The 72,089-nt window shown below is 34.8% G+C and overlaps 3 protein-coding genes across 5 annotated transcripts; 2 read left to right on the top strand and 1 right to left on the bottom strand.

Moving 5' to 3' along the window:
• The first annotated feature begins 3,930 nt into the window (after window positions 1–3,930).
• Window positions 3,931–25,485, top strand: LOC125865539 (uncharacterized). The gene is made up of 13 exons (XM_049545745.1): window positions 3,931–4,068; window positions 4,148–4,260; window positions 8,816–8,959; window positions 15,866–15,996; window positions 18,967–19,194; window positions 19,728–19,906; window positions 20,189–20,289; window positions 20,814–20,975; window positions 21,702–21,757; window positions 21,865–21,922; window positions 24,721–24,838; window positions 24,925–25,035; window positions 25,120–25,485. Exons 1-13 carry the CDS (start codon window positions 4,059–4,061, stop codon window positions 25,197–25,199), a joined length of 1,491 nt encoding a protein of 496 aa, XP_049401702.1. The 5' UTR covers window positions 3,931–4,058; the 3' UTR covers window positions 25,200–25,485.
• Window positions 25,486–29,707: 4,222 nt separating this feature from the next.
• On the top strand, window positions 29,708–48,206 carry LOC125865504 (uncharacterized). 3 transcript variants are annotated; one of them, XM_049545702.1, is made up of 3 exons: window positions 29,770–30,286; window positions 32,499–32,594; window positions 47,877–48,206. In XM_049545702.1, exons 1-3 carry the CDS (start codon window positions 29,801–29,803, stop codon window positions 47,934–47,936), a joined length of 642 nt encoding a protein of 213 aa, XP_049401659.1. In that variant the 5' UTR covers window positions 29,770–29,800; the 3' UTR covers window positions 47,937–48,206. The 3 variants fall into 3 exon arrangements, with proteins under 3 accessions (XP_049401672.1, XP_049401659.1, XP_049401666.1); XM_049545715.1 differs by lacking the exon at window positions 32,499–32,594 and having other exon boundaries at window positions 29,708–30,286; window positions 47,917–48,206; XM_049545709.1 differs by lacking the exon at window positions 32,499–32,594 and having other exon boundaries at window positions 29,772–30,286.
• Window positions 48,207–48,869: 663 nt separating this feature from the next.
• On the bottom strand, window positions 48,870–60,267 carry LOC125856282 (uncharacterized). Its single transcript, XM_049535802.1, has 3 exons — window positions 59,957–60,267; window positions 57,943–59,884; window positions 48,870–49,169 (listed from the first exon to the last, which is right to left on the bottom strand). The coding sequence occupies exons 1-3, from the start codon at window positions 60,265–60,267 to the stop codon at window positions 48,870–48,872; spliced, it is 2,553 nt and encodes an 850-aa protein (XP_049391759.1).
• Window positions 60,268–72,089: the final 11,822 nt, after the last annotated feature.

The following is a 72,089-nucleotide window of genomic DNA, read 5'->3' as shown; positions in this document are numbered from 1 at the left end:
TCTTTTAAAAAATAATTACTTATTTTAAATATACTCTTTAATTATTACCATTTATAGCAATATATTATAATACTATATATTTTATTAGATTTGTCTTTCTCTTTTGCCTCTTTCTCTTTTATCTCTCTCGCTTTTTTAACTTTTATCTCTCTTTCTCGATCTTTCTCCTTTTTTTCTTATGTTGTTCTTTCTCCCTTGCTTTCTTTCTGTTGTTCTTTCTCACTTGCTTTCTTTCAGTTGTTTTTTTCTTTTTGTTTCTCTTTCTCTTGTTTTTTTCCCTTTATTTCTCTCTCTACTTTTTTTCGTAGAGTAGTCAATGATTCGTAGACTGAATAAAATTTATATCAATAATTAATTAATTAGACAAGTAGATTTAATCATAACAAATCAAGATACATAATAAATTATAAAATGAACTAAACTTGAATTAAAAATGTATTCCACACATATTAAAGTTGAATTAGAAGAGAATTAAACATGAATGCAAAATGTAGCAAACAAAAGAGCATTCTATGATCTGTAAATTGAATGAATTTGTATCAATAATGAATTTAACAAGTAATTCAATCGTAAAAAATCAAACAATAAATTGAAAAATGAATTAAAAGTGTATTACACAAATATTAAAGTTGAATTAGAAGAAAGAATTAAGCATGAATTGAAAATGTAACTAATGAAAGATAAGACATCGATATATAAACTGAATTAAACTTATATTATTCATGAATAAAACTTATATTATGTGTGTCTTATAAATTATTTTGATTTGGATCACTAAGAAATGAGTGATGGTTGCAATATGTATTATAAATGTATTGCTCATGAATAAAATTTATATTATTTGTGTCTTATAAATTATTTTGATTTATCACTAAGAAAATGAGTGACGATTGCAATATGTATTAAAAATGTAATGTGGATGTCTTATAATTGTATTATTAGTGTGTTACCTAAATTATTCTTGTTGGTGTCACTAGGAAAGGAGTGAAGTGTGCAGTATGTATTATAAATGTACTATTCATGAATGAAACATGTATTACATATATCTTATAAACTATTTTGATTTGTGTCACTATGAAAAAGAACGACGTTTGCAATTTGTATTAATAATGTATTGTGCATGTATCATAAATGTATTATAAGTGTATTACCTAAATTATTTTAATTGATATCATTAAAAAGGGAGTGAAACTTGCAATATGTATTATAGATGTAGGATGTATTGTTCATGATTTTAATTTAGTTATGAAACATATCTAATACAACTTTAATATAAACGAGATAAGTTCCGTGAACTTCATCTTTTTTGAGCTTCAATCTAATTTTTCTCTTAAAATCAATTCTAAACTTAACCAAATTTAATAACCCGGAAGGTCATTTTTAGAAATTTTAACAAAATTATCGTTTTACCCATCTCGATAGGTTCTCCGAGTCATTTTTGATCAGTTTGTGAAGTTAATTTGAAAATTTTTGAACTATTTGTTAATTACAATTGTTTAGTTGACGCTGATTTTAAATAATTAATTTTATCTGGTGGCAAATGGGCTAAGTCCATAAATTATTTAATACCTTAAGTCGGACCCATATATGAAATTATTGGGTCATAATTTAAGAGGAAAAAGAAAGAGTCAGATTGGAACTCCCAAACTTTAGTTGCGGCGTCGATAGTGTTATGTGTGTGCTTCAGGTATAGTAATTTCTAGCCTAGTTCACTTCGTTACTGTTGGAAGTTCCTTCTGCTGCCAGAGTTAGTGGAGAAATATGGTGGTAAATTAATGGAAATGTAATGATTAGTTAATTATTGGGCAAGAAAAGTTTTTACATCTTATTTCATATTAATGACTTTAATTTCATACTGCTTTGAATACTTGCAGAGTTTAGTGGAGCAATTTTTATGATTTTAAATTTTCTTTTACGGTTAGCACTTAAATCTTTTAAGTTCACACAAATTATAATTTTAGTTCAAAAAGATGACTGCACTCCGTTGGAAAATAAAGGGACTTACCTACAATTTTCTTGTTAATTTTATTGGGATTCGTGAGCTTTTCATAGTTAATCTGGTTTAATATTTTGAAATAAGTAATTAAATATTATGTGTATTATATTATATGAGTATCATAATAATTATGTCATAAGGAGGAAGTAAGACTTAATACTAGACTTGAAATTCAGGAAATATGAGATTTGATCTATTGGTTGGAATCAAGATTTAGAAACTTTATTATAAAAATACGGGTGAGTTTTGGGTCTAAGCTAGACATATAATAATATGAGTGTTGTTAGATTCAAAATTTTATTGTGATTATTTATTTGAATAGATTGAATTGATTTAGAAGTTCAACGAAAGTGGAAGGCTCAAGTCCCGGAATGATTATTCGACTATTTGAGGCAAGTGAATTTCTAAATCTTTGTTAAGTATATATAATCGTGTATTTTCTCATGGTATGTGTTGGGGAATAATGAGACTTGGTGATGAGTTGACTTATTGAATAATTCTAATAATGAAAAAGAGGTAACAAAAGGCTATGTGATTATTTAAATGAAAATTTGAGAATATTTATTTAAGTGAAAATTTGAAAGAAGAAGAATAAAATAAAATAAAAAGAAGAGGACGAAGATAAAAAATGACAGAGAAGGAGACGATGAAGAATTAAAAAAAAAAAAAAAGAGGAGGAAGAGGAAAAAGGGCATAGAAAGAGGCAAGTGACCGTACAATTTTCTTAATTTCAAAAAAATGTTACATTTAGTTAGAAAAATTATATTGTCATAGATGGAAAAAATGTTATATTTAGGGTGTTTCCTAGAAAATATTTTTTCTGAAAAACAAATAAATTTTTGATTTATTTTCTCATTTTGGTTATTGAGTAGAAAATATTAATTTTTAGTGTTTGATTTATGAATGAAAAATATTTTTGAGAAATATCTTTTATTTTTACTAGAGTAGAAAATAATTTTTGAAATTGAAAATATTTTTTAAAAACAAACTTAATTTTTTTTTTTGGAGGGTGGAGGGCTGGCGGGGCGGGGGGAGGTGAAAAACTAAAAATTAAAAGTTGAAAATATTTTTTAAAAACAAACTTAAAATTTTTTTGGGAGGGTGGGGGGGCTGGTTAGGGAAGGTCGAAGGTAGGGGTGAAAAAATGAAATTTTGAAGTTAAATATATTTTTTAAAAACAAACTTAAATTTTTTTGGGGGGGATGAGTGGGTGGGTTCGAGAGTATGGGTGAAAAAATGAAATTTTAAAGTTGAAAATATTTTCTAAAACAAACTCAAAATTTTCTTTTAGGAGGGAGTGTAGGGGGCTGGCCGAGGTAGGGGTGGGGGTGGGGGTCAAGGATCGGGGTGAAAAAATAAAATTTTGAAGTTGAAAATATTTTTTAAAAATAAATTAATTTTTTTTGGGGGGTTGGGGGACTGGCGGAGGAGGGTCGAGGATAGGGGTGAAAAAATAAAAATTTGAAGTAGAAAATAATTTTTAAAAACAAGCTTAAATTATTTTTTTGAAGGGGGTGGGGGCTGATGGGTGGGGGGCGTAAAAAAATAAAAAATGAAATTAGAAATATCTTTTAGAAACAACTTTTAATATTGGGGGGGGGGTGGTGGTAGGGGGCTGGGGGTAGGGGTGAGGGTGGGGTAAAATAATTGAAGTTAAAACGTTTTTTAAAAACAAGCTTTAAATTTATTTATTTATTTGGGGATGGTTTGAGGGCAGGGACAAAATAAATTAATTTTTTCTTCCTTAAATTTAAGAAAAATGAGTTGATTTGAAAAACATAAAATGTTTTTCTTCATACCAAACACATCCTTAGTTAGAAAAATTATATTGTCATAGATGATAAATATTTTTTTAATATAACATATTTATGTGATTTACCTATTAAAAATTGCAAATTTAAGAGGCAAAAATCCCAATTGGGCCATTGGTGCTAATGACCCTATTCCGCAGCCCGACCCGCCTTACTCATTCAAGCTCTTCTCTTTCTCCTCTGGCGGCAAAAGTTGCAGAGCTGAACTCATTACTCTGTGGATCGGTTTCTTTTGTTGCAAAGTATAAGAGATGCCCAAAGGTTTATTTCTTCACCTCAATCCCTTTTTCATCATTACTAATTAATTTTTGAGAAAAGTTAAGATTGTGTGTGTTTTCAGAGCTTCCTGGATTTTTCTATGATGCTGAGAAGAACAGATATTTCCCTATTAAGGGTCCGATTCCTGGTTCTTCTAAGAAACGAAAATCGCCTTCACCTATAGTCTCTACTAAGGTAATTATCACCTATTTTTGTAAGAGGTTGTTTGGTAGCTGATTATAAGAAATATTATACATGTCTTCGATCTTGTATAAGTAATACCATGTTTGGTAGTTGATTATAACTGTATATAAAATTAATACGGTATTTGGTAGTTGATTATGAGTATGTGTAAAATTACTATGGTATTTGGTAGTTGATTATGACTATGTATAAAATTAATATGGTATTTCATTTGCAATTTAGAAACCTGCATAATTAATACATGTATAAGTTATGAAGATGGAATAACAAATTCATGAACAACTAATCTCTGCACAACTAATTCCTGTGTAAAATAATACATAAATTTCCTCGTGACTAATTCATGTATTACTAATATCTGCATAATTGTAGCCAACTACCAAACGACCCCTAAGAGTTTAAGTTGGTTAAATCCTGAATTTATGTAAGGCGAGCCTTAAGTCGATCAACCTGACCGTCTGGATCAATTTTGACTGCATAAACCCAACGACAACCAACAGTAGATTTACCTGCAGGAAGGGAGACAAGCTCCCAAGTACCACTCCTATGCAAAGCATACATCTCATCAACCATAGCCTGCCTCCATCCGGAATGAGAAAGTGCTTCACCTGTAGTCTTAGGAATGGAAATAGAGGACAAAGACGACACAAAGGCATAATGGGGTGATGATAGACGATGATAACTTAAGAAGGTATAATGTGGGTTAGTATTTCGAGTGGATCGTATACCTTTTGAAGTGCAAACGGTTGGCTAGGAGGAGGCAAGTCCGCAGTAGGAGCAGGGTCCGACACATGACATGAATCATCTGGGACTAGGGCTGGACGTGGACGGTGATGATAAGTTAGTAGTGGTGGCACTACAACTGGAGATGTAGACCTATTGACTGAGCAACCTCAATACCTAGAAAATACTTCAATCTGCCAAGGGTTTTAGTCTGGAAGTGCTTAAAGAGATGTTGCTTCAAATCGGTGATACCATCTTGATCATTATCGGTGATAACAATATCATCAACGTAAACAACCAAATAGATACATCGACTTGGTGCAGAATGCCGATAAAACACAGAATGATCAGCTCCACTATGAGTCATGCCAAACTGCCGAATTTCTAGTAGCCTTGTATGTCGATTGCGTAGGTTACTCTATGGTCTGAAACAGTCTGCTCGAGCTTGATTTGGGAAGTTCAGCAAGTGTAAGAACTAGAAACAATGTCTGCCTTTGCTCTTGTTGCTTTTCCATGTTTGTATTTGTAGGCATCAACGTTTCAAATTCCTCCATGACTGCCTGTACTTGTCCCAAGTAAGTAGACATCGGATTCTTGTTTCTTTAAGTTGGTCATCCGAGATATCACATCATAGAATCGAGATATGTCATTAGTGTATAAAGCACGTGCCTTTTCCCAAACTAAATAACATGTCTGGAATGGGCGAAACAAGGGCATCAACTTAGAATCAATAGAGCGCCAAAGGAGCCTACATAATTGGGCATCCACTTTCTCCCATTGTGCTTTGGCTTTTGCACCTTCGTCATTAGACTTTGTCTTTTCATCTACCACGCAAGCATTGTTTGTTAAGTGATTTTGAACACCTTGACCCTTACACCACAACTCAACTGAAGAAGCCCAAGCTAAATAGTTTGAACTTCCCATTAATGGTTCTGAAGTAATTATAAGGCTACTTCCAATCCCCGTATTCTTGGAGCCAAAAACATCACACCCGAAAGACATTTTTTCGAAATTTATCTTGAAAAGAGTAAGAAACTCGCCGGAAACTGCTACAGTGGTCTGAAAATTTTGGAAGCTGCCGGAATCTGCCCACAGTGGCCTGAAAATTCTGATTTTGCCGGAAACTGCCCTACAGTGGTCTGATTTTGCCGGAAACTGCCTGAAAATCACCGGAACCTTAATTCCGGTGATCAGATCTGGAGAAAACTGAGTGAGTTCTGATCGGAAATACTGGACGACCCAAACAGAAGAAAAAATTCTCGAAAATTTGATCGGAACAGCCCTCAGCCAGATCTCGCAGGAAACTACAACCTTTGATCGGCGCGTGAAAGCGCGTGGGTTGATATTTTCCGGTGATTCTGGCTGGGGTTTGGTCGCGGGAGCTTTCCGAGCCTCGTGGTGGTGTTGATTTTCCCACAACACCCACAGAAAGAAAAAAAAATTGACACAAATCAGACCCAACAGCCACCGGAAATTGACATACGGTGACTTGTTTGTTCTCACCGATACTCTGATATCATGTGAGAAATATATGGGGAAAATATTATTGAATTGTGCATCTAAATTGTTACATAGAGACCCTATTTATAGACACTACATTGGAATCCTTTTCTAACTAGGATTCCTATTCTTATTCCTATTCCTATTCCTATTCTAAGTAGGAAATACTTATTTCTATTCTAACAGCAATAATAGTGATGTAATAGCAAACTGTCGGGCAGGGCAACCATTTGAACAGATTCTATTATTGGTAGAATGCAAATTTGCTAGGGCAAGCATTCTTTGAGTTCAGTTGCATTATGTTGCGAATTTATCCAAGTACTACCTTTTTCTTGTAATTTCGGTTGATTCTGAGAAATATGATTAGTGAGGATTCATATAGCTGGCACAACTTGCTTGAGGTTGAGCCATAGTTTTTGTTGTTGTTCGCTTGTAAACTAGATATACCACTTGTTTTAGTTTTACCTCTGTTTTTAATTTGTTTTAGGAGAAGAAAGCTATCTTTGGAAATTTAGAAAGAGCAAAAATGGCTAGAATCCCTTTAATTTTGTCTTTCTTGCGTTGATCATTGTAAAAGTTTAATATACTGGAATGAAGATTTGTCAGGTTGCTTCTAAAAAATGAACTATGTTGAGGAAATTTTTTGAAGCATGGCTAGTTGTTACTTCTACTACTGCCTCTATTCTATTTTACGTGATGGTATTTGATTATATTTGGAGTTCAAGATGTTGATTTGATGTCCATTTCATTTTATTCGACAATATTTAATGGATTAAGAAAGAAAAGAAGACATTTGACACATAATCTAAATATAGTAACATTCACATTAACATTCAAAAAGTACCCTTAGATTGTATGGTCTTCAACATGCCACATTTTGTAAATTGGGTCAAAATGAGATTCTTTTTTTGATAAAGGTAAAGTTAAAAAAAAATAAAAAATTTATAGGTGATAAAGGAGTATTATTGATGTAAACTAGCATAAATGTATTGCTAGTGAAAAGTACATCCAAACATGAACTTCACTGTCTGTATAAAGAACTGAGAAAGGCAATAATGGAATCCAACTCTCAACACATTTTCCATGACCATGTTGTACCAAAAACCATGTGAGGTTAACAATGCTATCTTTCTTGTCTTCAAAAACTATGTGTGGCTTGCAATGTCGAAATCAGATGAGCCATTTTCTATGAGAACCTTTATGTGGGTCATTTGGAATGAGAGAAATAGGAGAGCTTTTGAAGGGGTCGCTCAAGACACTGTTGAACTGCAAAATAGTTTATTTTCTTTAGTCTCATTTTGGTGTACCCATGAGGCGCCTTTTTAAATAGGGATCTGGTCTATGTTGTTGAGAACCATGATTTAGGTGTAGATTCTCTCCTTTTGGTATACTTCTTATATACGAGGTTTCTCCCCCTCTTTTTGTTAATAATACATTTACCTGACAATTTCTTTTTGACAATGTAAAAGGAGAAAAGCAGATGCAAAAATTTTCATTTGAAAAGAAAAAACATGAACTGTCCAAGATATTTTGTATGAAAATGGAAGAGAAGAAATAAGATATCATCACCATAAGCAAACAAGATCTAAGAAGCAGACGGTTTATAACTATCCTAGCAATCAGGATGCATGTATCAACAAGGGGATGCTTTAATTGATAAGCGCTAAGTGTATCAGAGAGGAGAGAAGATGGAAGAAAGCTCTTAAATATGTGATTAATCTTGATTTATTAGCAAAGTCTTTGATAGAATTTAACGGAGAGCACACATCAGTTAGGTTGAGGACACTTGCATTGATGGATATAGGGAGGCGAAGAAGCTCTGGTGTGCAGTAGATGAAAGTTTTCATTATAAGTGTCATGCTATTGGTAGTGTTATATAATGTACACAGTCCTAGTCATGGACCATTTCTGTGAACAGCGGAAAGGAGAAAAACACTTTAATTCCTCTGTGTCGAATTGTTATCAAATGGTATTTTCCATGTGAATTTCAAGCATATGAGTTTGGGCTAGTGCACTAAGCTTGTATATTCTGGTGCCCTCGCCCTGGAGAGGGTCATATGCGTGCAACCAATTATTATTGCGTGCAGAGAGACATTGTGGCCACTTGCATCTTTTTCTTGGTCATAATGAAGGAACTATTATTGCATTCCCTCTGTCGCTTCATGTGTATTTGATTATAGAGGCATTTTCACCAGGTTTTCCAAGCTTGATATTCACATTTATCTTGGAAAATATTGTTTTACAGTTGGTGAACCAGACTGCATTTTTCTTTCTTTGCCTTCAATTAGGGTGCTAATTTAACTGAATCCTTCTTACACTGTAGGAGAGAGACAAAGGGAAATGCATGAAGTCAAGGAGCAATAAGTTACTCCATGTTAGAGAGTTGTGCGGTAAAGTCATTGCATCCAGAAAAGGGAAACTAAATTTTCAAATGGAATTCCTGAAGAAACAAGCATCATACCCTCAGGTATGCTCCGTGCACCTTTAATCTTTGTGTTGACTTCATTTTTCGTGTCCTTGACATTGTATATAAATCTGGAAATAGCACCTAGTTGAGCTTTATGGTGAAAGAGAAAAAAATCACCCAAACATTGTACAATTTATACTAGATTCTAGGCAGGTATTATGTTTTCTCATTTTTGCTACCAAACAATGTATAAAGTTGCGCAAGTTTTAATACATGAATAGCTCTTCTCTAACCAACAACCAAATGACTCCTAGTGTTTCATTCCTTTGATGCCACCAATGAAATGCTTGCTGGAATTGTACTCCAAACCTTTCGATATCACTTGTCAAGCTTTTTGATGGACCAACTCCGATAAGCAACTTGAGAGATTTTGGCATCGCATACATGATATTAAAGATATTTTTGATGTGTTCCATAACTATGAAGCAATTGAACAGTGTAAAAATAAGTAATTTCTGTTCTTGATATCGTTAGAACAGATATACAGCTGCTTCATAAGACCATCCCCCTCCTCTGAAGATTGGATTGTAAGCTGAGCACAGTGAACTGATGTCCAGCTTAAATAGTCTACCTTCAGGGGTGCTTTGCTTATCTCCAAGACTCCAAGGCGAAATCATGTTAGGGGAAGTCTTTTGTTTCGGAGAAGTTTAGCAAGTCGTTACAGTAAAGGTTCCATTAGTATCTGCAACCCATCTCAGAGAATCAGTTTGTGAAGACAATTTTGTCAGATCTAGCTTCTTGACCAAAGAGGCACATGTCAATTACCCAGTCATGGCAATTCCTTCTAAGATTCATCTCCCTCTGGCATCAGTAGTAGTTGCAAGGCTGTCAGGGAATTCTTCTTACGGAAATATGCCTCATCTATTGCTTATTTCAAAATGGTTCTGATTAAGAATCCTCCCATTGGCTTCTTGTGTGCTTCCATAAACCAATATCACATGTAGTACAAGCAACATTGGGTGCACCACGGATTGAGAATATCATGTTTGGTTTGGTCATTCCATACTTTGTCTTGATCTAGATTGCAACTCCATAGCCATTTCTGAAGGAAACTATTTTTTGTTATCTTTAGATTTGATCCCTAGGACCCTTTTCTTCCCTTTGATCACCTTTCTCATTTTACTACATGGAAATTCTTGCCTATTTCCTTCCCATAAGAATCTCCTCTGATTTTATCCAATTTCTTTACTACTTCAGGAATAGGAAATACATACATAATGTAAGTTGAGATACTGTCGAATACACTGTTTAGCGTTTGTCTACCCTCATGGTGACAAATCCATCTTTTCCAGGTTGACAGTTTCTTTTCAAACTTCTCCAGAATCCCATTCCAAGTGGTCGTAGCTTTGTGTTTGTCCCCAAGGAAAGAAATCAAAGCATTGACAAAGTATGTTCCGTACATCATTCTCTATGCCAGATCATAGTTTAGAGACAGCTTCAAAGACAAGTAGGACAAGCTAATAAATTTGACTTGTCTTCATCAGCTCACAGAAAATTAGAGTATCTTTTGTATGATGTGAGATATTGGCTGAATGCTTAAGTCTCTTAGTTATTCCCACTATAAAGGCCTCTATATCTTCTCCAATGCTACTTTCAGAATGAGTCCCTCAAATCAAAATATAAAGGAAAAGAGATAAGAAATTGTGCTATCTCAACCCCAACAACAAGCAACAACATACCCAGTGTAATCCCACGAGTGGGGTCTGGGGAGGGTGGTATGTACGTAGCCTTACCGACTCACCCTGCCTTGAGAAGGTGAGAGGTCATTTTTGATAGATCCTCATCTCAAGTAAAGCATCTCAAAAATCAAGTATGTAAAGCAAGTACAGCAGTGAGGAATCCCTACTCCCTACTGAAAACAATGGAGAAGAGAACAATAACAACAACAACATACGAGTCCGGAGCCAAAAGGGCAACAAAACTTTTTATCAAAAACCAAAAGGGCAACAAATTTAGATGCCGTTCAATTCCGTTTAAATCAGAGTTCCCGCCGCAAGGCACGGATACCCATGTGAATTGTAAGGCGCAACAGCTTTTGGCCTTGTAAGGCTCAGCCGCCATGTGCCTTACAAGGTGCATGGGTGTCCGAGTTTTGCAGCTTTTTTTTAAAAAAATTTTTTTTTTGGTTTTGTGAATTGAGTTGCTAGACTTCCATTCTTTAATCTTAAGAGCATTATCTTCTAACTGATCTCTACAAAGTTCATTCTCTCATAGTAGTTTCAGGCCAACATCAATCAACATTCTTCTGTGGAAAACTCATTTCGAAGTACTCCCAGTTCAAAGACCCTGTTTCTTCATTATCTATTTTCCGCATAAATTCGCCTACCCAGAATGTTTACTTATGGAATACTATCATTAGAGCCATGACCCATAATGGGTTATGGTCTAAAGCATTAGACTTTTAAGCCTGATAATTGTGCATTTCCTTCAATTATTAATTCGTGTGGCAGTTTATTGGATTTTGAAATGGTGAAAATTGTGCATAATGATGTTTTGGATATGGGGTTTGGATCAGATTTGTATATATGTAATGCTTTGTTGACTTTGACGAATTCTTCATTGATCAAACTTAAACAACACACTTTTGAATCCACTAATTAATTAATTTATTTTCACAAAAAATAATATGACAAGTATTTTAGGAGAAACAGTTTAATGGTGGAAATTGTAATTATTTTTATCACACACTACAAAAGGGATTTTATTATAAATAAAAATAAAGAAATAACAGTGATGTGTCTTAGTTCATTATAAGAAGGAACTAGGCATTGAAAGAATTTTTTTTTTAAAAAAATACATGACTAAATATTTTTCAGAAAGGCTTAAAGATGTTAGAATGAGTTTGTCAAATGTATTGTTATTTTGTCAAATTAGTAAGCTTAATGTTATTTGGAATTTATAGTTTAAATTTGAGTTTGTTTGAAATAAATTTGAATTTTGAACTAAGTGTTAATTATTGTAATTCATAGAGTAAATTGAAGCTCGACTAATTTAGATTTACACTGCATAAGGTTCTATTTGAAAGAAAACGCTCTCTATTAAGAATTTTTTCATATCCAAAACTCGAACCCAAGCCATCACATCTCGGCCAGCCAGCTTGTAGGTTCTCTAAGCACGTTTCGGTATTTTAATGATGGATGTGCCGACCTAAACATCTCCAAATGGCAATAGAATTTTGTCAAATGAACCCAAAAAGTTAAAAATTTATTTACTTCAAGTCAAATAAATTGAAACGGGAAAAGTATTAGCCAAATCGTCAGTAATTTCCTGGATGAAGTAAAAACAAGCGTGAAGTCCTAATATTACTGTGTAAGCATGATACAATCGTGATACATAAATAAGTGGATAGGCAAAGAAATAAAGAACTTTTTTTTACCCTAAAGAAACATAACTTGAATTTATTTGATTACCTACCTAACAAGTGGTGTCACAAGTTACACGACGAAAATTAATTTATGGGACCTAAAAATAATTGAATGAAGAAGTGGAGTTAATGAACTTTTTTCTCTTTGGCAGACTTGGATGGTTCTTGTACTCTTGGCACAATATTAAAAATAATTCAATTAGTAAGTCATCAACATACCTAGCAACTCAATTCACAAAACCACCAATTTTTTTCATTTTTATTTTTTTAAAAAGCTGCAAAACGCAGTCACCCATGCACCTTGTAAGGCTCATGGCGGCTGAGCCTTACAAGTCGCATGGGTATCCACGCCTTGCGGCGGAAACCCTGATTTAAACGGAATTGAACAACGTCTAAATTTGTTGCCCTTTTGGTTTGATAAAACATTTTGTTTCCCTTCTGGAATTTTCGAAAAATTTTGTTGCCCTTTAGGCTCCGGACTCAACAACATACCCATTGAAATCTCACAAGTGGGGTCTAGGGAGGGTAGAATGTACGTAGACCTTAACACTACCTCGTGGAGGTAGAGAGGCTGTTTTCGAAAGACACTCGGCTCAGATGCAGCAATTCCAAATACAAAGAAGAAAATATAGCAAGTCATAAGGAAACGGTGTAATAATCAGAACACTATAAACAACATACTAGGATAGAGTATTGAAAACAATAATAAGTAGTGATGGATATCAAAACAAGAACTACAATAGTACAACTACCTCCTTGAAGTTGTCCTGATGTGACCATTGAAGTCTCCCCCAGTGTATAGCTTCTAGATATGCTGAATACCCCTCACAACTTCGTCCAAATCTTCCCAAAATCACTTTTTAACCATATCGTTCAAGCCCACTTGTGGTGCGTATGAACTATTTACATTCAAGGTAAATTCTCCGGTGACTAGTTTAATCGTCATCATCTTGTCGTTCACCCACATGACTTCTACCACTAGCTCCCCGAGTTCCCTATCTACTAAATGCCTAAGCCATTCATGTTCTTTGAGGCTCACATCTCTAGCCATAGTACCCACCCATTTGGTCTCTTGGGCACAAGCTATGTTGATGTTCCTCTTCTTGAGAATCTTTAGTAACTCTGTAGACTTCCCCCTCAAATCCTTATGTTCGAAGACCTAATTCTCAGCCTAGTGACTCTCTTGTGACCCTTGACCCCCACCCTCAGCCCCAGCCCACCAACATGACCTTACTCTACCATCATTCACCAAAGCCACAATAAACTATAAACTGCTATAATGCAGATTTTACTAGGCTTACACTATGAAAACCCAGTCAAAATAAAAGAATGAAAAACTAAATAGCACACAGTTACAGAATCTGACAAGACTAAAAACAGTTGTGAACAAGAACTGGAAACAGAGGCAAAATTGAACAAAAATCTAGAAAGCAATATGCACAGGAACTATAAAACAGAGGTAGAATCGAGCAAGAAATTAGAAAACAAATATTCACAAGGACTAGAAACAAAGGCTGAATCGCGCAAGAATTAGGAATTGGATGATAGAACCTGAGATGTCAATCAATTTCCAGTGGTGCACGCGCCTCCCCTCTGCCTCACGTTCCTCTCTTATGTCCGCTGGAACTGTGTTAGCTGAACACTGTTACCCCTGAAACTTGAAATAAACGCAGCAAACAAGGAGAACAAAACAAAGAAAATGGTGCTCTGATCAAATTAGCCGAATCCATGAAGTCAAATTGCTCACAGCTGGTACAAAAAACCATGACCCAAATAGGTTGAATTTTCTTGCCAACAAAAAACCATTTCAATATTGTTCTGTTAGATTAAAAAAATCTTTAAAGAACAGGTTAAAAATTAACTAAAGGCTGGGTTTATTAAAATGGGAATCTTGGAATTAGATCACTGTCAAATGCACGACCGAGAATTGATGATCAAGAAAGCTGTGAAAAAATAATTTAGCTAGGGATGACTCCAAACGCTGAGTTCTCTAGCTCTGCTCGTCGGCAAAAATTGTGGTTCAAGGTCATTCAATGGAAAATAGAGGTGTCTAAGGGCTGGTGTTACAGTGGTGGATCAACGAGGAAGTGAAGGGGGCGGTGTTTTACGGTTGAAGAGTTCGACGGAGCCGGTGGTTTCAATCCAGCAAGAGAATGAGAAAGACAGAATTCCTCATTAGTTGGAAAGGAACCCTCAGGACAATGAAGATACATACTTCATCCCGTTAATCCACTTTTCCCCAAAACCCATGACTTCCATCATATACAAAAGGGAACTCTAATTTACATTGTCGAAGACCTTCTTAGCAGTTAGCATCCTATTTACCAAGGAGAGACACCTTATCTTGCCTCACCTCTTGTCCCGGCGTTTATTGGAAACTAAGATGGTATCTGTAATCTGCCTTGCAATGACAAACACCATCTGAGCGTCAAAACGAGTTTAATAATGCAACACTTTAGCCTCTCCAGGTAATTTTGCTATAATTTTGTATATGCGTTGGTCTGAAACCCATTAGTTTCTTACATTGATTATCATTAGTATTACTCCCTCCATTTCAATTTGTTTGTTTGGTTTTGACTTGACACGGAGTTTAAGAAAGCAAAGAAGGCTTTTGAATCTTGTGGTCTTAAACTAAAGATATGTAGAATGTATCAAAATGTCTTTTAATCTTGTGGTCTTAAACATGCCAAGTGGAAAGTAAGAACTAAAGAATTGCCAAAAAAGGAAACAAGCATTCTTTTTGAAATGCTCTAAACAAGAAAGCTGACAAACAAATTGAAACGGAGGGAGTTATTATTATTTTATATCTCAGTACTGTATAAGATGCGTGAAACTCTTTTTGGAAAATTTTAAATTGATGATAGTGATTCACAGTATTGAGTATGTCCTGCTTTACCCCCAACATTTGGAAAGAAAGTTGAACTTATCTGAAGCCATTGGACCTGGGGCTTTGTCACCTTCACAACATTTCAACGATTCTAATTACCTTTTGTCCTTTTCCTCTAGTATATGTCTTCATCCCATGAATATGAATCTTGTTATATTTATTGTTATGTAATCATTTCGCTTTTCCCAGTTCTAGCTTAATCTTTCTTTCTTTCACAATATCTGATTGTTTGGGATTGGTGTTGGATAGAGGGTGTCTTCATCCCATGAATATGAATCTTGTTATTTTTATTGTTATTTAATCATTTCGCTTTTCCCAGTTCTATCTTAATCTTTCTTTCTTTCACAATATCTGATTGTTTGGGATTGGTGTTGGATAGAGGGTTAGATGAGAGTAAGTTTACCAGCAGAATTTCCATCTCTAGGATGAAATTAATTCTTTCATTGGTTTAGTTTTAATGTGTAGGATCTGTGTCCATTCTATTATGACTAACTGTCACCAAAGGTGGGGCTTGTGTGGCGTTTACCTCCTCCTTGATAAATAAGGGAAATATATTGTATCCTTAAGCTTTACCAACTCTTCGTCGTCCTTGTCTTTTGTTATTAATGCGCTATAGTGTACTCTATCTGAATATATATGTACTGTATGCATTCAGATTTGGAAGTATGATGGCACACAAAGAATTGTTAACAGTGCTTTGGAGCACTTGACTGTTGATCAAAACACGCCAGAGGGCCTGGTCCAGACTGATATTCTGTTGACAGGTGGCATGAATGGCTCGTTGTGGTATGCTTTCTATTATAATTGAAGCTAAAAGAGTAACTCAACTGGAGTTGGTTGTAACAGTATATTTTATGAGTATGGGTGCAATATTTTGTAGTTGTTTTATAATGAATAACACTATGTGTTGATTGTGTTAATTAAGACTTTAATTTTCCTAGTGTAATTATAGGAATAAAGTATTCCTTATTGTAATTGATTGTCTTAATTAGTTATAGGATTCATTGTACAAATAGCCTTTCTAATGGGATGTAAAGACACCATAAATACAAGAAGTCATTCTTATTCTAAAATCTGCGTGAGTATCAGAGCCATTGCTGCCTTTTGAGGTGAGGTGTCTTCATTCGCTGCACTAAAGTTCCTTTTCCTCAAAAAGATGTCGAGTTTTCTCCCTCACTGTTACAGTAGCTTTCTGAGCCCTTTATCAGTATTGTGGGATAACTAATACCACCACAGGCTTTCCCTACCTTCGGCGACCAAACCCCATAAAACAGATCTGACAAAGACTGCTGTAGGCTCTGCCAACAGTCACAGCTCCGGTAATGCGTCAGCTTCATGCGCCGGCGAGTGACCTTTTTTTGAAGAATTTTTTCCCATTAGGGTTGCAGGCCTCTTCCGACCTCACCCAATCAGCTTTGACTTTTTCTGACCACCGAAGTTAGGGTCCAAGCGAATGGCATGATATTTGTTTTTTTTTTTGAAACTGGTAACATTTTGTATTCCTTGGCATTAAGGGATATGCTGGCCACCTCCAAAAAGTTGTTACACGGAAAGTAAAAAAAAGTTGGAGATACTTGCAATGCTCCTATGAAATCCATTAGTTGGATCTCTTCATCTATATCCTGTTCTTTACACCAAAAGCCTAAGGAAGTAATTACTTTTTACATAATCTTTTCTATAGTACATTCTTCCCCTTCAAAAATTCTCTAATTTCTTTCTTTCCATATGGTCCACCAAATGCATGCTGGAACTGAGCTCCACCATCTCTTCTGACTTTTGCTGGCTCCCCTTCTAATCCAGCAGATTTGTAGATCTGCTGTTTTTTTCTGGCATGGTCCAGCTGATGTTGGATATGCTGGGGTGAAAAGGGCCCAACCCTGTGCTGTCACTTTACAGTGTAGAAATAAATGCTTGTTGGTCTCAAGGTCTTCTTTACACAAGAGACACCTTGATGCAAAATTGATGCCCCTCTTTTGAATTGCCTCATGAGTCAAACAAGCTCTTCTGGCTACCCAACCATGTGAAACATTTCAGCTTGGTTGGAGCCACATTCTTCCAGACTGCTCCCCAAGGGCCTAAAGACCTGCACCTGCTTGCTCTCTCCCCTCCCCACCATTTGTATAGCTTGTTAACAGAGAACTTCCCATCCTTTTGATGAGCCCAAGTCAGTCTATCTGGATCCAAATTAATCCCAGGGCACCCGAGCTTCACCACCTCACCAATTTCCCAGTCATTAAGAAGTCTTCTGGAGACTAGGTTCCACCCATGTGTGGTCCACATCTCCTCTATTCTTTAATCAGGATTAGAGCTTATGGAAAAGAGTCCAGGGAATAGGTTCTTTAGAATCCCTTGATTACACCATTTGTCTGTCCAGAACTGTCTTATCTTCCCTCCCCACAAGAATCTTAGTGTTATGTTTTAGCTCTGTCCAGTAATTTCTAATAGTTCTCCACACCCCAACTCCATATGTAGAGATCACTTCATTTGTGCACCAATGGTCTTCTTGCCCATATTTATGATGAACTACCTCTTTCCATAGGGCCTGATTTCATAAACATATCTCCATAGCCATTTGGATAGCAAACACTTGTTCTGTAACTTAAGGTTTCTGACTCTCAATCCCCATTCTTCCTACTCTGTTGGACTGCCACCCATTTAACCAGATTGAACCCCTTCTCAATTTTGTTTCCTTGCCACTGAAAGTTCCTCCTCAAGACATCCAATGCCTTTATCACCTTTCTAGGAATTGGGAACAATGACATAAGTTAGCATAGAATCCAACACTAAATTGATCAAGTTACTCTTCCTCCCAGAGGTAAGTATTGAGATAATGCCAATTCTTTCTCAGACTTTTCTATTATGCCATCCCAGATCTCAATTGCTTTATGTTTGGATCCCAATGGCATACTTTTTCACCTTGCACTTAAGAATGCTTGCCAGGGATTCAATCTGCACAACTTCCTTGATTGGGAACATGCTACTCTTCCTCCAGTTGACTTTAAGGCCTGAGCAAGCTTCAAATATAACCAGAATCACCCTCAAGCAACAAATTTGCCCCTGTTTTACTTCACAGAAAACTACTGTATCATCAGCATACAGTACTTGCTCAAACTGTGGAATAGACCCTAGATTTGTGTTGTGACTTTGCAGTGTGGAATATTTATTATTTTGTGTGTGCTTAGTTAGAAGTTTTATTTATTAATTCAATTACAATATTATTTATTTAAAAACTATATATCAACTATTTTTTACAATATTAGTTACAAATCTATAGTTATTTAATATTTTCAAAAAACAATATACATCTTTACCTAGTGATAGATAAAATTTAATAATCTTTCTTATATAGACACATATTTGTCAAACATTAAGGATTAGTTATTTTGATAAAGATTTAACTGTGAAATTACACTTCTGCAACCACACATCATGTTAGTAATTATATTATGACAAACAAAGAAATCTTTGTAATTACTACTAGACTGTATAATTACTTCCCTAGTAATTACATCAAATCCAATTATGAGGGAGCTTTCCAAACAAACCCTTAATGTTCAATTTTTCATGCCAAGTGTTTTACAATCAGATATGTACATTCATGTTTGTGGTTACAATTTCTTTAAGCAGCGTGGACCGTCTTTATTAGTTAAAATTTTTTTGATCCATACTTGTTTGATGGATTATTCTTGTTGAAAATTCATAATGGTATGGAACATATTTTCCAATACATTGTTTTGAAGTCTAGTGCGTTCGCAGTATATTTGAAGTTGGAAAGGTTGGACAAGAATTTAATCAAGGGGTAAAATGCTTGCCAGATCGTGTTTGGCCTCTCAAAGACAGATACGGAGAAGGGTATTATGACTCACCAGGACATGTCTGGAGACCTCGAGGAGCTTTTGTACATATGCCATCGAATATATCTTGTATAAAGATGTCCCAAAAGCACCCTGCACCCGTCAGTGATGCTTCTTTAAAGCATATTCTGTATCCTTTTAAGGGTTTAGCAATCAACAGCTTATTGCCTCATAAAATATGTTTTGTTCCTGAGTTCCTCATTGTTATATTGCCCTCTTCAATTATAATAAAGTAAGTTGGCTGGTCTGATTTTTTCTTTGGTGACTCATATGACACATTTGTTTTCAATCCAAGGCTCTAAGCTTTCGATTTGTCGGGTATATAAAATTTTACTTGCCTGTTTGAAATTTAATAAAACTACTTTAGTGTTTGCTGGTGTAATACTTTCTGTTGCGTCTTGTAGATTGGAGTACTAAAGTAGTTAAATTGACCAACTTTTTATTCTTGTAGATCTTCAAATTTGTAAGAAGTTACTGTTATCTTTGGTTTTGGCTCACTGCTCTTCAAAAGTTAGTCTTTCCACTCCACTCTAAAGTAACATGATTGAAGTCGTACATTCTTGTCACATTTTTTTTCCTTTCCTTTTCTTCTGTTTTTTTTTTTAAGAAAGGTAACAAAAATATGTCTGTATTGCACTTGTGAGACTTAACGCTAGAGCTCAGGATAACTACTCTGGGAGCTGAATCATCTGGTGGAACAGTCAACATTCTGAACCTCAGTGAACCACTAGATCTTAATTCAAGTATAACAACTGATAGAACAAGAATTTCTGAGATTGCTTCATTTGAGTGTACAGTTTGGACGGCAGATTGTAGTCATGATCAGAAACATGCAGTAGTAGGCAAGTTCTTTCCTCCATGTTTGCAGTTACTAAAGTCCCTTTGCTACTCTAGAATTCCAACTTTGAGATTGATTGGCCTTTGAAATGCTATTCCCATGCTGACATTTCCATGTTTTACTCACATTTGAAGTAAACTCTGCTCTTTTATGATCCATGTTGTCAAACATTAATTGTGGGTTGTGTCTATTTAATTTATTTGTCTTGCGTGTTTTATTGAAGTTCCAGGAAGAAAAATACTTTTCTTCATTGCTAATTTCTTATATCCTGCTTAATGTTATATAGGTACCAATAGAGGAGCTGCAATGTTGGACATAGAAACAGGAGTGAAATCCTGGGTTTGTCGGTCTAAAAGCGACATTTTCTCCATACAATTTGATAATTCAGTAAATTTCTCATACTCCATCCTTTGTGCTTTAATTACTTATTATTGCATTGTGTAAATTGCAATTAGTTGTTCAAGAGAATTTATAATCTTGCAACTCTGCATATTGACAATTGGTTTACAAGATTTTATAAACCATGAAGATGACAAATACCGTCATCTGTTAGTGAACTAGTAATCCAAATTGGTCATGCTGATTAACTTTTGTTTCTAGAGTTACATAATTAATCAATCCAAATATATGCACATTATCATATTCATTTATGTATTATTGAAAACTGAACTGTTGGATTTTTTTAATCTTCTTGCTTTTGTGATACACATGGACGTGAATGTAGTATATGCCTAGCTTCTTGCCTTCTTCAAACATGTCTTTCATCTGCAACAAGGTGCTCACTTGATGAATTTTTGTGACATTGGAAATGATAAGCATCCTCTGGAATCATCTGTAACATTTCTTATGCATCCTGGAAGGTGAAGTTTCTGAAATTGTGTTTTCAGAATATTCCTTTTTTTGTATTGCAGGAAAATATTGTTTTATGTGGGCTAAGAAATGGAACAATTTTATCCATTGACACCCGTCAAAAACCAGGAGAATTTTCTGGTAGGCTTCCTCAGAATAGAATTCCGTGCCATTCTAATGGGTCTTCTAGTAGGTTTAAAAGCTCTGCTAGAGATTCCTTCCAGGTATTAACTGCTTTCGTTAGGAGCGTGTGTGTTCTAGAAAGTTCATTTTGGAAGAGGACCCAATTGTTGGGAACTTTCGAATTCAATTCTGAAACATAAAGTTAAATCCCCTTTATCGTCAGGCAATCTAACATTCATTTAGAAACAACAAAGTTAGTCATTTTAAGTGGATGTCAACCAAATATAAAATTACATTCATTTACGCTGAGTATGTTGTTATAATGGGAGACAAGCTAAAAACTAAAGGCATCATTAGGAGCACTTGATTAGGAGTTTTTATCATTTGAACATGTTTAATTTACAGAAACTGGTAGTTGTCCCAAATGTTTCAACAGTGGAAGTATTGAACGTGAAAAATTTCCTTTTTAGTTCAATAAGATACCAATTATTTCGTGGTATTAATATCAGTTTCATTTAGGTAGGACCTTGGGGGCTATGAATGTGACAGAAGAGCTTACATCATTTGCTCATGTTTAATTCATTGGATTGGTTTTCTCAAATGTTGCAGTAATGGAATTATTTAATGGGAAAATTGTTTAGACATTTCAGAAAGACTCCCTAATGCTGTCTTCTCGTTATGAAAATCAGTTTTCATTTAGGAATGGCCTCATAGGCTATGCATTTTCTGCTCTACTCTTAGATTTTTGTGATTGAAGATATTGTGAGAGCTCCATATTTGTTAGATGAACACTTAAACAAATTGGTGGATATCTTTTGTCTATGCAGATCAAAGGGAAGATGCATCACTGCAACACAATATCTATGCCTTCTTCTGTATGTTGGTTAGTGAGCTTTCTTTGCAATATTACTTGAGGACTTTTCATTTTTTTTGCTTAATTTAATAATAAATTCTTTTCTTGACTTTTTCTCCCTTTTTCTGATATTGCAGTTTGGCATCTTTGAGACTTTATGATCAATGTTTCCTGGCAAGCTCTATGGACGGATCGGTTAGTATTTAATGTGATTCCTTTGGCTATATACTTGTTTTCTCAGCTGTTTTTGCAATCCTTGATGATGAGCATTATCTTGATGCTTGAAATCCCACACAAGTCTTCCCTTAATGTTTGTGTTAAAAGGGCTCCAGAAGAATTGATCCTTTTTTCTAGGGTAATAGCTGGAGACAGTTCATCTCTTTGCACATGATGTAGTTGTGGCAGCGGAAAATCCTCTTTGGGAACATGCTTTATTGAGATTTCAAAAATACATAATGTAGTGGTGGGCACCTGAGTCTCAAATTATCGCATTTCCTTAGATGCCACGAAGCTTATGATTATTATCATTACTAGTAAAATTGTCCACGCTTCGCGCGAGAATTTAGTATCAAAAATTTATAAAATAATACTTAAAACCTATCAGACATTAAAACTAAAACATTATAGTATTTTACATACAAGATTACGTAGTAACAAACATTAATAATGTAAACGAAAATGAAAATTATTACTACATCTTATTATTTAGCCTTAATAACATAAGCATATTTTTATAAATTAATGATTGTAAAATACATACCAGGATCTGTAACATAAGCAATAGTGTCAGTGAGCCACTCAACATGAGCAAAGTATACAAATATTTAATTGTGAAGAAGAAGAAGAGGAGGAGGAGGAGGAGGAGGTTCAGAATTTTCGTTGTGTTTAAATGAGAGGAAATCCCTCTATTTATAGGCAACAAAGGATAGTGTGAACAAATGTTTATTGTGACTTATCAGAAAGGTTACAACTATTTGGAAAAGTTGCAACCCTTCGAAAAGGTCACAACCTTTTATAAAAGTCATAATTTTTCATAAAAGTCATAACTTTTCATAAAAGTCATAATTTTTCATTAAAGTTGCAATTCTTCATTAAAGTCGCAACTTTTCATAAAAGTCACAACTCTTCATTAAAGGCACAACTTTTCATTAAAGTCACAACTTTTCTTGAAAGGGAAGGCTAATTTTGTAAATAAATAAATTAAAAGGGAATTCCGATTTGTGGTGGCGCCACATAAGCGGGCCTAAGGTTCTCTTTTATATATATATATATACTAGTAAAATTACCCGCGCTTCGCATGGAAATTTAATATCACGAAATTTATAAAATAATACTTATTATCTTACATACAAGATTACGTAGTAACAAACATTAATAATGTAAAGGAAAATGACATTATTACATCTTTTCATTTATCCTTAATAACATAAGCATAAATTAATGATTGTAAAAATACATACCAGGATTTGTAACATAAGCAATGGTGTCAGTGAGCCACTCAACAGGAGCCAGAAGCAAAGTACACAAATGTTTAATTGTGAAGAACAAGAAGAAGAGGTTCAGGATTTTCGTTGTTTTAAAATGAGAGAAAATCCCTCTATTTATAGACAACAAAGGGTAGTGTGAACAAATGTTTATTATACCTTATCAGAAAGGTTACAACTATTTGAAAAAGTTGCAACCCTTCGGAAAGGTCACAACCTTTCATAAAAGTCGCAATTCTTCATTAAAGTCGCAACTTTTCATAAAAGTCGCAATTTTTCACAAAAGTCGCAATTTTTCACAAAAGTCGCAACTTTTTATAAAAGTCATAACTTTTCATGAAAGGGGAAGGCTAGTTTTGGAAATAAATAAATTAACAGGGAATTCTGGTTTCTGGTGGCGCCACGTAGGCGGACCTAAGGTACTCTTTTATAAATGATATATGATTCTTTAGTTTCTGTTAGCTCTCCATAACTTTAAGAAGCAGAGACAGTGAGAGACTACTGCCCATTGATCGTGGTGTGCTGGTATTACCTAGTATTTTCTTTGCGTCATTATTCAACTCTTTATGTTTTTCTTTACAAGGTCTCTCTTTGTTGCATTTCCTTCTAAAAAGTTTCCATTGAATTTAAGGTCCAACAGTATGCTAATGGTTTTAGTTTCTCAATTTGGAATAAGAGGACTGATTTTATTGTAACTGTAGTTTCTAAGCTGATCTATGTTTCTAGAATTTTTGGCCTTAAAACTTGGTTTCTTGGTTTATCTTTACATTTTCATAGTTTGAGATGACTTCTTGTTTGCGAATATCTGCATTTTCTCTTCATAGTTTGAGCTTCTTTTTTTCTCTAAGAGATGGGCAGGGAGTCCCCGATAAGAACAATTAATTCCTGCTTGTGCAAGGGGTCCTTTGGTTGCTGAACAAGTTATACCAGGATTATAATACATGGATTAAATAATGACCAAATTATTTTAGAGGATATACTTTTATTGGTAAATGTTTTGTACATTGGACTAAAAATGGGATATACGGGATATAATATAAAACATGAGTTTGTTTCACTCTTAGATAAATTAGGATAAACTTTTATTTTGAATTTTAACCTTGATTTTTTAAAGGAATTTGGGAGAAATGCTTTGAAGAAGGGCATCTTTATCATTTTGGTATTCTATCCCGTGGTCAGTAATCCTGGGATTGTTATTACATATTGAATGTGGTATAAAAATAATACCATAATTGTGGTATAAATAATCCCGAGATTGCTAATTCTAGAATAAAAAGTTCAACCAAATGTGGGATAAATTTCTCGTATTTTTGTTATCCTTTATCCCACAAGCCAAAACGACCCCTGAATTTGTTATCAAAAGCTGAATGGTTTATTATGGTAGGTGAGTGTGTTATGCACTCTCTATTAAAGTGCATATAATTGAGGGATTTGGCTGATGAGAAATGCATCACTTAATTAGTCTTGTCTTGTACATCTGGATTATTTGTAACATTGGCATATTTCTAGATAAAGCTTTATGATCGTCGTCTAATGAGGGGTGCAATTCAATCATATGAGGGAAATAAAAATTCTCATAGTCGGATACAGCTTGGAGTTGACCCATCAGAGATAATGGTCATGTCAGGTAACTATGGCTTTATTGACACTTGTATTTTGTTTCTCAGTACAATAGAAAAATGTGAACCATTTGCTAAAAGACACTCTTGTTAGGTGGAGAGGACTATCATTTGCGGCTATGGAGTATCAAATCTGGTGAACTGCTATTCGATGATAAATTCATGGATTCGATCCCCTCAGTTGTACGCTGGCCAAAAACTGAAGGTATTACCCGCCTTTGCTTGGTCCATATCCCTCCAGTAATACATGTTTTCTGTCCTGTGATACAGAATGTCCAATTTCTGACAGGTCTCCTAGGAATGGGAAAACAAATCCAAGGTGCATGGCTTGGATGTGAAGAAGGGTTGTTTTTCATGGACTGGCCTTGAGGAAATGTCTTCTTGGTGGTCTCTTACTTGGAATATTCAGAACTTTGCACATATTAATGTCAGCTGGTTTTGATTAGGGATGGCAATGAGGCGGTGCAGTTTTGATGTTATGCGGGTGTAGGGCGGGTTGTCTTCTTTTATTTATTATGCTATTTCCCTGTCATATTTCGTCGTTATTTTAATGTAATGCTTCTCCGTTAATAATCAACTAATTAGTGCTGTTGTGTTATTTTTTCTTGTAAAAGCTCTAATTTTTCTACCTTTTTTCTTTGATATTTTAAATTATTAGGCTAATAATAGCTGTTATGAATATTTGGAAAACCCAGGTCATATTTTTTTGTGTTTGATCACTTTCTATGGGTATTATACATGTCAATAAATCTAAATTGAGATTTGCATCATGCAATTGAAGTTTCTATATTTAATTTCTGTTAGAAATATTTTCTTTATATCTCTTGGCTTCAGTTCAATTTGTGTTAAAGTTGTGTCATCAATGAGTCGTTCCGAATGATTACTTGATCAAACTCTAGTTGTTACGTGAGGTAGGGTGGGTTGAATTCTTTGCTGGTTTATGTGGGTTTGATCCGTAACCATCCTGCTCTGCTCCATTTTTCATCCTAGTTTTGAAAAAATTTGTGGGGAGAATTGTTTTTTTTTTTTTTATATTTACAAATATCTCATTGCACAAAGTAAAATAAGACAACAATTACAAAATTAAGGCACGGTGAAAAGTAGTACTAACCTGAAATTATTAGGAGTGTCAAAAGAATATGAAAAATCAATTGAATTGAATCGAATTATGCTATTTTTTCAATAAAATCGTGGACTTTTATTTAAGTGGACAACTGTCCCGAACAATTGGGATGGTCTTTTTAATTTAAGAAAAAATTGAAAAAAATTAACCGAACCGAATAATCTTACATGTATGTAAATATATTCTATATATTAACAATATGTTAAATTTAATATATAAATATATTTTATAACATTTTTCAAATATAAATATAACTTAGGTCCAAGGCCTTTGGTGACTAGACGACTTTGGGTCTTTGCTCTTTAATTAGCCTTTTAAGGGAAAATTACGCAGTTAAGCAAACTTATACTATTTAATTAATCATCATAGCTATAGTTTGCTATAATTACCACTCGCGACTAACATTAACTATTAATTACGTGGCCTGACTTCGAATTTGTTTAATTAGCCATGTTTGTATAATTTACCACATTTGTATAATTCACAACTAACAATTCTTCATTTGATTTGTACTTGTATACGATGGTTTGTACTTGTATATGACGACGATTTCCTTTGATTTTTCAATTTTATCACCATATACATTCAATCTTTTTGTGTAGAACTTTTTAAAATTTGTATAAACGTGTAGTTTCGGATTTTGTATAATATAAATTATATAATGTAATTTGTTTAATATAATTTGTATAACTATTTAAAGGTCATATGTTTATGTTTGTATCAATTCGTTATTTTGAGTTTAATCATATTTGTATAATTTCAGACTTTATATTACTCAATTATGCAAAAACCCGCAAATTATACAAACGAGACGCAAATTATCGCTCACCTCTCTCCTCCCTCTTTCAATCTTGGTCGCCAGATATACAAATACATATGTATACCAGTTACATATATACAAGTATCTAACCGATATACATATTCAATTCACCTCTCTCCCAGTATTTTGCCCTCTCTCGCTCACCTCTCTTTTGTCTCTCCCAATCTCGCATGCCACTCTCCTCTCTATAACATGTAGCTACGAATTGTAATTAGCAAACTATGGTTATGGAGCATAATTAAGCTATTTTTGAGTGGCTATATGCAAAAGTTCCCTTTTACTTAATTAAGTTTAAAATTAAAAGATATTGTAATAGATACTCTATCAAACAATACAACAAAACCTATCCAAACACTCCTATTAAATATTTAAGATCAAACAATACGGCAACAAGGTTTTACATCCTTGTCTTTTTGGTGAAGAATTAACGTGTTTCTTCAAGAACATATTTGTGAAAGAAATATATTAATAATAGTATATTTGAGGTGATATTTTAAAAGTAAAAAAAAAACGAAATTAACCGAACCATACCAATACCGAAAAGAGACCGATATGATTGAGATGGTTTTAAAAAGTCTAAATTTGGTGATATATTATAAAATACCCGAAAAATTGAAATGGTATAATTTTAAAAAAATAACTGATCGAACCGTAACATTTACACCCCTAATTATTATGGAAAAAATGTATATAATAGCAAACTATTAATTCAAATTAAATGTTATAACCACAATTTGATTTGATTGTAACCTGTAGCAAACTGTTGTCATTCGCCTCTCTCCCTGAAATTCTCTCTCGCCACTCTCCCTCTCTCGCTCGCCAGTCTCTCCCTAGCCTCTTTCACTTTATACAAACACAAATGTATAAATTGCGTTTCTGTTTGTATAAAGCGAGAGAAAATTGTATATACACATGCAAATACATATATCTTCGTCCTATACACTAATAATTATACAATACAAATCTTCCTCTGTCCAGTTCTGTTTTGTCTTTCTCTCTTTCTCGCTTTATACAAACACAGATTATACAAAATATAATGTATAATTTGTGTTTGTATAAAGCGAGAGAGGGAGAGAGATTTGATATACAAACGTTTTATTTCGATTCAATTGTATACAAATTCAAATTTTATGCAGCTATACAAACACATAAAATTGAATTGAGAGGCTGCCAACGATTTTATACAAATCTGATGCCCCCATCGATTTATACAATCTGATGCTCCATAGCAAACAGAAAGTTTGCTATGGAGCGCAATTATGCAAACTATAGCTATAACATACAAATATGATTTTTATGTTTGCTAAATATGAAAGTTACTTTTTTCCTTGCGTCTTACATAACCTTTATACAAAAAAAGTGTTTGTTTATAAATAAATAATGTCATGCACCCTCTTTAGTTTTGGAAATGGGAAATGTCTCGAGAGACTTGAGGGTAGTTATGTCATTAATTAATTTAATACACGTATTGAAATTTTTTGTATTACTAATACATGAAAATTTATGGTATTAGTAATATACACTTCAATAAACAATAAAAATGAATTATTTGGTAGAGTGTATTAGTAAAAATAATGCATACATTAACTTCGTATATTAGTATATTGTTTGTACACTTTTTCATCTCTATTGTGTATTGAGATGTGTATTACTAATACATGAAAATTCATAATATTAGAAATGCAAAGGCTTTTAATACACATATTAACATGGTTAAAAATAAAATTGCCCTAAATGTAGTATCTAAAATATATTATAACTAATGTTACACAATATCCTACACTAAATGTAGTATCTAGAATATATTTTACAACTAATGCTGCACAATATTCTACACACAATGAAGTATCTAGAATATCTTAATGTAATTTATACATGATATTCTATGATCTATCCATCATGCTAATTTCCTCCTCCGAATTGATGTTGGTGGATCAAAATGTATTAATTTGCCTACTAGAAATAGATAAGTTGGTGCGTCATTGATTTTGTAAAAACATCAACTATCTGAAGATCACTGAATACATGTTGAAGGGTAACAATTCTTTCATCTACAAATTTTCTAATAGAATGATAGTTCACCTCAATATGTTTGATTCTTTCATTATAAACTAGATTGTATCAATCCGAATGACAAATATATTGTTATCATAAAGAGGAGTAGGACTAGATTAAGAAAATCTAATTTCTATCAGTATACCACAAAGTTCAAAAAATCTCAAAGTTATAGACATTGTTTGATATTCAGATTTGGTTGAAAATTTTGAAATACTATATTGCTTGTTTGATCTTCTAAAAATCAAGAAATCTCCCAAATATATGCATCAAGTCGTGATGGAGTAGCAAGTATCGAAACAACTAATCCAATCAGAATCACTAAACATATTAAATCGAATAGAAGAATTATTAAGAAAGAATAATGCATAAGTATGTAGTTTGATAGATATCAAATGATGCGACGAACCACTACCAAATGTAGATGACGACGAATCTCCATGAGTCGTCTGATTTGTTGAATTGCAAAAGATATACCATTTTTTTTGATAAAAAAAATGGTATATCTTTTGCAATTCAACAAAACAGACAACTCATGGAGTAATAATAAAATAATTTAGGTTCTCAACTAATTATCGAAAAAATTTAGTTTAGGAAAATCTCCTTCATCACGACGGTATTTTACGTTTTCTATTTCAATGGAGTTCAAATATGAATAAAATGCTCTGAGATATATTTTCAGAACTTACATCAAATAAATATCAAAGTCTTTCGCCACATGAGCTACTTTACAGCTAAAGTTAATAAATTTTTGAATGAATTAATTTGATTTTCCAGATAAAAATTATCTCATATTAGTTGACAAGTTCGATATGAAATTTTGGAAGTAACCCACATTTTGATAACGTTCAATTTCTAGGAAGCAACTAACGGTGTAATCATAGTACAACTATTTAACAGTTACGTACAACCAATTACGTGCAGTAAATATCCCCTCCAACTCCTCCTCTTTCTCTGGAGGCATCAAGAACAATGGGGGTTTTCAATCCAAGAATCCAATTGACTATTCTTCTTCTCCTCCTCTCATCTCCGTCTTCCCTATCTCTCAATCTACCCACAAACCCCAATACAACAGTATACGAAATCCTCACTAAATTCAACCTTCCTTCAGGGCTTTTACCAACCTCTGTAAAATCTTACTCTCTTTCCGATGATGGAACATTTGAAGTTTTACTGGAGAAGCCTTGTTATGTGGAGTTTGAATATTTGGTTTATTACGCTGATAAGGTTACTGGGAAGCTGAGTCTTGGGTCGATTACTGATTTAGAAGGAATTGAAGTTAAGAGATTCTTGTTGTGGTTAAATGTGAATGAGATCCGAGTGGATTTGCCATCGTCTGGGAGTATTTACTTTCAAGTTGGGTTCATTAACAAGAAGCTTGATATCAAACAGTTTGAAACTCTTCATTCTTGCCGGGACAATGGTTTGGCCTTGTGTGGAGGACCATCTCTGAGACAGGTGATTTTCAAGTTACATTATGTTTTTTTAAATTGTCTTAAGATTTTTTTTATCAAGTTGTATGGTTCTCTCTTCACTGAGGGTCAATATTGATTTGTTGTGTAAAATGTGAGTGAGCCCTTCATGTAATAAATAATTTTGTAAGGGAATTGAAAAATTGTTGTCACATACCAACACTTGTAATAGTCTGGCAAGATTGTGTATATGGTTCTATATTGTAGACTAAACATTGGCACCTAAAATGCACAAAGAAGCAGAAATTAAGATTTGTAAAGGGCAAGGAAAAATTGGACTTGAGGGGTTTGGAGGCAAGGAGGTTGGAAGGAAAATAACAACAATCTTTAACGGAGTCCTCTATAGAGGGACCCTAAAGAAGAAGGGTAAAGGAAAGGGGATAGGTGGGATTCGATCCCTCTTTTTGTGGATTAAATGGTTCCTTTAGAACATTGGAAAAAAACATTCATTCAATCCTTCCTCACAACTTCTTCTCCACTATTATCTTGGTCAAGTTGAATAACTTCTACCGCTTGCAAAATCATTTTGGAAATCTAGCTCACATATATGGTCAAATCAAATCCTAAAGTCTAAAAATTTTAGGTAAAGCATGACTAGAACAAAGTACTTGGAGTGCAAGTTTAATGACGTAACAAATGAGACATAGGTGGGAGTGAAGATCAATACATAAATCATACCCAAGAAATGGAGCTTCAAGTGTCTCGGGTCCATAAACCAAGGAGATAGGGTGATTGATGATGATATCGCACATTGTATAGGAGTGACGTGGGTGAAAATGGAGGCTTGCATCGAGGGTACTGTATGTACAACCAAAAATTAAGGGTAAATTCTATAGAGTGGTGGTTAGACGATATTGTTGTATGGGACAAAGTGTTGGCCAATCAAGAATGTCCACGTTCAAAAGATGAATGTAGCGGAGATGAGGATACTCAGATAGATGTGTGGGCATACTAGAAGAGATATTATTAGAAAAAAGTAATAAGGGATAAGGTGTGAGTGGCCCCCATGGCAAACAAGTTGTGAGAAGCGAAACTGAGATGATTCAAACTTGTGAAGAGGAGGTGTGCGGATGAGCTAGTAAGGAGGTCTGAGAGGTTGGCTATAGTAGGAGTTAGGAGAGGTAAAGGTAGGCCGAAAAAGAATTGGGGTGGGTGATTAGATAGGACCTGACTCAACTCAAGCTTACTTAGGACATGAACCTAAATAGGAAGGTGTGGAGGTCGATAATGAGAGTAGACAGTTAGTAGCTAACCAAGTGTTGCCGCACTTTATGAGGGAGAGACAGGGGCTAGCATCATCCCTTCCCCGTCTGTTAGTAGTAGTAGTAGTTAGGCACTGCTTAGTTTCTTTATCAATGTGTGATACTATTTGTATTTATTTTGTATCTTGCTATTTTGCTATCACATTTTCCCTGCTTCAATAACTTCTCTTTACAATCTGTCTACCCCACAAAGGTAGGGTTAAGGTTTGTGTACATCTTAATTTCGACAAACCTCACTTGTGAGACTACACTGAGCATGTAGTTGTTATTTCTATATGTGGGCAAATTAAACATATCAAACTGAAAATTGTTTCACTTTCTTTTTTGCAAAATTGTTGAGAAATAACTCTTTAGTTGAGGAAACCCTGATTATAATAATAACATTTACATATGTTAGTTTCATTGTCAAACCATGTCACTGATTAATTTTCAAGGTTTGGTGGTAATTAGTGTTCTCTAGCGTCTAGTTAATTTCCTTGTTCAGCTGCATTAATTTGTTCCCCATGAATGCTCTTGTATTTCCAGTTGTTGCAAGTCTATATTCTATTGGATAAAGGATGCCCCCTATGCAACTATATCTTGTGCTTATGTTTGTAGAGTTGGTTCTAATATTGTTTCCATAGCAAGATCATGAGAAATTGTTTTCTCCGGATTCTAATTTTTACTCATGGACTCTTGGTTTACTCATTGTTTCTTGTCTTGTCTCTCTGGCTGGCTTTGACTCATGGCTCCAAATCTACTGCTCAAACTTCTTTGCAACAAAATATAAATAAGGAATATGAGAATTTGTTATCTGGATGCTTCCTCCTTTTCTAGGTTTTACTCATCGTTTCTGTTTTACTTTCGTAATTCACAACTTGCCTCAACAGAATGCCAATTTTCTGAGAAATTTATTGAGAAGAAAGGACAAGTAGTGACACAGGCTGTTTCCCTTAGCTAATGTTAACTAAAGATAAAAATGATGGTAGCCTTCTCAGAGAATTACTCTCTATCTGGTTGGATGAAGCCATTACTCAACAACATATTATCAAGATTGGCAAACTTCATTCAAGCTAATTTCATCTAAAATGATGTTTTGGGATACTGTTGCTTGAAATTTTGGGTAATTGTGGACAGTTAACAGGTGATCACTTCTATTGATATTAGATATGAAAATCTCTACAACAGGTCATCACACAGTCCTTGAATGTCAGTTGTTGGTGCCTTTATTCACCCGTAAAAGAAGCTGGTTGTTATTCTAATGAAGTTACTGTCTTAACTCTTAAGCATTTTATTTTACAATGACCTATCTGAAGAGATTACGGGAAAATGCATGGGATTTAATTGTTTTTCTTGATAAGTTAAATGCAGAGGACTAAAGTTGAATAACAGTTGTAGAGCTGGTCATTTTTCTTTTTTGATAGACGTATACTATAACAACTGTATAGTCCCCCAAAAATAATAAACAATTACAAATAAAAGGAACCCTTCCTATCAACGTTTCTTCTTACTGATGTCTTAAACATCAAAAATATCTTTTGCTTCTATTAAACATTCCTGTTTACTCCAAAATAATGAGCGACTACGCATTTCATCTTCAACTTCTAGATGTTGCGGTGCTTGTTTTCAAAACCCCTTTGGTTTCTCTCTTTCCAAACAGTGCACTATATACATGTTGGGAAATCCTCTGTCTCTCCTTCTGGTTGGTCAAATTTTCATCTGTCACGACTCGAGACTACCTCCTAGTCGTAACACGGTGCTTAGAGCCACAAGTGACCCAAACTAACCCATGGCCTAGCACGACACTATGATTTATGTAAATAATAACTTTACTGAATGTGAAAGCTAAACTGAAATAGCTGAGTGGTCTGGAATATAAAATTTAAATACTTGTCTATCTGACTGTCTATTTGAAAGCCTTTAGTAAGATGAGTTTCTAGGACAAGCCCCAACTAACTCTAATTGTCTGAAAAACAAAAGATTTAATAATTGAAAGAAATATAAAGGTTGTCCTCGAAAGATGAGGACTCACCAAATGTGTTGCTGAGCTGATCGGAAGTTGTACTAACCGCATGCTGAATGCTAAACGTCTGAACCTATATTATAAAACAACATAGCGCAAAGAGTATGCAGTCAGTACTTTGAATGTATTGAGTAGGTGAAATGACCGAGTAGTAAAACATGTAATTGATAAATGCTAAAAACGGGGATAACTGACTTACAAGGTCATGCAACATTTGAGACTGGACTGTGGGAGATACTAATAACTAACGGAGTTTAATGTTATAATCCCATCAAAGAGGGCCCAATATAACTTGCCAGGGTATAAAAGGTGATTTGTGCTAATGTGGTACCACTAAGTTGATGTCCATAAAGGACTAAGGAGTCAAGTCATGGTCTGACGGGTGACCCTTATAATCCTTCGGTGGTACGTAGTTTTGGGACTTAGAGATTGCTACAAAAAAGGTTTTAATCCTAACTAACGGATGAGCCTTCATCCCTAAATTCGCTCGGTGCTAAGTAACTGTCACTCCTCGAGTCTACACCCTGGACGTGGCTGGCACTCGAAAATCATTTCTAGTCCCCAAGCGAACCCTTGGTCTGGCTGACTACTAAGCGGAAGACTAAACACATAAATCATGAAGCTTTAAGTGATGAGCTTTTAAAACAATAAACTAAATCTCAAAAGTTGTATGAAAATAATGATAAAATTTGTCAAAACATTTAAGAAGAAAACTGAAATGGCTCTCTAACTCTATTTGTCTATGAAGCCTCTACTGTTTAAAGATAGGTGTCAGGACAAGACCCATGACTACTTTAAAATACTACTAAAGCAATAAAATTAGAGTCCTCCGAAAGCAAGAAGGCCTCACCAAAAGCTGACGAAATGCGTGATCTCAACGAAGTGTTTGTTGATGATCCTGAACATCTATGTATGCATAATCAAACTATCCAAGAAGAAGAACCGAAAATAAAGTGAAAATTATGCTTTCATAAGAACCCTAACTTCTATAGAATTCATTATCTGAAAAACTCGGTTTTCTTTGGGACTCTATTGGTGAAAACATATCCATTGATGAAATTCCACACTTGGAATGGAGACCCTAGTTTGATTCCTTGAACTGAAGCTTGTAGATCAAGAACCCTAGTTCTTGCTTGAGAGGAGTTGAGACGTATGATTCTAATCTTTGGGTGGTGGGTGTGAATGGGAGGAGGGGGGGGGGGTTTAGGTCGACTAAGTTCTGCTTAATCCCTCTAAGAATAGTGGGGAAAGTTTAAAACAACCCTGAAGTAAAAACTAGCGGCAACTTCTACGAGGGCCATCTAAGGTCCGTGGATTGGACTACGGGCCGTAGATTCCTCTCGTAGAAATCAGGCCTAAATACTGGGGTTCTGAAGTTTGATCTATGAGACCCATTTATGGTTCGTAATTCCATTTATGAGCTGTAGATGTGGGTTGTAAAAGTCAGTCAAAAATCAAGTTTCAGGACTTTGATCCACGAGCCCACCTGTAAAAGCATCTACAACCTGTGGTCCTTGCTCGTAAAACTTAGGTTAAATTTCCAATCTCCGAAGTTGATCTACGGATCCCATATACGGTTTGTGGTTCCATTTTTGGCCCGTAGATGGCGTTCGTAAATCCCAAAATTTCTGTAGTCTTAAATTTCCTGGCTTACAATATCTGATTTGGACTTTAGAACTTCTAGAGTGTTACAATATCTCATACTTAGGAATATTCGTCTTTGAATGGAGTCTTAATAAGTTGAAAAGAGTAGGGAAAGATCTGCAAACCCAAAACTTAAAACTAAACATTGAAAACTAATGGAATGACGGACTCCAAACTAAAACACGAAAGGTGACTGATTTCATGAACATGCATGCATACTTAGACATGTGAATTAATTGGAAGACATGAATCTGAATAGAGTACTATGGAGGAACTATTACCTCACGCTGGAATTGAACCGGAAGGAAAGAGGTGGAGATACTTGGCCATCTTCCGCTTCCTAAGTCGCTTCTTCAACCAATTGATTCCTTCAAAGGACTTTTATTGAAGCGACTTCCTTATTTCTCAACTAACGAACCTGACGATCAAGAATCTCGACTGGGCTCTCTTCGTAAGAGAGACTTATCCTTCACACCAACACTCTCTAAAGGCACAACTGAAGTGGGATCACCAATGCTTTTCATCAGTAAGGACACAAGGAACAGTGGATGCACTAATGCCAATTCTGCAGGTTAATCCAGCTCATTAGGCCACATTACTGAAATACCTCAGAATCTAGGACCAACATAACGGGCAATCAACTTTCCTTTCTTACTAAACATCATCACCCCTTTCATGGGTGAAATTTTCAGATATACCCAATCATTAGAAAATTCAAGCGCTCTTCTCCTCACATTTACATATGATTTTTGTCTACTCTGAGCCATTCTCAACCTATCTCTAATAAGTTGAACTTTCTCCCCAGCCTCATGAACTAATTCAGGCCCTATCAGGGCCATTTCACCAACCTCAAACCACCCTATATGAGATCTACACCTACTATAAAGCGCCTCAAATAGAACCATCTGAATACTGGAGTGGGAATTGTTATTATAAGCAAACTCAATAAGAAGCAAGTGATCATTCCAATTACCCTTAAAGTTGATCACGCAAGCTCTCAACATATCCTCCAAAGTCTGAATATTCTGCTCTGCTTGACCATCATTCTGCGGGTGAAATCCTTTACTAAGCTTAACTTGAGTACCAAGAACTTTTTGAAATTACTTCCAAAACTAAGAGGTGAACTGAGTACCCCTATCTGAGATGATGGATAACGGAACCCCATGCAATTTCACTAACTTTCGGATGTAAAGTCTAGCATAGTCCTCGGCTGAATAAGAAGTCTTAACGAGTAAGAAATGTTCTGACTTAGTCATTCGGTCTACTACCACGTAGATAGAATCATGTTGTCACATATGCGAGGCGAACTTGTGATAAAATCCATATTCAAATTCTCCCACTTCCAAGTAGGAAAACTGGTATCCTGAGTCATACCTCCTGGTTTCTGATATTCAACCTTAACTTATTGGCAATTTGGACACTTGGCCACAAATTCCGCTATATTATTCATACCATTCCACCAATAGACTTTCCATAGGTCACCGTACATCTTAGAGTATCAAAACTGGGAGCTTTTGTTAAAATTTGTTGCCTCAATCTGTCAACATCTTGAACACACAAACGATCCTGGTAATGATGCACACGATCTCCCCCTTTAGAGAAAACCTTCCACAATCTTTTTAAGAATTGCTTCCTTCAATTCAATTAAGGTTGGATCATCATCCACTTTTGTCTTAACATTTATCACAAGAGACGATTCTGACCCATTCTGAATAATAACTCTACCATTAGCCAAATCCGCAAGGTAAACTCCCAACGAGCAAGCATGTGAACAGCATGAACCAACTCCTTCTCCTCCCCCTCAACATGAGCGACACTATTCATAGACAACCAGCTGAGAGCATCTGCCACTACATTGGCTTTACTCGAATGATAAAATGCTCATGTCATTGTCTTTCAACAAGTCAAGCCATCTCCTCTTGCGAAGATTCAAGTCCTTTTGATTAAACACATATTAAAGACTTTTATGGTTCTCTAAACACAACTAGGTGAACACCAGAAAGATAGTGCCTCCAAATCTTCAAGGCAAACACGACCGCTGCTAACTCAAGATCACGAGTGAGGTAATTCTTCTTATGAACTTTAAGTTGCCTCAAGCATAAGCTATGACCTTACCATGTTGCATTAACACACAACCTAAGCCAATCCTGGAAGCATCATAATAAACCACAAACCCATCTAAACCTCCTGGTAAAGTCAAAACTGGGCTGAAGTAAGTCGAGTCTTCAACTCTTGAAAACTCTTCTAACAAACTTTGGACTACTGAAAATGTCAATCTAGACAAAGGAGAAGCAATAGAGGATAATCATTCAATGAACCATTTATAGTAACCAGCTAAACCGAAGAAGCTCCTAATATTTGAAGGAGAGAGAGGTCTAGGCTAGTTCTTAACTGCATTAGTCTTTTGAGGGTCAACCTGAATGCCCTCTCCAGAGACTACATGACCAAGGAATGCTACTGATTTCAACCAAAATTCACATTTATCGAACTTAGCAAACAAATGGTGGTCCTTAAGAAGTCGCAAGACAATCCTCAAATGACCTGTATGCTCATCCTTGCTCTGAGAACAAATAAGGATGTCATCTATAAAGACTGATGAACAGATTCAAATACTGTTTGAACACTCTATCCATCAAGTTCGTAAAAGTTGCTGGAGCCTTTTGTTAGTCCAAAAGACATAACAATAAATTCATAGTGGCTGTCTTCAAAATGTCACAATCTCCGACTCTAAGATGATAATAGTCTGATCTGATGTCTATCTTTGAGAAGAAGCTGGCACCCTAAAGCTGGTCGAAAAAGTCATCAATCCTAGGAATGGGATACTTATTTTTTATTATGACCTTGTTCAACTAACGGTAATCAATAGACATTTGGAGAGAATCATCTTTCTTACGCACGAAGAGAATTGGAGCACCCCATGGGGAGATGCTGGGTCTGATCAAACCTTTATCTAGGAGGTCCTTTAACTCCTTAAACTCAGCTGGAGCCATTTTATAAGTTGGAATAGAGATTAGTTTTGTATTTGGAGGAAGGTCTATTCCAAAGTCGATTTCCCGTTTGGGAGGGACTCTGGGAAGATCCTCTGGGAACACTTCAGGAAATTCACTTACCATTGGTTTTAATCGAAGGGTTGGGCTTTCGGAACTGGAATCCTTAACCCAGACTAGATGGTAGATACAACCCTTAGAAATCATTTTCCTGGCCTTAATGATAACATTGTTACTTATATTCACAAATATGTCCTCGATGTAACAAACTAAACAATCATTTAAAAATTCATCACTAATACAACATTTCATTCTTAATATGCTTCATGGATGAGAAGGCTCACTCTACAATTGTAGTAGCGACAAGTAAAATCAACTTTAACCTCACAAGTAAGTACACAAGAGAATAAGTCTCTATGAGATTTGCATTACCCAGTGCTTCTGCCAAATCACCAATTTCTTTCAAATCAGAAAATGTAGGATCACCACGCTGCATGTGTATTATGAAAGTATCAAGTTGATGAGTGAGATCTTGAAGCTTTGGTTCACCAAACTCATCTGGATAATAAATGGTCAATGTCATTATCTTTCCTTATTAAAATTAGCAAAAACATTAGCCGAATTCAAGCTTGTCCGTACCAAGAAGCAAGTTACCACTCACAACATCAAAACGATATTAAGCTCTTGCAGTTGCAAGTCAATAATAACATAAAAGATCTCAACACGCAAGTGATGTGAATACGTAACACTACAAGACCTACGCTTTGACTTTCCAGGAATATAAAATTTATCCTTCTTAGTTACCACAATTTCATGTTTATCACAAAATGAAAAAACTTCATTCATCAAAGATTCTTAATTATCATCTCTCAACAATTGTAGTCTTTTTTTAGTAATATCAAGAAATACCAAGACATTAACAATATCTTGCTCCGTTCTCTACAATGCTGCACTCAACTTATTTGATATCACCAGTATTATCAAGTGAAGCAAGAAAACAAATTCAAATTCATTGATCATACTTAAGAAAGCTCCTGCTTGCAATCTATCACTGGGTTGTAACCTCCTCATTTAATTGTATCAAGCACATGAGCTATAGATGAATATAAAACAACAAAGTTATCTAGTGTTCTAAAATGAGATCCCTAACGAGTGTCACCTGGCCTTTGAAGCCCTCATTCTTGAATCAAGCCTTTTCCACTTTGAACCTCACCGCTTTCTTGTAGTTGTTCCAACATTTCTGCTTGATGGTCCTGAAGTTGATCTCTACACTTAAATGATGCTCCAACAACATTCAACACATTAGCAATAATAACAAAGAAGTTGTCCACAAGCAAATGTTTTTTGGCAACAACTACAAGTGTCAATTGTAGTTAGTGAGCAAAACAGTTAATGCAATATGTTTGATGAAATTTCCTGCAAAATCAAACCTTTAAAGACCATTCATCTCTCCCTGCATGTTAGTAGCCCTATCATTGCCTTGTCCACGTATTTTGATGTACTCAAAGAGTTTAAAAAACAAAGATCATATTGTTTCCTTCAATGATTGTGCTGGTGTATCACCAACATGAACAATAGTAACAACTCGCTCATTCACTTCGACTTTTTTATTAACATACCGCAAAGCACGGGCCATTTGTTCATGGTGTGATGTCCTTGGATTCATCAACTAATATTCCAAAAAAATTCTCCATCAAAGTCATCAATTACTGGTTTCGTGATTTCTTGTGCACAAACACTCATTATATCCTTTTTGAATTTTTGGAGAAGTCATCATAGCATTTTTTGGAGCAGATTTTAAAATAACACTATTCACATCCGAAAGCATTTTTCCAAGCCATTCCAAAAGACCTAAAAAAAGGCCTGTATTTTTTGAAGATTTACTTTCACCATGACCTCGAAAAGACAACCAAAATTCTAAGAGGTTCCTTGCCATATTAGTAGAAGCCTCTAAACGAATTCGATGCTCACTTCTTGTTTTCTCAAATTGTTGTTAGCAACTTGAATGGATTGAGATTGATTCTCAAAAATCTAGCATCTTGTTGAAACACCTATTGTGGACGTTATTTACTTCAGCAACATATAAATCAATTCATTCCAAACTATGATTCCAAGTCTTAAAACCAGTTTTCTTGAAAAAATCACCCGCATTTCCCTTTACACAGTCATTTTTATATAAATAGCAACATAAGCAAAATACAACATCTTTCTTCACACTTATACTCTAATTCACCTAGAATATGAACTCTTAAACCATGTCAAACAAAATCGATTCATTTTTGTTCGGAATCTAGTTTGAGGATATCGAGAAATAATCAGTTGACAAGGCCTTTGTTGAATGTAGTGTCTTCTCACTTTATCTCATATTTTAGTGCTATAATTATGAATGGATATTCTTTCTCCAGGATCCGGTTTAAGTGACTTTAAATCAAACTCATCTATAAAACGTGGAGAATTGTCTCTAAAACTAGAACTTGGTTGAGAAGAATTATGTTTCTTCAAACATCTATCCATTTCAAATCACAAGAATCAACAACAAATTCCTACCTAACAAAGGTTTAATCAAGAATACAAGTAAATATTACATTGTTAACAGGGAGATTGTACCCCTCTAGCCCTCCTTTCGCAACACAACAAAAGTAAAATATAATAGAGTTGGGCGACCTGTTAGAGCTGCTGAAGTGTTAGGCTGAGTCTGCTGGTAAATATCCTTACCCCTACCTGATGCCGCTGGGCATTCCCTTAACTTGTGGTCTGAATTGCCACATCCAACACAATTACCACTACTAGCTATACACCCTCTGAGATGGTTCTTACCTTACTTCTGATAAACCAAAAAGGTACAACCACTAGTGACACTACCCTGGGACTTAGAGCTTGGTGCCCTATCCATGTTCTCCTGTATGAACTTGGGTATTGGGGCACTAGCAAAGGATGGGGCTGAACCTCAAAACTTATGATGAAAATGAGAGCGATTTTCACCACCTAACTTCTGTGGAGACTAGTCCACACTGTCTGTTGTAGCCCTCTTACTCCCCCTAGTACTCTCCTTGACCTTCTCTTCCTCAATCTATTGAGCATGAGTGATCAACCTAGAGATGTTCAACTCCTTGATCAACATAGCAGTTCTATACACCTTTACTAGTCTCTGAAACACCTAAAACAAACTTGCTCATATGGGACCTGGAGTCGGTCACCATAGATGCAACATACTTGGAGAGTTGGGTAAACTTCAAGGAATACTCCTTCACCGACATGTTCCCTTGCTTCAGATTAATAAACTCCTAGACCTTGGCCTCCCTTAGCTCAAGCAGAAAGAACCTGTCTAGAAATGCAGCCACAAGCTTCTCCCAGTTCATTGGACCTGCATTAACCCCTCTGTCATCCTTTCCACTGCTAGTACCAAATTTGAGCCACTCCTTTCAACTGGTAAGCGGCTAAGTATGCATTCTCCATTGGGGTCGTCCAGCCATTCCGACGCCCAAACTGTTTTTGAGCAGATCCGATCGCTGGAATTAGGGTTTCGACTATTTCCAAGCTGTTTCCGGCGACTTTTTCTTTGAGATTTGAATTTTCGGACAATCAGATCTCTATAATCAAGTTTTTTGTTGTTTCCAAGACAAATTTAGCATAATGTGTTTTGGGTGATATGTTTTTGGTTCTAAAAATATGGGGATTGGAAGTTCTAGCCCTATAATCACTTCAGAACTTTTATTGGGAAGTTCAAACTATTTATCTTGGCTTTCTCGGTTGAGCTGTGGTGCAAGGGTCAAGGTATCCAAGATCACTTAACGAACATGACTTATGTGGTAGATGTAAAGGCAAAGACTAGTGAGGAAGATGCAAAAGCCAAAGCATAATGGGAGAAAGTAGATGCTCAATTATGTAGTCTCCTATGGCGTTATATTGATTCCAAATTGATGCCTTCGTTTTGCCCATTCCAGAGGTGTTATACAGTTTGGGAAAAGGCTCGTGCTTTATACATTAATGACATATCTCGATTCTATGATGTGATATCTCGGTTTACCAACTTAAAGAAATAAGAATCTAATATGTCTACTTGGGACAGGCAGTCACAGAGGAATTCGACATGTTGATGCCAGTTACTATGATTGTGGAAAAATAACAAGAACACAAACAAACATTGTTTCTAGTTCTTACCCTTGCTGGACTTCCTCCTGACCATGATTCTGTGCGTGATCAAATTTTAGCTAGCCCTACAATTCCTACAATGGATGAATTATTCTCTCGTCTACTTCGTGTTGCCGCGCCTCCCAGCCACAAAGTAGTTCCATCACCTACCATTGACTCATCTACTCTCGCATCTCAAACCATAGAAAAACAAGCATATCAATCTATGGAGAATCAACGAGGAGGAGGTCGTCTTGGAAAACCTCGATCCAAGTGTAGTTATTGTCATAAGTCTGGACACACTCGTGACATATGTCATCCTTTGCATGATCCACCACCCAGTTATGATCGTGTTGCTCTAAAGGAATATAATGAGTTCCTTTGTAATCGTGCAAGTAAGCAAACATCTCCACAAGAAGCATTTGTTGCTCCGCCTGATCGACCATCTCATAATGCTCATATTGCTCAATCAAAATATGATGAGTTCCTTCAATATCGAGCAAGTAAGCAAATGTCTCCATAAGTAGCTTCGGTTGTTCAACATGATGTTGCTGTTGCGGGTAATTCTTTTGCTTGTGTTTCACAATCTAATACTCGTGGATCATGGGTCATGGACTCGGGTGCTTCTGATCATATTTTTGGTAACAAATCACTTATGTCAGGTATTGTTTATTCATAATTTCTTCCTGCTATTACTTTGGCCAATGGGATCCAAACAAAACCAAAAGGGGTTGGAAAAGCCACACCCCTATCTTCTGTCACTCTACACTCTGTTCTCTATGTCCCTAGTTCTCCTTTTAATCTGGCATCTGTTAGTCGTTTGATAGGTGCCCTACATTGTAGCATAACCTTTTTTGATGATTCTTTTCTCATGCAGGACCGCAGCTAGGGACAAATGATTGGCACATGACATGAATCACAAGGCCTTTACTATCTTACCTCTTCAAATTCCTTCGCAACATGCTCTGTTACAGATCCTTCGGACCTCATTCACAAACGTTTGGGACATCCGAGTCTATCCAAACTGCAACAGATGGTGCCTAGTTTATCTAAATTAGATTGTGAGTCATGTCAACTTGGGAAACACACTCGTGCCACATTTTCACGTGGTACCGAGGGGCATTCAGAATCTATTTTTTCAGTAGTTCATTCTGATATTTGGGGTCCTAGTAGAGTTAGTTTCACCTTAGGATTTCGTTATTTTGTTAGTTTCATTGATGATTATTCGAGATGCAAAATCAGTTTGGTGTTTCTATTCGTACTTTTCGTAGTGATAATGCCTTAGAATACTTACCATTCCAGTTTCAGGAGTTTATGTCTCACTAAGGAATTATTCACCAAACATCTTGTCTATACACTCCTCAGCAAAATGGTGTAGCAGAAAGAAAGAATAGGCATCTCATTGAGACTGCTCGCACTCTCCTTATTAAATCCCATGTTTCGCTGCGTTTTTAGGGTGATGCAATCCTTTCATCTTGTTATTTAATGAATAGAATGCCCTCATCTTCTATTCAGAATCAGATTCCACATTCCATATTGTATCCTCAGTCACATCTCTATTCTATCCCTCCTCGTGTATTTGGGAGCACATGCTTTGTTCATAACTTAGCCCCAGGAAAAGATAAATTAACCCCTCATGCTCTTAAATGTGTCTTTCTTGGTTACTCTCGAGTTCAAAAAGGATATCGTTGCTATTCACATGATTTCCGCCGATATCTTATGTCTGCCAATGTAACATTCTTTGAATCTCAACCTTACTACACATCTTCTGATCATGCTGATGTCTCTGAGGTCTTACCCATACCTCAAGTCTTGCCTGTACCGACTTTTGAGGGACCTACGGTTACTTCTCCATCTCTAGTTGTAGTGCCACCACTCCTAACTTATCATCGGCGTCCATGTCCAACAATAGTCTCAAATGATTCATGTCATGTGTCAGATCCTGCTCCCTCTGCGGCCTTGCCTCCTGCTAGCCAATCGATTACACTTCAAAGAGGTACACGATCTACTCGAAATAATAATCCACATTATACTTTCTTGAGTTATCATCGTTTATCTTCACCCCATTATGTCTTTGTATCATCTTTTCCCTCAATTTCCATCCCTAAAACTACAGGAGAAACACTTTCTCACTCTGGATGGAGGCAGGCTATGATTGATGAGATGTCTACTTTACATTCGAGTGGTACTTGGGAGCTTGTCTCCCTTCCTACAGGTAAGTCTATTGTTGGTTGTCGTTGGGTTTATGCAGTCAAAATTGGTCCAGATGGTCAAGTCGATCTGTTTAAGGCTCGCCTTGTTGCCAAAGGGTATACTAAGATATTTGGGCTAGATTACAGTGACACTTTCGCTTCTGTGGCCAAAATAGCATCTGTCCATCTATTTCTATCTATGGCTACCGTTCGTCATTGGCCTCTTCATTAGTTGGACATTAAGAATGCTTTTCTGCATGATGATCTTGAGGAAGAAGTCTATATGTAGCAACCACCTGGTTTTGTTGCTAGGGAGAGTCTAGTAGCCTTGTATGTCGATTGCGTCGGTCACTCTATGGTCTGAAACAGTCTCCTCGAGCTTGGTTTGGAAAGTTCAACACAGTAATTCAGGAGTTTGGCATGACTCATAGTGGATCTGATCACTCTGTGTTTTGTCGGCATTCAACACCAAATCTGTGTATTTATTTGATTGTTTACGTTGATGATATCGTTATCACCGGCAATGATCAAGTTGGTATCGCTAATTTGAAGCAGTATCTCTTTAAGCATTTCCAAACTAAAGACCTCGGCATACTGAAGTATTTTTTAGGTATTGAGGTTGCTCAATCTATATTAGGTATTGTTATTTCTCAACGCAAGTATGCTTTAGACATTCTTGAGGAGACAGGAATGATGGGATGTAAACCCATTGACACACCTATGTATCCGAATGTTAAACTCCTTCCAGGACAGAGGGGAGCAACTCAGTAATCCTGAAAGGTATAGACGGCTGGTTGGAAAGTTGAATTATCTCACGGTGACTAGACTGGACATCTCTTTTCCTGTGAGTGTTGTAGTAAGTTTATGACTTCTCCTTGTGATAGTCATTGGGAAGCAGTTGTTCGTATTCTGCGATATATAAAGTCAGCTCCTAGTAAAGGACTACTCTTCGAGGATCAAGGCCATGAGCATATCACCGGATATACAAACGCTGATTGGGCAGGATCACCCTTTGATAGACGTTCTACATCCGGATATTGTGTTTTAGTAGGAGGTAATTTGGTGTCATGGAAGAGTAAGAAACAAAGTGTGGTTGCTCGATCCAGTGCAGAAGCAGAATATCTAGCAATGGCTGTAGCAACTTGTGAGCTAGTTTGGATCAAACAGTTGCTTGGAGAACTGAAGTTTGGAGAAACCGGTCATGTGGAACTTGTGTGTGATAATCAAGCGGCCCTTCATATCGCATCAAATCCAGTGTTTCATGAGAGGACTAAGCACATTGAGATTGATTGTCACTTTGTGAGAGAAAAGATACTCTCGGGAGATATTGTCACCAAATTTGTGAAGTCAAATGATCAACTTGCAGATATCTTCACCAAGTCCCTTACCGGTCCTCGTATTAATTACATTTGTAACAAGCTAGGTATATATAATTTGTATGCACCAGCTTGAGGGGGAGTGTTAGAATAGAATAGATATACACAATCCTACACGTAATATGAATAGTTTATAGTCTCCTAGTTGGTAAGGAATTGTATCATAGTGTCTATAAATAGGGTTCTCTATGTAATAACTAAAACACAATTCAATAATATTTTTCTCATATATTTCTCACATACTGAATATGTGAAAATATGCATGATAAGACTACAAAATTGAACATGATAAGACTACTAAATCGAATGGAAGACCCTAGCTTGATTCCTTGAACCGAAGCTTGAAGCTAAATAACCCCAGTTCTTGCTTTAGAGGAGTTGAGACGTATTGATTCTAATCTCTGGGTATTGGATGTTAATGGAAAGGTTTAGGTCGACTAAGTTTCCCTTAATCTCTGTGAGAAGTATAGGAGAAAAATATTATTGAATTGTGAATTGACATTATTACATGGAGACCCTATTATAGACACTATAATACAATCCTTTACCAAGAAGGATACTAAATATTATTCATATTCCTATTCCTATTCCTATTCTAAGTAGGATTGTGTACATCTATTCCTATTCTAGCAGCCTCTCTTAGAATAGGCTACAACGATTTAGTATAGGAATTAAAAGAGTAGAAAAAGATCAAAACAACCATGAAGGAAAACTGTCGGCAGCTTCTACGAGGGCCATCTTGAACTACGGGCCATAGATTCCTCTCATAGAAATTTGGCCTAAATACTGAATTTCTGAAGTTTGATCTACGGGACTCATTTATGATCCATAAACGTAGTCCGTAAAAGTCAGACAATAATCGATTTCTAGTACTTTGATCATCAAGCCCATCTACGACCCGTAAAAGCATCTACGACCATACTTCAGCCACTGTTGCATCTTGTTGTTGGCATAAGTTGTAGATGTCTGGATATATTTGTTTCAACGGTCCATGACCAATCCATTTCTCCTCCCAAAACGATGTGTAAGTTCCCAAAAAAAACACGTTGCAAACTTATGATAAAAGGAAAGGAGCTTGGCTAATGGCATTCTTGTGGTTTTTTAAACCAAGTTTTCAACTGATTTTGATGTTTAATTTATCTATTGTTAAGATCAGCTCATACAATCTTCAAGTTGTCCAAAATGAGCTAATTTAGCTCTTGAAACTAGGTCAATAAAAATAAACAAAATTGTGGAGACTTTGTAGCTTTTACTTCCCTTGACACACTTTTTCATCCCCTGTCTGCAATTTCTCAAACCTATGCAAACTCCCTGTAATCTGTTGATCATTCTCCTATGTTAATACCAAACCCTACTGGTGAAGTGTGTTGAGTGAAAGTAGACAAGGAAGGGAAGTAAATTTTCTTTGACATTGTACTACTTTCAAATATGAATGGTGATAAGACCTTGGTTCAATTGTAGCATAATCTCTTGTTGGTTTTAACCTACATCTAGTTCAAATACCACTTCGATTGTACTTCTTGAAGGGAGGATGCAAACACGTTATACACATGGGACTTGATGGGATTTATCTTTTCAAAGCTTTATCAACTTTACTGTATTAGTGCTTCCTGATGAGATGTCTAACCCTCACCTTTTTTGGTTCCGAAGGTCATATGTAGCAATTTCTCATCCTATTGAACCATATTCTCAAAAGGTTTACCTTTCAAATCAAAAGTATCATATTGTGATATAGGAAAGCTTCTAGGTGTTATGACTTGTAACGAGCAAAGTTTTCGACTGTTAATTTCTATTATAGATTGATTATGCAGTAATTGTTTTGTTTCAGTTTACTATTGGTATTGTCTATCTGATGGTTAGGTGATACTCTGGGATGACCTCTGTTGGGTTGATGTTTTACTCTTTCAATACTTTTCACTGTATGTTAGAAAAAGTAGAAAAACACTTTTACATCCGTGGTCTGAACTTTATCTTCTTGTCAGGATTTGATATTTCAAGCTGACTGGTCTCTCATTTTTACAGCTTTCGGCTCCTGTCAATAATATGGAAATGTTTGTTACAGAGTAGCCTGGGATCTAATATGCATATCAAGCCAAAAGTTGGAGCAGATGGAGATATCATCTACTTCATCTATTCACGTCTTTTGAAGCCGAGAATGTACTAGATGTATAATCAAGAAAATTAAGATTCCACTAATATATCATGTATAACGAGCTTATCTTTGATGTATGGTTCTCTTCCTCCCCCACCTCCTGCCCTGTTCCACCAATTTCCGCAAAAAGATTAGAGAAAAAATAAAGAAAGAAATGGATTGGATGTAGTCCAGTGTTGGAGTTGAATTTCAAATTTGAGTAGCTTCTTTTATTGTTACTGCGTATGTTGCTGCTGCAATGCTAGATGGTATAATACTTGGCAGGAATGTACAGTTTGAGCATGATTCTCCACCTGGTTGTAAAGATATACTCAAAAACTGAAGAATTGGGAAACAAAATGCTATTTTTAAGAGGTAATAAATAAATACTATAGGGACTTCAAATTTTTTTTTCAATGAATCGAAAATGGAGTTATTATTTTGTTAAAAGAGAGAAAGAAACATAAGTCGTTTGGTAGAGTGTATTAGTTATATACTCTATTGTGTACTGAGGAGTGTAATACTAATAACATGGATTTCAAGGTATTAGCAATGCAAAGGATTTAATACATGTATTAGCATTGTTAAAGACGCTATTGCCTCTCAAAGGCCCTTTTACATCTTTTCCACCATAATTGTGGAGGATATTTTTGTAAATAAATATTTTTATGCAATGCATACTATTTTTAATATATCAAAGAAATAATATATGCATAACTAATACACTCTATTGAACACTATTTTTATACACTCTACCAAATGACAAGTATATTATTTCATGTTTTCTCCTTTCCAAAACGAAATGTTTTATGGTTTTTATCATATGTTAATGGTTAATCGAAATTTAGCTTGCTTGTGCAATGTGCACCTCCATGAAGTTCTTCAAGTGTTGTTGAGAGTCATCATCATTAAAATTATGACATTGTTCCTCAGTCTTGAGTATGGTGTAAATGCACACATCCATCTTGAAGGACGTAACATTCACACAAGGTGTCACAATAACATTTACATAGTGAATCTCCTTATTCATGTTCACAAACACATTAATCTCCTCAGGCAGATTAGTTGCTTGTGCAACACCTACAACTGCAACAGTTGCTACTACAGATGCAAGTTGAATGGCTAGTGCTTGATGTGCTAATTGCTATGATAACCTGATTCATAGCAAAAACAAATAGAATGGCATGGAATATAAATAGACGTTATCATAGTAAACACCATTAAGTAAGATCGTATTTGTTTTTGTAACGATGCTAAAATTTGATACTCTCAAAATTACACTTGAAGATGATGTAACACGATCATATGCTAATATAGTAATCCAAACAAGATTGGGTCGAATACCACATAAAATAAGAAGAATTACTACTGATTGGACAAATACTTGGTTAGCAGTCTGTTACTGTTATGTGAAAGTAGATTTTTTTTTTTTGGTTTTAATCTAAAGACTAAGAGTGTTTGACATTGCTACTAAAAACAACTTATTGTTAGAAGCACTTTTTAAAAGTAACTTTTTTGAAAAGTGCTTTTAAAAAAATCAATTTGTGTTTGGCAAATTCGTTTGAAAAATGCTTTTGATAATCAATTTGTGTTTGACTAATTTTCTTTAAAAAATGTTTTTGAGAGTCAAATTATGAAAAATGACAAGTTTAATATTAAGATTATTTTATAGACAAAAACTATTTTAAACATCTAATACAGAAAATTTAATTACATTTTAAATTTAATTATTTAAAATGTACATATTCAAATTTTTAATCAATATTGTACATAGATAAATATTGTTGAAAAATATTGAAAAGAGGAATCTTTTTGCTATTTGTCACCTATTTTTTTCGATTCAATCTTAGCTATTATCATTTTTTTGGTTATAATACTCTGATGTTTTAAAAAATTCAAATTAAAATAAAATAATACGTAAATTAAGAATTTTTTTTTTGTTATTTGTCACTTTTTTGGGAGAGTCTAAATCTTTAATTGTTATTTTTTCTCTTTTTTAATGCTACAAAAATATCGTTGTTACTTTTATTTCTAATTCTGTAAAATAATACATAAAGTAATATATAAATAATAATGTAAAACATAAATAAAATAAAAAATTTATAATATAAAAATAAAAAATAAAATTCTTGAATAAAGATAAACCAAACTTATGACATATGTTAATTAATTAATAAGGGATATATTGATAAATATGTATGTATGTAACGGATATTTTAGTCTTAAAAAATTAATTTTCTATTTTTGCTTTTGCTTTTTTTTAAAAGTTGAAATTTTTAGCTTCTTACCAACAACAGAAAAATTGTGTTTGCTTCAATTTAAAAGTCGTTTTAAGAATTAGTCAAACACTCCATTTCTCAAAATAAGTGTTCTTTTCTATAAAAAAAAAACACTTCTGGTCTCCCAACAATAATGCCAAACAAGATTGCAGAAATAATTTTGAGATAATTTATATGATTATAGAACCAAGTTTGTTCACCTTAATGGGATGTACCGTTCTTGATTTTCATGCAATTATAGATAATCGGGTTTCTAAATATGCACTCGATCCCTACAACACCACTCAATCTTTATCAAGAGTTGAACAATTTATCTCAATATTTTCTAAATTTATACGAGTTATTTAGGTAAGAACAACTAATTATGTCATGTCAATTCAACTTTTCTCTAAGAGAATCTATTAAACAAAGGTTAACGCCTTGAATTCATGCAAACTATTTCTATCAAATTCTAATTCCCTTTCTCAAGAAAAAACTAAGATACTATATCATAGATTGATGTTTGCAATTACAAACCAATCAAGAAAAATAACAAATAGTTGGATATTCAAAAACCATACAACACACAAAAACCTTATGAATATTACAACTCTATTGGGTCACAACCTCGATAGAGGATTTAGTTATTCATAGCAAAAAGACAGGAATAACAAGAATTGATTGAAGTCATAATGCTTACTTTGAAATAAAAATGGTAGGAATAACTTTGTTCTTCGTTCTTTACAAAATCTTCGAAAACTAGAGAAAGAAATATTACAATTTACAAAATTCTCAATTTTGATGACTCTTTATAACAAAAATAAACCTATGAAAAATATTTATAATGACCCACAAATTTGAAATCCTTTAAATTAAATTATCCACAGACACCATTGACGGTCTCATCCATATGTTGTATACATTATACTTTGTTAGATGTTCAGCCTTAGGGTTTCTGATCCTCCATAGTGGATTGATCCTCGGTCCATGGGTCCATAGGTCTTTCTGTCAACTTGATTCTGTTCAAATGTTCATAACTTGATCAGTTGCGGAGCATTCTTTTTGCACATTGTTTAAATATTTTCACGATGGGATCCATGGTCATATCTTAATCAAAGGTCGTGGATTTCAGTTTTATGGTAATTTCTCGTTATTTCCTCCTCTGGATATTTTTACATCTAATACCTACAAAATAATATTGGAAAAGACATAACTTCACCCCTGAACTTGTCTCGAAAAGTCAGTTACACGGTTTAACTATCATGGTGATCTACTATACACATGTACTACTCAAAAGTGAAATTATTTCCCCCTTGAAATGTATAACACTACTCTCACAATAGGAGGTGTATCACATTCGTACCACATTAATGTCATCTCACTGACATATCAGATGTCAAATTTCAATTTTTTTTTTATCCATGTCAATGAATTGCTTCTTCTTCAATGAACACCACCATGGAACCACTACCATTGCCACTCTATTAATACCAAATCTATATACTTCACCATAAAAAATCAAAATAGCTGTCACAAATTTCACCACTTACGATCAAACTCACCATCAAAATCACACAATCACCATCGTCCCCACAAAAATTGTAAAGATACACCACAAAATTCAACACTCATAATCAAACTCATCACTAAAATCACATCATTACCATCAAAAGGTACAAACCCACCACCAAATATCACCACCACCATTATCAATATTGATTTCTTCTTCTTCACCACCTTCATTCCCACATCTTTGTTTCCCACCACCAACAAATTCATCATTATGTTTTATTTTTTAAACTCAATCATCAATTGTATCAACCACCAAAAGTCGAAGAGAAAAATCAAATATAATGGAGATGGTAAATCATAAATATTAAAATAGGATATGATTGGAAGGGGGGAGAGGATACATGTGGGGTGGGGTGGATGGAAATTGAGTATGGAAGGTGATAAAAAATTTAGAATTAGAAGAAGAGGAGGAGGAGGAGGAGGAGGAGGAGGAGGAGGAGGAGGAGGAAGAAGAAGAAGAAGAGGAAGAAGAAGAGGTATGGGGTGATAGGGTGGGGCCATACGGAGGAGGAGGAGGAGGAGGAGGAGGAGGAAGAAGAGGAAGAAGAAGAAGAAGAGGAAGAAGAAGAGGTATGGGGTGATAGGGTGGGGCCATACGGGTAGAAAGAGGATTTTGATTTATTTTTTTCTCAAACACGCTTTTATTTTTTTTTGCCACGTTAGTTTTAGGGGGTAAATAACTCCACTTATGAATAGTAATGATGTGTAATAAATTGTCGTAGTAGTTTAAATGTGTAACTGCCTTTTCAGGACAATTCAGAAGAAGAAGAATGATTTTTTACCAAACACACATTTTTTTGTTGTTTTACCACGTCAGTTTTAGGGGGTAAATAAATTTATTTTTGAATAATAAAGGTGTGTATTAGGTTTTCGTGATAGTTTAAACGTGTAACTGACTTTTTGGGACAAATTTAGAAGTGAATTAATGCCTTTTATCAAACAATATTCTCATGTAAATTTAATATAAAGAAAATGGTCAAAACTACCCCTCAACTTTCATTTATTTGCTGACCTTACTCTTACTGTTAATATCGAGTTATTCATACCCAACTGTTAATAAATTTATCATTCATACCTCTCAATTGGATGAAAATTTCCAAATCAACTAAAATTACCCAATTTCCTTTTTTTATGTGAACCCGATCCACTTACCAAATGAATTCATACCAAATTAAATCATCGAACCCATCTCTTTAATCTCCGTTATCTCCTTCCTCCATTGAAACACGTTTGAATCTTCATCATCTCCTTATGTCCATCTCTGCATAAATCATGGTTTAACAAAGAATAAAAAATTAACATGAAAATTTTAGGAGAAAAGTTGAATTGTGTACATGGGGGGTGGTACATTTATTGATGGAGTTCTTTGTTGGTTTCATCGTCGTCACACCAATGAGGATGCAATCTTGACTCAACCTCACAATTCTGCATAATTTAAAAATCATGGCAAGTTTTCTTAGTCGCATGCCAATTGCTCCAATACTAGTTATGGAAGGCTCATCTTTAAGGTAAAGTATAGATGTAATGCTCACAAAGGATGCCTGAAATAGTTGTGCCCATTTGAGAGTACATAAAAGATAAATAGGTGTCACGTCCCGAGCCTATACCTTGGACATGGCTGATACTCAAAAAATATTGTTGGTCCCCAAGAACTTTCGGTATGGCTGACTACTTAGCAGAAGACTAGAATATGTATACGAAAGCTTAAAACTAATGAGAATTTAAGGAATAAACTGTGTCAGAAGCTGTTTGAAAATACCGAGTATAAATGACAAAAAGTTAGTTGAAACATCTGAAAAGAAGACTAAAATATCTCTTTGACTCTGTCTATCTATAAAGCATCTACTGTCTAAAGATAGGCATCGGGACAAGACCAACAACAACCTTCAAACACTACTACTAAGCAATAAAAATGGAGTACTCTTCCAAAAGCAAGAAGGCCTCACCAAAAGCTGACGATTGGGTAATGTGATCTCAATGAAGCATCTGTTGATGATCCTGAATACCTGTCGAATGACGTTAGTACATGGAATGTACGGTATGTAATAAAGCTGAAGGAAATAAATAGTTGAACTGAATAAAGACTAAAAATAATTCAACTTAAGTAAAATATGAATGAAATCATTAAAAAACTTTACAATAGACATGCAATAATAACAAATACTGAAATAATATACTTTACTTTTTGTCGGGATTGCTCTAACCGACAACTATCACTATGAGCCTCGTGATGATACAACGTCTTTTTCACATTGCCAGAACTGTCCTATACCTTGATGGGGTATATGACACAACTTAACGTATGGATCCACTAAAAGCCTTCTTGAAGATGGTGAGGAGTCGCCCAAATTTCGATACGATCCTATCTACACTGGCAACATATTTTATGGGATTTGAGTTGTATTAACTCTCATCCAAATCGGTGCTCAATACTACTCCCAAAATATATATATTAATTCTCATATAATAATACTCACTAGGTCGAGTTAATACTAAAAATATCTTTTTTAGGAAAATTGATATTTACTTTACTGACTGAAACTTCTTCTGAAACTATTTATGCTCTTCTTAAATTAGCAATACTTTTTCAATACAAAATACTGTAGTTAATTTTGAATCATTAGTGTTCCCTAGTAAAACTCTTCTCAACCGATAACTTAAAATACTTGAACTTACTTTAAATCAAAAGTCAATGCATGAAAATAATTAAGCAAATGCTTTCAACAATTCTAGACAAAATAGGATTCATGTGATAAAAAAAATATGAATAACAATTCAAGAATCAAAATACAAGAAGTAGTGAAGTACTATAATCTCAATGATAAGAATCATAATTCAATAGCAAGGAATAAAGGTCAATTCAAAGTTCATGAAAACTTGGGTAAAATCCTAGATTTTTCTCTAACTAACTGAGTTTTAGATGTAGGGCGCGAGGACGAACTTAGTCCATCACTATGAGTAGCCTTACGTACATGGAAGAATAAAGTTCTTAAAGAAACTTCAAGAAGATGCTTGAAAATCCTAGCTTTTGTCTTACTTACGGTGGCCTAGGAACTAAGTCTCAAGCGTGAAAACTCTTTTAGGATATGCGTAATATCGTGGCTTCGACTTAGAAAAATTGGGAAAAGAAAAAGGAAACCCCAATAAAAAAACTATCGAAAACCTTTCACGAGACCATCTATAGTATGTGCTTTGATCTACGGGCCATAGCTCTCATCCTTGGAAGTCAGACTAAAATTTTGAGTTTCTGAAGTTCATTCTATGAACCCAAATTATGGCCTGTAATTTGGTTAACGACCGGTAACTAGATCAGCAGAAATCAAGCCCAAAAACAACATTCAAAACTTCATTATATGGGCCCAATATTGCTCGTAGATGCTTCTACGACCCGTAACTTTGGTCTGTACGAATTGAACCCAAAAGATGACTTTTATAACTTTTTCCATGAATTAATAGTATGGGCCGTACTTCGATTTACAACCAGTAGATCAAGTAGTTACTGAATTTAAAAACTCTGTTGTGGTAGTCTCTGGTAAAACGGTCATAACTTTATACTCAGAATTCTAAATGAGACAAACTTGGTGGAGTTGGAAAGAAGGCTTTATAGACCTTTATTTTGATAGGTCATAGACTACCTAATGCATTATATACCGAGAGATATGATCATTTGAAATTGACCCTTGAGTCAATTAATGCGAAAAACTTAGCTAGTAGGAATGTTTTGAACTCAACTAAGTACTAGAGGGGTCTCTTATGACCCAAACTACTTCCAATGCACTTCCCGCACATAGGAATAGACCTTAACACATCAACACAAGTAGGACATCACCCGGTTCAAGCTTATATACTTACGATAGAAGATAGAGTTATGCGGTGTTATAATAGGCATACCATACACAATGTAAAGCTTACTCTAATTTTAGAAGTAAAGCTTGATCTAGTTTTAGTTTTTTTTTTTTTTTTTTTAATTCTAGCTAGTTTAATCTTAGTAGCTCAATTGGTTGATTACATTAAATTTTATCTTTTTGGTGAGGATTCAATTTTCTACCTCATAATTCATTTCTCCCATTTTCCTACCTCATAATTTTTTTGATGAAGTATTATGTAAATATTTGTTCTTTTTGTGCAATCATCAATAAAATCAATCACTCAATACTAACTAGTGACCTATTAGCTTAAATCTATAGATCTATCTATCCATCTATCTAACATGAATATTCTTAAAAATGCTGATTGAAAGAGATACTAGGAGAATCAATGACGAACAAACAACTTTATCTTACATTTAAAACTTTAGAGTAATAGCTATAGACATAATAATCTTTAAACTAACAAACGTAGTAAATGTTTTCAAGGTGAGATTCAATTAATAGTTGTTAATAGATTGATTGTTCAACCTGTTCATATTGAATGTAAAAATTTTAATTTGAAGAGTTCATCATTATATGGATTCACAACTTGAGATCAACTAGAACAATGCTGATTGATTGGTTGATTCAAGTTCACCACAAATTTAAACTTAATTGAGAAACACTTCACATCATAATCAACATAATTATCTTGAGAGACTGCACTATCAAGAAGACAATTGCAGTTGGTGGTCATTAATGTCATACTCATAACCTTCAAATATGAAGAAATTTGAACCCTAGGTATATTTTATAAGTCTTTCGCCATATGAGCTGCTTATGGCAAAGGCAATAAATTTTTCAATGAATTAATTTGATTTTTTAGGTCAATAGCTTTGTGTGCATTTCAGAAAAAATTTACTCTCACGATTAGGAGTTAATCATGGAGAAACAATTTTTTGGACAATTGGAATGGTACCTAATAGTATCAATACCTTACGCGTTCCTCGTGCGTTTAATTTCGAACTCATTTGATCATGAATTTTTTTTACTTTTTTTGAAAGTTGAACTACGGAAAACATATTTGACCATAAAATTTTGGAATTCAACTTCTACTTAAATTTGTAAATATTTTAATAACATATTTGACCCTTTTTTTTTTTTGACTTTTTTGTTTTAATGACTAATTTAAATTTATTATTTTGGTGATCAAATTTATTTATGTTTCACTAATTTTCTTGTAAAATTTATTATTACTCCATTCGTCTCATATTAGTTGATCATTTTCTTTTTTTACACACATATTAAAAATATATAAATAGGAATATAATTTTACTAATTCACGCCTTAAAAAAACTTTTTGGGAATTTTACAAACAAATATGAACACTTTCAAAAAAAATTTAATAACAAGGGTGATTTATGAATTTTTTAATTAATATTTTTCTTGATTTAGCAAGTTAAATAACGGACCTGAGACAACAATTTTTAATAAAATAATCAATTAATATGAATAGAGAGAATATTATTTTTTAAAAATAACTTTATGGGACTTATACCTAAGTTTATTGATTGATGTGCGACATCATACAAATTTTGAATGTCACCCACATTTTGATAACGTTCAATTTCCAGTACAACTATTTAACCGTTGTGTACAACCATCACTTTCATCCCACTCGTCCTACTCCTCTTTCTCTGGAGAACAATGGGGAGTTTCAATCCAACAATGGAGGTTTTTAGTCCAAATGACTATTCTCCTCCTCCTACTCCTCTTATCTCCTTCTTGCTTTTCTGTGAATCTACCCACTAACCCCAACTCACAAAATTCAACCTTCCCCAAGGCGCTCTGTGAAATCCTACAAGTCTTTCCGATGATGGAACATTGGAAGTTTTACTTGTTATGTGGAGTCAGTGGCGGATCCAGGATTTAAAGGTTATGGGTGCTCACTTCCTTTAACATAAACATGTTAGCAATCACATAGTGTAAGCGTATACTAACTCAAACTCTTTAATAAAAAAAGTAAACGTATACTAACTCAAACTCTTTAATAAAAAAAAGTTAAAAAAATAAAACAACGATTAATATTATCACCATAAAAAACAACCACTAGTTATAAGTCACAATGACCTACTAGTAATATTATCATTACAAAAAGAGACTTCTAGTCTTAAAGTCATAATTGTGCTCGACGACTTTTCATATGTTGAAAACGATAAATAATAGCATAATTGCTTACATTTGCGAATATCTTACGCTCTACATAGCAAACTAAACAACCATTCAAAAATTCATCACCAATACTATTACGAAGTTCATTTTTAATGTACTTCATGGATGAGAAAGATTGTTCCACAGAAGCAGTAGCAACGGGAAGAATAAGAGTCAACTTGATAAACAAATAAACAAGTGGCCAAATTTGATGCAAATCTGACTTGACCAATACTTTAGCAAGATCACTAATTCCCTTCAAGTTGAAGAACCTCTTGTCAGAACCACGAACATAAACTATAAAGCTATCAAGCTGAAAATTGAAATCCTGAAGCTTGTTGATGTCAAACTCATTCATATAATATTCAGCCAACCTCATTATCTTTCCCTTATCAAAACTACCAAATGAATTAACTGGATTCAAACTAGCCATACCGAGAAGTAAGTCAGTACTCACAGCATCAAAACGATTATTAAGCTCTTGAAGATGCAAATCAATAACAGCATAAAATATTTCAACATGCAAATGATGAGAATATGTAACATCAAGAGCTTTACGCTTTGACTTCCCAGGAAAGTAGCTAGCATCCATCTCCGGAATGACTATATCATGTTTATCACAAAAAGAAGAGACATCATCCATTAATGATTCGAATTCATTATCCCTCATATTTTGTAATCTTTGCTTTGTAAGAGCAAGAAATCCCATAGCATTGACAATATTTTGATCCATCCTTTGTAATGAGGAGTTCAATTCATTTGTCATCATAAGAACTTTCCACATCAAGTGCAGCATAAAGGCAAAATCATATTTCTTAATTGCATCCACAAGAGTTTTAGCAAGAAGTCTATCAGTATAGTTTGGACACTCGCATCCAGTAAATTCAAACACATGAATAACTGATGGAAATAGAACAATAAGATTATCTAATGTTCTATAATGAGAACCCCAACGAGTATCACATGGCCGCTGAAGCCCACGTTCTTGATTTAATCCTTGCCCAGTATGCACTTCCCCTGATATAAGCAACTCCTCTAACTGTTCAGCTTGGTGTTTCCGAAGTAAATCCCTGCGCTTAAAAGATGCTCCAACAATATTTAACACATTAGTAACTAAACAAAAAAAGTCATCTACATTTGAATCCTTCTTTGCAAGAGCCATTAGTGTTAACTGCAATTGGTGGGCAAAACAGTGAATGCAATATGCCGATGGAGTGTCATTCAAAATCAAAGTTTTAAGACCATTTAGATGTCCTTGCATATTGCTATCTCCATCATAACCTTGCCCACGTATTTGGGATGGACTTAATGAGTGATCTAAAAGAAAAGAGTATATTGCTTCCTTTAATGAACAAGCAGATGTATCACTAACATGAATAATACCAATAAATCGCTCTATCACTTCTCCTTCTTTGTTAGCATATCTCAAAACAAGTGCCATTTGCTCCTTGTGTGATACATCCTTTGATTCATCGACTAGTATCCCAAAATAATCCCCATCTAAATCTTCAAGAATAGATTTGATTGTTTCCTTAGCACAAGAATCAACAATATCCTTTTGAATACTTGGAGAACACATCATTTCATTTTTTGGAGCTTTTTCTAAAATAATGCTTCCAACATCTTCATTAATATCTCCATACCATTGCAAAAGTTCAAGAAAAATACCTCTATTTGAAGAAGATCGACTCTCATCATGTCCACGGAATGAAAATCCTAATTTCAAGAGAAATCTTGTCACATCAATTGAAGCACTCAAGCGACGCCGAGACTCACTTTTTTCTTTCTTGGACTTTTTATCAAAGGAAGTGCGTATTGACTGTGATTGATTCATCAAATCAAGCATCTTGTTGAAACACTTGTTGTGGTTGCTATTTATATCTCCAACATGAGCTCTAAATCTTTCAGTAGCTTTGTTCCAAGCTCTATAGCCAGTCTTTGTGAAAGCAACATCAACCACATATCCACGACTTTCACATTCATTTTAAAACAAGTAGCAACACAAACAAAATGCAGCATCTTTTGTTATGATATACTCCAACCACTTACGACCATTAAACCAATCAGGAAAAAATTGCCACATTTCCTTCCCAAACTTAGTTTTAGGAAATTTATGATCCTTAGGTTGGCAAGGCTTTTTAAGAATATAATATCTCTTAATATCATCACGTATATTAGGATTATATTCTGCAATGGGCTTTCTAATTCCCGGATCAGCTTCAAGAGATTCTAAATCAACATCTGAAATAAATGTTTTTCTTTGAATTTTCGGAGCTATGGTTGAAGCGGTAGATGGATGAGTAGAGCTAGAACTTGGATGCCCAATTTTCGATCTTGTGACATACTTATCCATCTCAATTTACAAAGATAAATTTGTGCAAAAAAATCAATTTTATCATAGAATTAATTCACATAATTCAATTAATTTTTATTGAAATCTATAACTTTCTATCAACAACTCAAACATCAATTAATATATCTATTTGATCTTTCAACACCACAAGCAATAATTAGCAATATATGACTCAATGAGCACAAAATTTTCAATTGCACAATTTGTTATTTGTATACATCCTAAAATTTAATTTTTGAATCAAGTAAGTTGGTAAGAAAAAAAATTATTTCAAAAGTATTCAAAAAATATATTTTTAATCACAAAACACTAAATATGTGAGACTCTAAAGTCTAAATCTATTTATCAAGTAACAAAAAACGTATGTGGAATCTATTTTAAGAATTAAGACTTAAAAAGTACTAGCCATAAGCAATGAAAATCTCAAAACCTAATTTCTCTAACCCTTTTTTTTCATTATCTAACTTTAATCAAACATCAAATCTTATTACCTTGCTTTTGTATTTTGATTTTGAAAAGAAAAAAGCTTGAATTTTGTTGTTGGGTTGACTGCTTTTTCTTTGAAACAAGAAGAAGAAGAAGAATGATTTCCTTGTTTTGTTAAAAGAAAAAATCCCATAAAAGTGGATAGTGGAAAATATTTTAAAGAATAGAAAAAATGGAAAGGGCCCAGAGTCCAGATGTTCTGGTTCTGTCCTTTTCTTTGTTTCCTTTTTATTTGGGCTTGTTTGGCCCAATTTTTGTACAGAATTATTTAAATAAAAAGGAGCTTTGAGCTCCGAATTTAGACCAAAAAAAATAAAAAAGAAGTTAAAAATAAAAAAGAAAGAAAAAGTTAGTCACCCTAAACTAATTAAGAATAGGAAAAGTCAAAACAAGTACAAAATTCGGAGTAAAATAAGCCCTTAATTAAAAAAAGGAAAAGTAGAAAAAAAGGTGCAAAATTCGCTGGAAAAAGTAAAAAAAAAGGAATGGGGCTGACGGGATTCGAACCCTCGCCTGCATGCTTCGCACGCGTTATTTTTCAGTTGTCAACCAGCGCACCCACGACTGCTATTGTTCTATGGGTGCTTATTTTTATTTAATAACGTATTTATCATATTTTCTATATATATATACAATTTTTTTTCCGGAGTCAATGGGTGCTCGAGCACCCAAAATTGACTATGTGGGTCCGCCCCTGTGTGGAGTTTGAGTATTTGGTTTATTATGCTGACAAGGTTACTGGGAAGCTGAGTCTTGGGTCTATTACTGATTTAGAAGGAAGAGATTCTTGTTGTGGTCAAATGTAAATGAGATTCGAGTGGATTTGCCATCGTCTGGGAGTTGGGTTTATTAACAAGAAGCTTGATATCAAACAGTTTGAAACCCTTCCTTCTTGCTTTGGTCTTGCGTGGAGGACCATCTCTGAGACAGGTGATTTTCAAGTTCCCATTCTGTTCTATTCGTTGTTTTTCTAAAAATGTCTTAAGATATTCTTGATCAAGTTGTATGTTTCTTCTCTTCATTGAGGGTCAATATTGATGTGAGTAAGTTGTAACAAACCCGATTTCCAATACAAACACTGATATTTATAGTTATCTCTGAATACAAATTACAATGGATAATACACACAACAAAGTAATAACACACTAATTACGGGTAGCTTAACATAGAAGAAGGTAACTAGAAGGGGATGAGATACTAGACCATAGAAGGGAGATGAGAGGATCAGAAAGCCAACGCTTCACATAATTTGCCTGCCCCTTCTTCTAACTTCTAGTCCTTTTTAATAGAGATACTAATTGGGCCTGGATCCCCAATTAAAAGTATTTAATAGCCCATAGGCCCTTACCGAGTCAGCTTGGTTCACAACATAAGTCCTTCATGGAATAAAAACTTGTGTAAAGGAATTAAAAAATTGTTGTGTCGCATACCAAAACTTGCAATAGTCTGGCTAGATTGTCTATATGCAATAGTCTGGCAAGATTGTAATTAAGATCAGTAAAGGGCAATAAGGAAAAGGAAAAATTGGACTTGAGGGATTTGGAAGGAGAGTAACAACAATCTTTAATGGGGTCCTCTATAGAGGGGAATATTACATAGGTGGGATTCGATCCCTCTTTTTGTGGATTAAATGGTTCCTTTAGAACATTGGGAACAAACATTCATTTAATCCTTGCTCACAACTTCTTCTCTACTATTATCTTGGTCAAGTTGAACAACTTCTACAGCTTGCAAAATCATGTTGGAAATCTAGCTCACATATACTAGTCTTAAAGTTTTAGATTAAGCTGGACTAGAACAGAGTACGTGGAGTCTATTAGCAGTAGTAGTTAGTAATCACTTAATTTCTTTATCAATGTGTGATACTATTTGTATTTGTTTTGTATCTTGTTATTTTGCTATCACATTTTCCCTGCTTCGGTAACTTCTCTTTACAACTTCTCTACCTCACAAAGGTAGGGGTAAGGTTTGTGTACAACCTACTTTCCCCAAACCTCATTTGTGAGACTACTCTGAGCATGCTGTTGTTGTTTCTATATATGGGCAAATTAAAACATATCAAATTGAAATATGTTGAGAAATAACTCTTTAGTTGAGGAAACCTTGATTATAATAATAACATTTACATATGTTAGTTTCATTGTCAAACCATGTCGCTGATTAATTTTCTAGGTTTGGTGGTAATTAGTGTTGTAGCGTCTAGTTAATTTCCTTGTTCAGCTGCATTGATTTGTTCCCCATGAATGCTCTTGTATTTCCAGTTGTTGCAAGTCTTTATTGTATTGGAGAAAGGATGTCTCCTATGCAACTATATATTGTTTCCATAGCAAGATCAGGAGAAATTGTTTTCTCCAGATTCTAATTTTTTACTCAGTGCTTCTTGTCTTGTCTCTCTGACTGGCTTTGACAGAGCTCTAATTCAACTGCTCAAACTTCTTTGCAGCAAAAAGATGAATATGGAATAGGAGCATCTGTTATCTGGAGGCTTCCTCCTTTTCTAGGTTTTACTCATCGTTTCTGTTTTACTTTCTTAATTCACAACTTGCCTCAACAGAATGCCAATTTTCTGAGAACTTTATTGAGAATTACTCTCTATCTGGTTTGATGAAGCCATTACTCAACAATATTATTATCAAGGTTGGCAAACTTCATTCTAGCTAATTTCGTCTCAAATGATGTTTCGGGATACCATTGCTTGAAATTTTGGGTAATTGTGAACATTTAATAGGTTAGCATTTCTATTGATATTAGATATGAAAATCTCTACAACAGGTCATCATACAGTCCTTGAATGTCAGTCGTTGGTGTCTTTATTCATCCGTAAAAGAAGCTGGCTGTAATACTGATGAAGTTACTGTCTTAACTCTTAAGCATATTATTTTCTAATGACCTATATCTGAAGAAATTACAGGAAAATGCATAGGATTTAATTGTTTTTCTTGATAAGTTAAATGCGTAGGACTAAAATTGAATAACAGTTGTAGCGTTGTCATTTTTCTTTTTTGATAATGGTAACATTCTATATATTAACAGGTATACTATAACAACTGTATAGTCCCCCAAAATAATAAACAAATTACAAATAAAAGGAAGCCTTCCTATCTACGTTTCTTCTTACTGTTGTCTAAATCATCAAAAATATCTTCTGCTTCTATTAAACCTTCCTGCTTGCACCAAAATAATAAGGTCATCTTCAACTTCTAGATGTTGTGGTGCTTATCCTCAAAACTCCTTTGATTTCTCTCTTCCCAAACAGTGCACTGTATACATGTTGGGAAATTCTCTGTCTCTCCTTCTGGATGGTCAAATTTCCATCCATCACCACTCGAGACTACCTCTTAGTCGTAACACGGTGCTTAGAGCCACAAGTGATCCAAACTAACCCATGGCCTAGCATGACACTATGATTTATGTAAACAATAACTTCATTTGAATGCAGAAGCTAAACTAAAATAACTGAGTGGTTTGAAATATAAAATTTAAATACTCAAAAGCGAGTTCATCTGAAGACAACACAAAGCTAACATGCATATTTGATTGTCTATTTGAAAGCCTTTACTAAGATGAGTTGCTAGGACAAGCCCTTAACTAACTCTAATTGTTTGAAAACTAAAAGATTAACTATTGAAAGAAATATAAAGGTTGTCCTCAAAAGATGAGGACTCACCAAACGTGCTACTGAGCTGATTGGAAGTCATACTAACCACGGGATGAATGATAAATGTTCGAGCCTATATTATAAAACAATATAATGCGAATAGTATGCGGTCTGTACTTTGAATGTATTTAGTAAGTGAAATAATCGAGTGGTAAAACACGTAACTGATAAATGCTGAAAACTGGGATAACTGACTACAAGGTCATGCAACATCTGAGACTGGACTGTGGGAGATACTAATAACCAACATATAACCATGTGAGCTAAACATGGAGTTCAATGTTATAATCCCCATCAAAGAGGCCCCACTATACCTTGCCAAGATATGGGGGGTGATCAATATGGTACCGCTAAGCTGATGTCCATAAAGGAGTAAGTCCTAGTTTGACGGGTGACCCTTATAATCCTATAGTGACACGTAGTTTTGGGATTTATGGATTGCTACTGTAGGTCTCAGTCCTAACTAACGGATGAACCTTCATCCGTAAATTCGCTTGCTGCTAAGTAACACTTCCCAATTGAATTTAAACTGATAATACAAATAAACTGAATAAAAGTGATATTCTGAATAGCTCATGAATACTAATAAATTGATAATAACTAATAGATATTTTATCTGAAGCACCTCTAAATCATGAAAATTGATAATCTGTGACATGCAATCAAAAACAACATAGTTTTGAGTCGTGAAAAATATTTTGTTTTGAGGATTCATGAAATACTATTTAGAAGTATTGATTTTATAGATGGAATCACATAATCAAACTATCCAAGAAGAAGAATGGAAAATATAGTGAAAATCATGCTTTCATAAGAACCCTAACTTCTATAAAAATCATTATCTGAAAAATTCAATTTTCTTTGGGACTCAATGAGTGAAAAGAAACCCTTGATGAAATTCCACACACCTGGAATGGAGACCCTAGCTTGATTCCTTAAACTGAAGCTTGAAGATGAAGAACCCTAGTTTTTGCTTGAGAGGAGTTAAGATGTACTGATTCTAATATTTGGGTGTTCGACGTGAATGAGAAGGTTTAGGTTGACTAAGTTCCGCTTAATCCCTCTTAAATTAGGCTAAAACGATATAGTATATGAATTAAAATAGTGGGAAAAGATCAAAACAACCCTGAAGGAAAAAACTATCGGCAGTTTCTACAAGGGCCATCTACGTACCGTGGATTGGACTATGGGTCGTAGATTCCTCTCGTAGAAATTAGGCCTCAGGTTTCTGAAGTTTGATCTATGAGACCCATTTACAGTTCGTAATTCCATTTATGTGCTGTGGATGTGGTCCGTAAAAGTCAGACAAAAATCGAGTTTCAAGACTTTGATCCACAAGCCCATTTACGACTCGTGAAACTTAGGCTAAATTAACAATCTCCAAAGTTTATCGACAGATCCCATCTACGGTTCGTGGTTCCATTTACGGCCCATAGATGGCATCCATAACTCCCATAATTTATGCAAACTTAAATTTCTGGACTTTCAATATTTGATCTGGACTTTAGAACTTTTGGGCTACAGTATCTCCTCTTTGGGAACATTCGTCTTTGAATGTAGTCTTAATAAGTTGAAAAAGGTAGGGAAAAGATCTGTGAACCCCAAACTTAAAGCTAAACTATGTAAACTAATGGAGTGACCAACTTTGAACTAAAACACGAAAGGTGGACTGATTTCATCAACATGTATGCATACTTAGACATGGGATTTAACGGAAAGACATGAATCTGAATAGAGTACTATAGAGGAACTATTACCTCACGCTGGAACTTATATCTACTTTTGCTTCCCAAGTCGCTCCTTCAACCAATTGATTCCTCCAAAGGATTTTTACCGAAAAGACTTCCTTATTTCTCAACTTACAAACCTGACGGTTAAGAATCTCGACTGGGCTCTCTTTGTAAGAGAGACTATCCTTCACACCAACACTCTCTAATGGCACAGCTGAGGTGGGATCACCAATGCATTTCATCAACAAGAACACATGCAACACTGGATTCACTGATGTCAACTATGCAGGTAAATCCAGCTCTTTAGGCCACATTACCAACACACCTCACAATCCTGTAAGGACCAACATAATGGGTACTGAGCTTTCCTTTCTTACCAAACCTTATCACCCTTTTCATGGGTGAAATTTTCAGATATATCCAATCATCAATAATAATTCAAGTGCTCTTCTCCTCACATCTTCATATGATTTTTGTCTAATCTAAGCCATTCTCAACCTATCTCTATTAAGTTGAACTTTCTCCATAGCCTCATGAACTGAATTAGGCCATATCATATGCTACTTTACCAACCTCAAACCTTACTATAGGAGATGTACACCTCCTACCATAAAGCGCCTCAAATGGAGCCATTTGAATACTGGAGTGGTAACTGTAATTATAAGTAAACTCGATAAGAGGCAAGTGATCATTCCAATTACTCTTAAAGTCAATCACGCAAGCTCTTAAGATATTCTACAAAGTTTGAATAGTCCGTTCTGCTTGATCAGTTGTATGCGGGTGAAAAGATGTACTAAGTTTTAACCTGAGTACCATGACCTTTTTGAAATTACTTTCAAAATTAAGAGGCGAACTGAGTACTCCTATCTGAGATGATGGATAAGGGAACCCCATGCAATTTTCACTAACTCCTAGATGTAAAGTCTAGCATAGTCCTCGATTGTATAAGAAGTCTTAACTGGCAGGAAGTGTTCTGACTTAGTCATCTAGTCTACTACCACCTAGATAGAATCATGTTGTCGACGTGTGCGAGGCAAACTTATGATAGAATCCATATTCAAATCCTCCCACATCCAAGTAGGAAAGCTGATATCCAGAGACATATTTCTGATATTCAACCTTAGCTTGTTGGCAATTTGGACACTTAGCCACAAATTCTGCAATATTGTTCTTCATACCATTCCACCAATAGATTTCCCATAGGTCACGACACATCTTAATGGCTCTTGGGTGAATAGAGTATCAAGAACCATGAGCTTCTGTTAAAATCTGTTGCCTCAATCCGTCAACATCTGGAACACACAAACGATCCTGGTAAAAAAGCACACTGTTTCCTTCTTTGGAGAAAGCCTCCACAAACTTTTTAAGGACTACTTTCTTCAATTCAAGTAAGATTGGTCACAAGAGACGATTCTGACCTATTCTGAATAACAACTCCACAATTAGTCGAATCCACAAGGTAATGTCCCAAACAAGCAAGCTTGTGGACCTCATGAACTAACTCTTTCAACAGTGTTATTAAAGGCGAGTACCTTTCCCCTTTGGCGACAAGGCGAAGCGAGGCGACCTCTAAAAGGCGTGCCATGGCGATCAAAAGGCGACTGGCGNTTCAAGTAAGATTGGTCACAAGAGACGATTCTGACCTATTCTGAATAACAACTCCACAATTAGTCGAATCCACAAGGTAATGTCCCAAACAAGCAAGCTTGTGGACCTCATGAACTAACTCTTTCAACAGTGTTATTAAAGGCGAGCACCTTTCCCCTTTGGCGACAAGGCGAAGCGAGGCGATCTCTAAAAGGCGTGCCATGGCGATCAAAAGGCGACTGGCGATGTAACGTGGCGATGCAATATGCATAGCCTTTTTTTTTTTTTTTTTGTTTTAAAAGTCTGATTTAATAATAATAAAAGCCAAAATTAGGGTTTTTTGGGGTATTTTTGCAAACTCACCTCCGATTAGGCATCGCGACTACTGCTCCTCTTCTCCTCAAATTTCGCAAGTTGCGACCCTTGGAGACTACGCAACCTTCGTGAATCGCGACGCTGCTGCTCAGATACGACTTACGCGACTGCTGCTCAGGTACGACCCCTGGAGACTTACGCTAATCTCTTCTTCTTTTCTAGTTCTTCCCTTTTCTTCTTCTTCTCTGTTTTTCAGCAGTACAACTATGCTCTATTTTTAGTGGTAGACTGGTGGTGAAGTGTGAACTGAGTGCTTTGTTCTTCTGTTATGTTGTAGTGCTCGACTGCTCACTTCCTATATTTAAAAAATAAACAAATTAATTCTTCTATAATTATTTCTTCCCTACTTAATTTAGTTTTATACTAATTAATATAGTATTTTGAATTATTGGTTCATTCAAGTTCTAAACTTTTAATATCTACTATTAGTTTTTGAATTGAAATGTTTGCTAATATATGTTATTGCTATTAAGATTTTGGATATTTATATCTGCAATTAAATTTTTTAATTTTTGGTATTAATTGGCGCCTTAATTCAAAAAGGAACGCGGCGAGCGCTCGCCTCGCCTCGTGGCGAGGCAAGCCCTTTTCGCCTTTCACCATCCAAAACACTACTCCTTCTCATCCTCAACATGAGCGATAATATTCATAGACAACTAGCTTAGAGCATCTACCACTACATTGACTGGTATAAAATGCCCATGTTATAGTCTTTTAACAACTCATGCCATCTCCTTTGGCAAAGATTCAAGTGCTTCTGATTAAACACATATTAAAGACTTTTATGGTTTATAAACACAACCACGTGAACACCATAAAGATAGTGCTTCCAAATCTTCAAAGGAAACACAACCATTGCTAACTTAAGATCAAGAGTCGGGTAATTGTAATTCTTCTCACTAACTTTAAGTTGCCTGGAAGCGTAAGCTATAACCTTACCATATAGCATCAACACACAACCCAGGCCACTCCTGGAAGCATCACAATAACCACAAACCCATCTAAACCTTCTGGTAAAGTCAAAACTTGGGCTGAAGTAAGTTGAGTCTTCAAGTCCTGAAAACTCTTCTCACAAGCTTCGGACCACGAAAATGTTACCTTCTTCTGAGTCAGTCTAGAAAAACGAGAAGCAGTAGAGGAAAATCCTTCAACGAACCATCTGTAGTAGCCAACTAAACCTTAGAAGCTCCTAAGAATTGGAGAGAGAGGTCTAGGCTAGTTCTTAACTACGTCCGTCTTTTGAGGATCAACCTGAATGCCCTCTCCAAAGACTACATGACCAAGGAATGCTATTGATTTCAACTAAAACTCACATTTATCGAACTTAGCAAACATCCAGCGGTCCTTAAGAATCCACAAGACAATCCTCAAATGACTTACATGCTCATCCTCGCTCCAAGAAAATAAGGATGTCATCTATGAATATATTGACGAACATATTCAAATACTATTTGAACATCCTGTCCATCAAGTCCATAAAAGTTATTGGGAGCATTTGCTAGTCCAAAAGACATAACAACAAATTCATAGTGACCATATTGAGTCTTGAAGGCCGTCTTTGAAATGTCACAATCTCCGACTCTAAGATGATAATAGACTGATGTGATGTCTATCTTTGAGATGAAGCTGGCACCCTAAAGCTGGTCAAACAAGTCACCCTTTGAGGTGGCCTAGTGGTTTGGGCTTGGGACTTCCATGTTGGAGGTCTCAAGTTCGAAACCCCTTGCCAGGTAATCAATACACATTCTGAGAATACACATTCTGAGAGAATCATCTTTCTTATGCACAATGAGAACTGAGCACTCTATGGAGAGATGTTGGGTCTAATGAAATCTTTATCTAGGAGGTCCTTTAACTGATCCTTTCAGTCCTTAAGCTTAGATGGAGCCATTCTATAAGAATACAATTTGGTTATGTATCTGGAGGAAGGTCTATTCCGAAGTCGATTTCCCGTTTGGGAGGGACTCCGGGAAGATCCTCTGGGAACACTTTGGGAAATTCATTTGCCACTGGAACTGACTGAAGGTTGGTTTGCTTTTGAGTAATACACAAATCGAAAGAAGATAGTTCATCCAAAAATTCGTCAAATAAATGTATACATTTTATAACCCTCCTCGCAATACTAATTTCCGCCATTGTAATGAAGAAAATAAAAATTTCAAACAAAATTCTATGAAAATAGAAAGAAAATATAGATGTATACAAATATAATCGTCATAAAAAGGAATAAAAAACGCAATTACAAGAGTCCTAATAAAAAAGAATCATAAAAATCACTCCTAAAATGAATCGTGAATTTCAAGGACTTGGGAGAAAAAGGAAAAAATAATTCTGTGATATTTGAGAGAGAGAGTAGTGAAAAGTGATGAGGATCGGTAAATATGGGAACATCACCGTAAAACATGCCTAACTAAAATTGATTAGGCGTGTGATGATAATTTTGTCATTTAATACTTATTTATATACATATTAAAAAAAACTGATTTTTATTTGTATATAATTATTTTTGCTATTTAACATTTAATTATATCCATAAAATAAAATAAAAAGTAAACAGTAGCTATATATCTTTAAATGTATATTGATGTTTGCTATATTCTGAAGTTTTTCCAATTATTTTACCTATGTAAATATAACTAGTAATTTAACTACACCAAAACATATACCACAAACACATACACACGATATATAAATTAATTATTTATTTTCAATTTTCTTCTCTCCTACTTTTAGGATTATGGGTCTAATTTGTGGGGATGATGCTTATGATATTACATTTTTTCTGTTTTTATCTCTTCAATTACAATTCCAACTTCACACGTTACTGTTATTTATTCTCTCATATTTTATGATAATTGTACTTTCTTGTATATCATATTTTATTTTTCTTCCTTTTTTTTATACTATCTATGTAAAAGTAAAACTTTTTATGTTACTAAGTTTCTATACAATCCCAATTGATATAAAATTACTATTGTAAAAAAAAAATCTCTCTCTTCGATTCTTATTTAAATGGACACATTTATTGGTTGACTTTTATATTTTTTTGATGTTAATTTTTTGGGAGTGACCTTGTTAATAGGATTCCTACGATTACTTACCTTCCTTATTTGATACGATTACTATTGAAATAAAAACTTTTTTCTCTCTCTTCAATTCAGCCTTTTTTTTTTTTTGCGCAGAGTTCTGTTACTTCTATCCAATTTCATATATTTTAGTTTTAAAAAGAATTAATATATTAAATGACATACATTTTGAACAAATATTGATATCATTTTTTAAAAATCATAATGAATAACTTACACTAAAATATAATCAAATTTCATTCTATTATAAATCATTACACTCAAAACACCCATTTTATAATTTTAGCTTTAAAATAAGGATAAGGGTCTGAAAAATATCCCAACTTTGGTCGAATTTGCTGTTGTGATACTAAATTTTCATGAGGACATATTACCTCCTTAGACTATTTAATACTGTATTTTTTACCCCCTGAACTATTTAATAGTGTATTTTAAAGGTATATATGTGCCCACGTGGACACATTACTATTTATAATTTTGCATTATTTTTTATGTCCACGTGGGCAAATATATATGTTTAAAATACGGTATTAAATAGTTTAGGGAGGTAATAGGTCCTCATGAAAGTTTAGTATCGCAACAACAAATTCGACCAAAGTTGGGGTATTTTTCAGACCCTTATCCCTTTAAAATAAGTATATTATTAAATAGTGTACATTGTGGGTTAAGTTTGGTGTATTTTTACCCAATAAATAACTTGCTCAAAAAAATAATTAAATTTCACTCTAAGTAAAAATTATAGGTGAACTGTGAAAGCCAATAGTGTGTTTATACTTTATAGTAATTGTGGTGTATTTCTTGTTAATAATTTATCTATTATAATATATGGAGGTGTGGATATGGTGTTGAATATGGTAGTGAAGTATTGTGTTGGTATTTTTTTTTCTCTTTCCTTCTGTC

The sequence above is a fragment of the Solanum stenotomum genome, chromosome 1, assembly GCF_019186545.1.
Source record: "Solanum stenotomum isolate F172 chromosome 1, ASM1918654v1, whole genome shotgun sequence".
In the NCBI taxonomy this organism is placed as follows: Eukaryota; Viridiplantae; Streptophyta; class Magnoliopsida; order Solanales; family Solanaceae; genus Solanum; species Solanum stenotomum.
The sequence above is the reverse complement of the archived record's forward strand: the minus strand, read 5'-3'. Positions and strand labels throughout refer to the sequence as shown.

Excerpts from the sequence above, each read along its gene's own strand:
- LOC125865539 (XM_049545745.1), top strand. Across the intron at positions 15,997-18,966 it reads GGCATGAATGGCTCGTTGTG|TATATTTGAAGTTGGAAAGG; the intron begins GTATGCTTTCTA and ends GTGCGTTCGCAG. Across the intron at positions 24,839-24,924 it reads AGAGATAATGGTCATGTCAG|GTGGAGAGGACTATCATTTG; the intron begins GTAACTATGGCT and ends CACTCTTGTTAG.
- LOC125865504 (XM_049545702.1), top strand. The coding sequence starts at position 29,801 with ATGGGGGTTTTCAATCCAAGAATCCAATTGACTATTCTTCTTCTCCTC. Across the intron at positions 30,287-32,498 it reads GAGGACCATCTCTGAGACAG|CTAATGTTAACTAAAGATAA; the intron begins GTGATTTTCAAG and ends TGTTTCCCTTAG. Across the intron at positions 32,595-47,876 it reads CTCAACAACATATTATCAAG|GATTTGATATTTCAAGCTGA; the intron begins ATTGGCAAACTT and ends TCTTCTTGTCAG.
- LOC125856282 (XM_049535802.1), bottom strand. The coding sequence starts at position 60,267 with ATGGATAAGTATGTCACAAGATCGAAAATTGGGCATCCAAGTTCTAGC. Across the intron at positions 59,885-59,956 it reads TGGTTTAATGGTCGTAAGTG|TCGTGGATATGTGGTTGATG; the intron begins GTTGGAGTATAT and ends TGAATGTGAAAG. Across the intron at positions 49,170-57,942 it reads AGCGTAAGATATTCGCAAAT|CAATTAGCACATCAAGCACT; the intron begins GTAAGCAATTAT and ends AGGTTATCATAG.